At 47.9% G+C, this 58315-nt stretch overlaps 2 protein-coding genes across 4 annotated transcripts; one reads left to right on the top strand and one right to left on the bottom strand.

The window, feature by feature from the left end:
• Positions 1-5780: 5780 nt before the first annotated feature.
• Positions 5781-15742, bottom strand: PXMP4 (peroxisomal membrane protein 4). The gene is made up of 4 exons (XM_037915625.2): positions 15443-15742; positions 12355-12417; positions 11414-11612; positions 5781-10562 (listed from the first exon to the last, which is right to left on the bottom strand). The coding sequence occupies exons 1-4, from the start codon at positions 15553-15555 to the stop codon at positions 10299-10301; spliced, it is 639 nt and encodes a 212-aa protein (XP_037771553.1). The 5' UTR covers positions 15556-15742; the 3' UTR covers positions 5781-10298.
• A 6748-nt stretch (positions 15743-22490) lies between these two features.
• On the top strand, positions 22491-52273 carry ZNF341 (zinc finger protein 341). Of its 3 annotated transcripts, XR_005227885.2 has the most exons (16): positions 22506-22583; positions 31537-31647; positions 32642-32829; positions 36231-36383; positions 37175-37414; positions 38558-38753; positions 39044-39128; positions 40012-40202; positions 41115-41308; positions 43314-43522; positions 44587-44683; positions 46683-46815; positions 48230-48341; positions 49406-49601; positions 49674-49744; positions 51226-51267. XR_005227885.2 is itself a non-coding variant. In XM_037915873.2 (15 exons), the coding sequence occupies exons 1-15, from the start codon at positions 22553-22555 to the stop codon at positions 51735-51737; spliced, it is 2523 nt and encodes an 840-aa protein (XP_037771801.1). In that variant the 5' UTR covers positions 22491-22552; the 3' UTR covers positions 51738-52273. The 3 variants fall into 3 exon arrangements, 2 of the variants coding, with proteins under 2 accessions (XP_037771801.1, XP_043383037.1); XM_037915873.2 differs by lacking the exon at positions 49406-49601 and having other exon boundaries at positions 22491-22583; positions 51226-52273; XM_043527102.1 differs by lacking the exon at positions 51226-51267 and having other exon boundaries at positions 49406-49739.
• Positions 52274-58315: the final 6042 nt, after the last annotated feature.

The following is a 58315-nucleotide window of genomic DNA, read 5'->3' as shown; positions in this document are numbered from 1 at the left end:
CCAGGACCCAGTCGCTCTGCTCCTACCATTAGTTAATTCTTTATCCGAAGTGGAATAGCTTCAACAGGAGAGACTGAGGAAGCCCGAGCCCAGAGTCTCCCACAGCCCACTTGTCCAAGCACTCTCCTGAGAGGTGGGAAACGCCTGTTCAAATCCTTTCTCCCCATCAGACAGAGGGGGGATCGGACCAGCCTCCCCGTCCCAGCTCAGCACTCTAACCACTAGGCTGAAAGCTATAAGGGAAACCCCATGACCACCTCCTCCTCTGTCCACATTTTGAGCTGGGCTTGATTCAGTTGGTGGGTATGGATCAGGCCCTGCAGACAAGATAGGCAGGGGAATGCCTGTCTTCCCCTGGCTTGTGGATCACACTGAGGCTTAGATGGGAGATGGACCTCTGGTTCCCTACAGTAAGGCAATGTGTATGCTCAGAGGCCAAAACATAAGCGCCAAGGGCACTTATAGAGCACAAATGTAGGCGCCGGGTGAGTTTAACTGCCTGCAGGGTTAGACAGCAGCTGAGTGCGGATTTTGTGGATTGTTGTGGCACCTCAATCTAGGGTTTAGGTGCCTCAGGACCTTTGCTGATATTGACCAGAGACACTAAGTGACTTGATTTGCCAAAGGTCCTAGAGTCTAAGTGGGATAGGAAAATGCCCAGTACTGTTACCAACATTTCAGACATCTCCAATAAGAGCAGATTTCTAAACTACGCCTCTCTGATCCTGCCCTGGCTACCTGCCAGGAAATGCATCATCTTACAGGACCTCCCGTTAACACTCAAAACTCCTAATGGGCTGGGTCCCACAGCTGTTTCCAGGAGCTTTGAACCTTGCATACCATCAGCCAGCCCAGGGCTGTTAGGTTTGTAGATTTTAAGGCCAGAAGGGACCATTATGATCATCTCTGTGACTTCCTGGATAACACAGGCCAGAGGAGTTCACCCAGTTATGCCTGCATCAAGTTCAGTTACTAGGCATCAAAATGGAGCATAACTGTATTTTTTTTAAGACATTCAAACGTGAATTAACTATTTCAAGAACTGGAGAATCCATCATATTCCTAGGTAAGTTGTTCCACTGGTTAATTATCCTCATTGTTCAAATGTGCACCTTGAAGAAAGACAGAATCCTGGTTTAGCAGGCTATTCTCAGTGCTCCCAGCTGAGCCCCCTTTAAACTGGGCTTTATAATGCTATTTACCAAAGCTCTTGCCACAACATCACTAATACAGGGGAAAAAAAAAAAAACCAAGAAGGTTCACTTATGTTCCAGGCTGGGGTTTCTTTGTGCGGAGTGTCTCAAAGGCATTGGAGTACAGAAGTCCTACAAACACAATTATTATTTAGGTTGCTGCTCTACATTCTGGTTTCAGTGGCTTGTTAACATGATCTCTGGCTAACTGGATTATCATATGGATTGTGCAGAGCTGTCACAGTCCTAGTTTGCTGGAACTACTACATCAGTTTGGGAGGCTGCTTTCCCAGCTGCTTCCCCTGGCAGAACTTGTATTTACCACCTTTTATAGGAGATTGTCAGAGGCTGACCAATATTACACTCTGGGTCATTTAGGGCACATCTACACTGCAAAGACCCCAGTGAGTCTCAGTGCCTAGGTCAACTGACTCGGGCATGTGCTACAGGGTTAAAAATAGCAGTGGAGATGTTCCAGCTCAGGCTGGAGCCCTGTCTCTGAGAGCCACCCCTATCACCAGTTTTCAGGGCTCAGGCTCCAGCCCGCTATGTGGCTAGTTTTAGCCTTGTGAGCCAGAATCAGTTGACCCAGGCTCTGAGACTCACGGCCACAGGGTTTTTTGTAGTGTACATGTATTCTTGGACAACTTGCGGAGCTCTAAGAGAATGAGCCTGGAGCTATGAGGCAGGCAGGCCCCTGCTCTAACCACACAACTGCCACCAACTTCCTGATTATGTTGGATCATATTAAAGAAGTTCTGTATTAAAATCACAAATGAGTTTGATTCCCCATAGTTTAAATTCCAGGGTATTACTAATTAAGAGGTCTCTTGGTTTTTGGTACTGTTTCTCTCCCTCTCTGTGTGAAACTTGCAAGCTGCTAATTGTGTTAGTACATTCTAAGACAGAGTCTGTTCTCAGAGCAATTCTTTGTAACAACAACTACTCACACAGAGAGAGACTCAAAGCAATACTCTGTAACAACAGAAACAGCACCCAGAGACTCCCTCCCTTTTGTTGTATTCATCTCGCTTTGTTAACAATTGTGATTAAAATAGAGATAGAAGATGTATGTGGATGGACGCTTGGTGTGGATAATAACTGAATGATCAGGGAGGTGCCAGCCTAAGAATCCACTGTCCATCAGCTGAAGAAGGCGTCAAGTGGAAATAACCAGAGGACCGCCGGAGGGCAGACTGGAATCCACCCAACAGCCTCAAGAATGGGAGAACCAAAGAACAAGATAACATCTGGCAGCACAGAGCCGTCAGGACTGTGCCATCTGCTGATTGATTCAGCAACAGCATGATGAAGCAATTCCCATAGACTAGCATAGGAAGAAATTCCTATACAAATGGACTCTAGAAAGTGAGAACTTTGGGGTCTGATTCTGCAAACCAACTTCCAGGAGCATCAGATGAGCATCTGACAAGGCCCCGCTCCCTCCTCATGTCCAGGCCACCTGGCCAGTGGCTTGGCATGAGCAACTCTAAGGCTGGTAACTATGATAACAACCTTGCAGAACCTCTGTGTGTGTGTGTATGAATGAATGTGTGAATAAATATGAAATTGAATGGAATGTTACAGCTATAACTAACTGCTTACTAGGATTCTTTCTGTATTCACAATAACTGTGGCATTTTGCCTTTTCCCCTTTAATAAGATCCTGCTGGTTTTTATTTTATTGATATAACAGGTAGTCTTTGACTAGCCGTGTCTCTTCTTTGCCCCAACTGCAGCCTTTGTTTTAGGGAAGCAGATGAGATTTTTCTGGAGGCTAGAGTGGTTATGAGGATCAATTCAGGTTTGTATGGCACTTTGTCCGAAGAAAGCACTAGGCCAGGGGGTGGGCAAATTCCGGCCTGTCTAACATTTCTGTCTGGCCTCCTCTGCCCCCTTGCGATCTCCGAGTCCAGGCTGCTAAAAGTCCCATGGTGCAGTGGGGCGCTCAGGCAGGCTGCCTGCCTGCCTGCCATGGCCCCATGCTGCTCCCAGAAGTGGCCAGCTACTGCTGGCACATCTCTGTGTGCCCCTAGCATGGGGGGGAAAGCAGCTCCGCGTGCTGCCCCCGCCCCCAGGACCATCCTCACAGAAACCTTCCAATGGGTGCTGCGGGGAGAGTGCATGCGTGCATGCATGGGCAGCGCACGGAGACCCGCTGCCCCCTTTTCCCCAAGGGGCGCACAGAGATGTGCCAGCAGCAGCTGTCCGCAGGCGTTTCTGGGGGCAGCATGGGGCCACAGCATGCAGGCAGCCTGCCTGAGCCCTGCTGCGCCGCCAGCTGGGAGCTGCCTGTGGTAAGCGCCTTCTGGTCGGAACCTGCACCTCGCACCCCCTGCCCCAGGTCAAAACCCCCTCCTGCACCCAAACTTCCTCCCAGACCCTGCACCCCCATCCCCTGCCCCAGCCCGGAGCCACCTCCTACACCAAACTCCCTCCCAGACCCCACACCCCTTCCATTAATGTAGTAGAAATGTGCAGCCCATGACAATTTACCAAAATTCATGGAGTGGCCCCCCTGCGAAAATTATTGCCGACCCCCGCACTAGCCCCATGCTAGCTCTCATCACTTCTAGATCCTGTTTTCCAGTGGGACTTTTACAGAGTCCCACTCCCTGCACTTCTTTGTGGATCAGCATAGAAAGGCCTATTTTTCTCCAGACAAATGAGGGCCAGACTCTCACTCAAGTTCTGTAGGTGGTAAAACTGATGGCTATACTGTGCCCTGTCCCACTGTATATTGCAGCATCTTTCATCTCTAGTGCTGGTGGATTCTGCCCAGCCCAGCCTCACTTTCAGAATATGGTCTTCCCTGCATTTCTAGAGAACTCATTCATTACGGGCTTGTCTACTGTTGGCACAGGTAATCCACCTCCCCAAGAGGCCGTAGCTAGAAATCTCCTGGCGACCGAGCGCTGTCTACACCGGGGATTAGGGCGGTTTAACTGTGTCGCTCAGGGGGGTGGATTTTTCACCCCCCCGGGCAACGTAGTTATACTGACCTAATTTCCTAGTGTAGACCAGGCCTTAGGGCTGGCCTATACTGGGAACTTACATCAGCATAGCTCAGGGATCGATGAAAAATCCATAGCCGGGAGATGTAGCTATGCCATCCTAACTCTCCCTACAGACAGTGCTAGGCTGATGGAAGAATTCTTCTGTCAGCCTAGCTACTGCCTCTTGGGGAGGTGGATTACCTGTGCCAATGGGAGAACCCCTCCCATTGGCGTGGGTTGTGTCTACACTGAAGTGCAGCAGCTGTGCCCCTGTAGCATTTCAAATGTAGACAAGCCCTAAAACAATATCCACTATCTCTATCCTATCAGCTGGACAGCCTGCCATAGCAAAACAGAGTATCACCTAATCAAAGCTTCAGGATCAGGTTGGTAACAGCCTTTGGTGTTTTAACCTGAGAAGGGAAAGAAGGCCCCAGAATGCTATGTGCAATTTCACAGGGAGATCACATTGAAATAGGACCGGAAACAGCCCAAATTGTAAAAATCCTTTATCTTGAACCCACTTTATGAAGTGGCACTGTTACAGTAGCAAACAAGTCTGGGTCTTATCCTTAGAGGTGCTATGCACCCACACCTCTTTGCCTTCCTTCCTTCCTTCTGAGATCAGGGCTTTAGTTTACTAGTAAGCATCATTTTTTTAAGTCAATTAGCGTCCTGCTAACTAACAGCTGCAGTTGCTGAGATAGTTGGCATCTAAACAGCACTTCTCCACTGTAGATCTCAAGTTGAAATAGGCACCAAGATCGCTATCTTACCTCTGGAGAAAATGAGTCACATGCTCAAGATCACACCGCAGGTCAGTGGCAGGAACAGAATCCAAGTCTCCAGTCTGGTGCCTTACCTACTGGACCATGCTACCTCCATACATCTGCCATTGCCAAGGGGAAATATTTGTGCAGGGGCCGGGTATAGCACTCCAGGAAGGGACCAAGACTGAGAGACCCACTCCTCCCTCTATGTGCTTCTGTGGCAATTTTAGGTGAATGGATCACTCCACGGGCAGGGCTGATTTAGGCCACAGCTGATCTCTGGCAATTGCTCCTGGCTGTAGCCTACTGAAGACCAGGCCTGGCCATCTTCAAGATGCAGTACAAGACTGATTGAAAGCAGGTCTTTCAAAGCTCCTCTTTGTTACTATTTCCAAAGCTAAGATCTACTGGACACAGTTACACTTCCCAGTCTGTACTGATCATGTGTAGCCCAGGAGAGCCCACCTCCTTCCCTAATGTTAGGCAGAGATGAATCACAGCAGCAGTTGGGCATGTTGCTGCCAGCGTTCACAGCTGCTAAAACGTGAGAAGGTTCATAGGTTCTTTGCTACCAAAGATACAGGTAAATTTTAATCCCAGCTCATCTCTGCAGCCAATGGCCTTCCCCAGCCAGCCAACAATACCATTGTTATGAGTCAGGGAGGCTAACCTCTCTGACCATGTCATCTAATTGGCACTGACTACAGGACTGGATAATGTGCAACACAAATGGCTCCAGGATTACACTTTTTTCGCACAGTATCTCTTTACATGGCATTAAGGATACTCAGTAATTAAACTTCAATCACTGAACACAAGAATTTAAAACAGATGGACAATCATTTATTTATTAAAGAGTGCAAAACATTATACTATCCAAAGATGCATTATACAGAAACCGTGCTCAAAAGAGGCAAACGGGATATCTGCATAGGACTGACACATTGTCCATAGGATGGAGAAGATGTTTTATGGCTGTTGAGGCAGATACGTCCACTAGCTGCCATCTCTTTCTTTACCGCAATGTTGTTGTTTTACAAGCAAGCAAGACTTCCCCCTTACCACTCTAACCAGTATAATTACAATAAATCGCCTGAGATTATGTGTTTAATGCATTCTATATTACCAAAAAATTAGCTAGGGTTTCAGTATGAGACAGTTTCCCATGCAGTAATTGTAAATAAAAATACACACAGCTAGACTGAAAAGCATAGAAACAATTCTCTAGTTATAGCATCTCTTGCACTTAGAGACCCCCCTTTGCCCATGTTACAAGTCAGCCATACAAATGTAGAAAATTGACAGCAAAAGCCCCTCAAGCTACAGAACACTCATTTTAATTATAAAACCCACATAATTGTGCGTACTGAAAATTCACAGCAAGTTCTGCTTTCTCCTGCCGGCTGTATTTCAAAGTCAATATTAGAAATAGCACAGACTCCACTGACATCAAGGTCAGCTTGACCCCGGAAAAGTTTTTCAGATGGCAAATAATATCAATCAGTAAACTGTTTCCTAAGAGATCACATTTGCATTGAGTCAGTACAAATGGGTTTGGAGAACAGACATTTCTTCCAATGGGAGGGAATTTCCACTAAGGGAGCTGACAGTATGTGGGCTTAAGTCCACAAACAATGGGCCAAATCCTCAGGACTGAAGGGGCTTCTTTGCCTGCATTGCCAGCATAAGCCTCCCACGAGGATGGCTTACTTGGCCCAGAAGGATCACTTGAGCGTAGGGATGATTCTGAGGCAGTGTAGTGTTGATGGAGGGCTGTGGCTGGAGAAAAGGGAATATGGCTGATGATTCTGGGCTCTGTTTTTGGTCTCTTGTGAACACTGCAACAAGGCTCAAGTTTGTTAGAGCCATCTGAGGTCTGCTCTAACACAGAGGGCTAGGGGATAGAAAGTCATACAGCACTACGATCAGGCCTCCTTTCCACACCAACCTCTGACCTGTGCGCTTTGGCCATTTCAGTAGATCCGGCCCTCTATGTATATATTTAGTATTTGGATAGATATGCTGGTTAGTAGATCAACATGCTATGCACACAGCATGTTACAACAATTGCAATGTTTATAAGCACTTCTCAGAATTCTCTCCTGCCTCTAAAGTGGCAAGCTCTAAAGTGACAACTGACAAGCACAGATCTTCCCCTTCAGAAATGCCCTTCTGCCCTAGGTACTGTACTATCCAAGGACCAGATAAGTTGTCAGGGTATCAGTATATCCTGAATCCATTTAGATTGCTCCCCTACTTGCATATACAACCCCTGAAGACATTCCTCTGCAATATTAAGGCCATGTCTACACTATGGGGCTATATTGGCACAACCCCAGGACTGTAATTATTCCGGTATAACCTCGTAGTGTAGACACAGCCTAAACTAATGTGGAAGGGTTTTTTCCCCCCATCGATGCAGGAACACTACCTCTCTCTGCAAGAGTAACTAGGTCGATGGAAGCATTCTTCACAGAAAGCTTGGTCTGTGAAAACATGGTTAAATCATGTAATGTTAGGATATTTGGCTTTCCTGAGCATTTAAATGGTTCAGATGTTTAGTTTCCTTCACGGTTTGAATCAAGTTGGGGAAGAAGATTTGAGCCAACTTTGAAAAGTGGGCATCATATTTAAAATGTCCTCTGGCTTCTGTCTCTTTGTTCTGCCCACTGATATCCCAGAGGTACACCGACCTGCTACTGCACAGCTTTGTTTATAAGGGAGTCCTGGCAAGCCAAGGTCTCATCCCACACAGTGCTGAACCTTCCCTGACGTCGGGGCGAGTGAGGTGGTGTTAAGTTCCTCTCAGAATTTTTCCCCCTGCTTAGAAGCAACAATCCAACTTTGGGTTGTGATAAATGTGAATTGTGTTCATGTCTGTTTTGATTTACAGAGATCAGGACTGGAAAAACAGTGTCTCCCTTTCTCATTCTTGGGGGCTGGCTGTTTTGCAGATGGTTTCACAACTATCTCCTTATTTCTGTTTGGTTTTAATGCTAATAAAAGGAAGAACAGAAACAGAAGACTGAATTCCCCAGACAATACAGTGGGGGAGGGGGGGAGAGATGAATGTAACGTATGTATTCAGAAGTCTGCAACAGACAGAAATTACTTCTAGTTCACTTCCCTATTACACACTGGTATTGTTTTGTCACTTCAGGGGCATAAGGGCTTCATCGCCATCTATCTGGCTTTAGTACGAGTGATGTGTGCTGGTACCAATGAAGAATTGTTCCAATTACTTCCCTGGAAAAGGGAGTAACTTGCAGCCTAATGTCCTACCCACACAGAGCAGGAAAACAACCATCTTTAAAAAGCACAGCTAATGGCCACTGATATGTAGACCTTGCTACTGTGGTGAAATTCCAGTTTGGCTTCTGATGGCAGCAGCTGGCTCTGTGAATCAGAGCTGCAGATGGTTTGAGTCTCAGACTGATTTACCATGAAAGTGAAGCTAGCAATCGATTCCTAGAGAGAAGGGATTTTTGCAGGTACTGCTGAGATGATGCTAGAACTCTAACTGACAGGAGTTTGGTTATACAGTCATGAAAGAGATGGATATGATAATGCCAGAGCATAAAAATGACCAGATGAACAGCAATAAGCAGTTCCCTGAACAGCTGAACACGCAATTACAAGTGTTTGGCAGGTAACTATAGAGCTTCAGATCTGATATAATTATCACCAACAGAAATTTTAGTTCACGTTTTTTAGGGGAAATAAGCATGGCTTTTACACTGAGAAGTTAGTGTCTTACACAATCAAGAAGTTATCGACTTCTAATGACACAGCTCACGTAGGTGGTGGTCTTTGTGTCTTGTTCTACAAGTGTATGTAATTAATGAGGCAACCCAATGGTAATTTATAAACCTGAGAATTTTTTTCTGAAGATTTTGGTCAATTATACCATAGCTGTCAGGTCATAGATTTGGAAGAGATTTTCTGAAATCTTGTCAAAAATCTCATCACACAATGAGTCAGCAAAAGACGCAATCTTTTTTTCTACACTGAGAACTTTGAACATTATCAAAGACACTTTAATTCCAATTAAAGTGCAGCATTCAAAACATAAGCAATGCAAAGATATCAGCCAACTATGTAGATGAAGACAGTGATTTTAAAGAAGCAAGAATTTGCCTGTAATTTGAGAAATTTAAAAAAAACATGAAACTTTGTGATTTTTAATTGAGTGATAGATTTTATATAGAAAAATAACAGAACTAGTCACTAATTCTTGCAAACCAAGAATCATATGAAATACTGATCACTGGTCCAACTCAAGTATTCAGTATATTATCTAGTAGTTTGAACAATTAAAGGAGTGGTCTTGATTAGGTCCAATGTAAAATATTAACCTTTTGGCTAAGATCCAAAGATAGCTTCAATTTACACAGATATATACTCCTTCCAGGGGACAGAAGGGAAAAGTAACACCATGGGCTCAACCTCTTTTTAATCCCTCGCTTGTAAAATCTTCTTACAATGGATTTGGTTAGTTCTCTCTACTGTATGGAATTCACAGTCCAGGCACAGAAATAAAAAGGCGCTGTAATTAAATAGGGGGAATAATTAGTGAAACATCCTGCACTAGATAATCCAAAGGAATGACAAAGAGCATAAATGGTGATTCAAAGCACGAGGTACCATGTCTGTCCCAAAGAAGCCAAATGCTTTTAAATGCAAACATCTTATTATCTACATGGGGGCAAACTGCACAGAAAACTCACTGAAGAAACACAGCTTGTTTAGTCTGGATTGCCAATGCTTCACAGAAATCAGGACCTTCTTCTGACATGGCACAGCAGATGATAGATAAATATATCAGCTCAGAAAAGACCCAACATATAGAGAGGTATGGCTGGAAATCACTGCATTCCTTCCACTGCTAACACAGTGGTCGTGAGAGGCATTTCTAGCACGTGAGCATTCCATTAGTCCCCTACTGCATATTTTGTTTCAGTATCATATAAACTATAGTCACAGTTTACTTTCGAGCCGTCAAGGTTTAAAATCAGTGCATTCTTTAAAAAGTAATTAACTATTACAATGTGGGGAACATAATGTCTCTTGTAGAAAAGAATTTTTGAAATCAAATTAATCCAGGAACATTTTGCTCTTGTTGTGGCACTGGGACAGGTTTCTGTGGAGTCCCGGTGTGGCCAATAGAGAGCCAAGAAAAGATCATTAGGTTATTCCCAACATTTTGGCCAAGACACAAGAGGGAAGTTTGTTGGACAGATCCTAATAATAAAAAGTGTGTCAATCAAGGGCAGCAGAAAATCCTTTCCCCGTTGTTGCTGGAATGTGCCATTATTCAAAGATCGCTGGGGATTAGCAAATTACTTTTGAGCATTGCTTTTGTTATAAATAAGGAAGTCAGAAATGTCGTGCCATACGTTACTGTCGTCATACAGGTAAGTCATGGAAGATTGCAGAGAGGGTTGGAGAGTGTGCCGATGATATTCAAAGAGCCACAGAACAATCCCCCAAGTCACAGCAGCAAAGATCGGGAAAGGGTCCTGCTTGGGTTCTGGGATATAACCCTTCTCCACTGCCAGTCGAGACAAGCCAAACAGAATACGAGACAGCAGGTACATGTTTATCTACATAAAGAGAAAACCCAAGGAATATTAGCCTAGTAACATAGCTAGCAAATCTGACCAAATCAAGCAACTTGGAAATTAAAGACATAGAAAAAGTTAATATCTGACCATAGTTTACTATATAATTGCCTTCAACATTGTAGTGTGTGTTTGTATCCTCCTAACATGATTACTGTCCTGCTTTGTTCATTGGCACTCTAGTTCTGCTGAGCAATGGGTTTCATCTGGTACCACATGGAAGATCAGTTGTATTAGCAGTAGATGCTGCGTTGCTAATACACTTCACAAGATGGAGTGAAATCAACTTTCCAAGAGCTCAGTCAATTGGCTCTGCATCTTCATTTTAAAATCCAATTTAGATAAACTGCATGGGCACACTTATATCAGTTTCATACCATTTATATTGGTATAACCTGAAACTGTACGTTTTACTACGTCAGTTAAACAAATATAAGCCAGGTTTAAATCAAATTAAGTGTGTCCAAAGAGAGTTCTGTGGCCGTTCAACTATATCAGTTTCAAATCACAACTTCAGTTAAACCAGTGCAAGTCTATGCGTGGAACAGGCCGGTGTGGCTTTCCCAAGGCTATCCCGCGAGTCAGTGGCAGAACTGGAAATACAAGGCAGGTCACAAGGCTCCCAATGCTGCGTGCACTACCCACTGATGCAAACTATTTTCCTCTAGGCTTTGACAGTAAATAAGCTAAATATGAAAGGTGGCCATATCACATTAGAGCATCACTTACAGCATCAGTCCTTTTTTGTTTAAATCCTAGTCAAACCAGCTGGTACACATCATATTTTTTGGGCAAGGTCAGAAAGATAAAACTTCACAAATACATTTGTTTACCTGGCTGTTGATATGATTGTTTTCACCAAACACTAACCAGCCTCCAACACAGGCTGCTACGAAGGAGTGCAACTGAAAGTTCTTTCCCTGTAGTCGGGATTGCAGCGCGATCAGCCCCTTGTAAGTGAACACAAAATACGCCAGGTTTCGGGAATGAGTGTATGTGGCCTGAGCAATCGCTTTCAGTTTCTCTCTTAAACTGAGCAAAGGAAAAAACAAACGTTAGTAAAGCAATAACGTGGCCATCACACTGTTCACTCTGCTGGTACCGTGTCTTCTTAGACTAAGGTTTTTGGGTCAAGAAGATTCTACCTCTGTGCGTACAGCACCTGGCACAATGGGGCCTATTCTTGGTTAGGCCGTAGACACTACTGTAATACTTTTCTTTTCTGAATGGGCTCAACAAAAACAAAGCTGTGAGGACGGCTCATTTCACTGCTAGGTCACTGATCAGAATCCAGTCGAGGTCTGTGTGTACACTGATGATTTATCATCGTTCCAGAAACTGACAGCCAGCCACTGGAGCAGCTGCATCAGCAAAACCGCCCAGGGGCTTTCCTTGTCTACACAATTTGCACTGGTGCAGTTTAACCCTGCTTGAAACAAGGTAAGTCCCACTGGGACTAACGGCAGTTCTCCTTGTCTGCCCTAGTTGTACTGGTGGCTGGCCCTCTGGGGAAAATCCCGAATACTGTATAACCAAGGCCTAGCTCAGAGGTGAGATATCAGCTTCCTGAATCTCTGAAACAACAGTCTGCATTCTGCTTGTCATTTGCATTTTTAAAAAGTCACATTGTGAGATTTTCCCATTTAGTTATGAAAACAAGTATTTGATCTGAACAGGTCTGGTGTTTTCAAAGAGTTCACTTTTAAAAATGGATGACTGTAGCATGCTCTCATCCTTACAGAGAATGCCAGAAAGGAAGAGCTAATGTCTGTACCTTCCACCCTTGAAGAGAAAGGTCATCACCAGAGCATGGGGGGCACGGATCTTTGCTCCATAGCTGCAAGAGAAAAATTATTACATGCATACACACAATGTTTTCAGAGGGCTTTTTATTACTGTAAGCCAACTATTGATCTTTTAATCCTTATATTATAGTGGAAATAAACCACAAGTCATTGGTTGATCAGCTTAAGTCAATTTCAGTACAGAGCCTGATAATTCAATCAATGGGTTGGTAGCTTTATTTTTTATTTATACGGTATTTACAGCCATAGGCTAAGAGACTGTAACTTAAAAATAATGAAGGCAATTAAACCTAACACATTCCAAAGGGGAATAAAACCAAACAACCTCAGCTGAAGTAAATAAATAAAGAAATGCTAGCTCTGAACACTTGAAAGGGCATTAGCGCCTTTACAAAAAAAAAAAAAATAAGCCATGAATGCATCAATAGAGCCCTGCACAGATACAAAATTTGTATCTGATCTGCAAAAACGATCCACGGATATCTGCAGGGCTTGAGATGTAAACTTTGGATCCACATCCATCAGCGATCTGCAAAAATGGTCCACGAATATCTGCAGATATAAAGCGGATATCCGTGGATTTTCAGGGCTCTGTTCATCATTCATAGTGCTAGCTATCTTTATTAAGTGCTCAGAGCTATACAGCTAAGTACTCAGTTTATCCAAATGATGCAATTCAAAAAGTGGATCAATGGGCCTTCTACACGTCCATGTTTTAACCAAAATGTAACTTCATTTCACAATCCTACACAGCTCCCTGCTTGTTGATTTTGGAATACTAAACCTCAAACCCGCAGAGAGAAAACATTCATCAGGTCACAGAACTCATCTCATATTTTTCTTCTCCTACTATTATTCTCGAGCTCCAACTTTAAATCTTGGCAGATGATGGAGTTGGGCTTTATGGTCTAAGATTTGAACGATTTTAATTATTGTAGCAAAAACGTGAGTCATGAAATAAACTTCTTTCAGTCCTCTCTCCAGTTTCTTACAGTTCCTAGGATTGCACTATTTTCCCCCTTAATTTGAATTTATTTCCCCCAGATTAAAAAATCCTCCAAAGTGTCTGCATATGAGGTGTGGACAAAGATTTTAAACTCTGCAGCCTAAAATTAACTACCTGAACATGTAGCCTGATTTTCAGAGACGCTGATCACCCAGGGCGCCTTCTGAAACCAGTGCTCAACACCTCAGAAACTCAGGTGCTTTAATATGGTTTTAATTGCCTAATTTTAGGCATTCATGTTTGAAAACACTGTTTTTTATTAAGATAGACTTAAAACAGGGAAAGTATCAGTAACTTAAAGGGAGAAAATTAAAAACAGTATGTTAGAATATATACTTTTAAATCTCCCCCACACCCACCTCCTCTTCACTGCTTTAATAACTAGCTTGCCATACTCTGACAAGTTTGGACTGAATCTCTGGCTACCTGACCATGACTCCCCCACCCGCTCAGTTACTACAGACAAGTGGGAGCTGGCAACTAGGGCTTGCCTACATGGCCTGGCAAAACACACCAGGGTGGTGTGATTTGTAAAGTGCACCAACAGGTCATTAAAGCAACCGAAGTACTTTTTAGAGTGCACCAGCAGGGTCACACAGGGCCCTCAGAGCACAACACATTAGTGCACTTCACAAATCACAGCCTTTGGGAGCATTTTGCCAGCACCATGCCAACAAGACCAAAGTATATGTTTTCTTCCCTAAATAAAGATAAAAGGCCTAATTCTGCTTCCACTGAAGTCAACAGAAGCAGGTACGACCCTGCTTTTAGAAATTAAGCCCTTCTTTGGAGTATTTTTTAAACATCTGTACAATGTATGGTCTTTATTCACAGCTCAAGTGAATGCAACCAGAACTCCTCTGAAAGGTATCAGCTAAGAAACAAACACAGATTATAAATGCTTTTCCAAGGGGCAAAAAGAATTGCCCTACTGTATTGTATTGCCCTACTGTTAATCTGTATTTGCAAAAAGAAAAAGGAGTACTTGTGGCACCTTAGAGAGCTTATGCTCAAATAAATGTGTTAGTCTCTAAGGTGCCACAAGTTCTCCTTTTCTTTTAACATATCAGAATACAGTTCTTAAAATTATCCAAAAAATGTGTGAGTGGGTCTATCATAACCTGGGAGCAGCAATTTTGATAGGACTGTGCTTAAAGTGCACCCCACAAGGACAGCTTGACTTTATTTTATTTTTTGCTAGGTCTGTGACCCTTTGTAATCCACCTTTCTTGAAGCACTGCTGGAATAAGCTGTAAAGAGCTCCTCAAATTAAGTTACAGAAGCTGCTCCCTGAAATGCATGCTTCCTCCGAGGGAGGTCGCCTGTACCGCAGCGGACTCTGGTGGGGCAAGGGACAATCCTAGGGCACCCTGGGTATGGGCCTGGGGAGAAAACCCCCTCCCACCTCACAAGCACAGCGTGTGTATGTGTGTGCGCACGCGGCCTGAGAAGACAGTCGAGGAGGGCCTGGAGGAGAGCCTCCTCCCCACCAGGCACAGCCAGGCACGGGTTAGCAAAGCCTGGAGAGGAGAGCCCCCCACAGGCACAGCCCGGGGGGGGAGGGCCTGGAGAAAAGAAGGACCCCCCACAGCACAGCGGGGGGGGGGGGGGAAGAGGAGCAGGGCCTGGAGGGGAGAGCCCCCCCCACACACACACACAGGCGCAGCCCGGGGGAGGGGAGCAGGGCCTGGAGGGGAGAGCCCCCCCCACACACACACACAGGCGCAGCCCGGGGGAGGGGAGCAGGGCCTGGAGAGGAGAGCCCCCCCACACCCACACACACACACAGGCGCAGCCCGGGGGAGGGGAGCAGGGCCTGGAGGGGAGAGCCCCCCCACACACAGGCGCAGCCCGGGGGAGGGGAGCAGGGCCTAGAGAGGAGAGCCCCCCCACACCCACACACACACACAGGCGCAGCCCGGGGGAGGGGAGCAGGGCCTGGAGGGGAGAGCCCCCCCCCCCCCCCCCACACACACACAGGCGCAGCCCGGGGGAGCGGAGCTGGGCCCCGCACCATGGGACGGCAGTAGTACAAGGGTGACCCCGCTTACACCGCTCCGTTCCGGAAGCCCTTGAGCACGGCCAGCGCCGCGCGGTATCTGCGCCGCTGCAGCAGGGAGTTGACGGTGTAAAGCAGGGTCTTGAGCATCGCCTGGGCCCCCATGGCTGCGACGCTCCGACCGGCGGGGGGGGGAGGGGACCCGCTTCGGCAGCGCGCAGAGCCAATGGGAACGCCGCTAAACAGGGTCCGGGCGGGCAGCAGGCACCACAAAGATGAGGTTCCGCATCTGCGCAGAGCGAACTCAGCCCATCACACTCGTATGGGCTCCCTCAACTGCCCATCAAACCTCTGACAAATGGAAGACGCTGCCCTGCCCCTTTAAGGAGGAGATATCGAAAGTGATCTTGCTATTGGGGAAAGGTCCCAATACTGCAGCCAATCACAAACTTCCCCCTCCTCCAGGTCTGTTGCAATTGGCCAGAGCAGAAGCGACTCTCTTCCAATGAGGATTGGTCCTGTGGCTGGCCGGCCGCTGGGTGGCTCTTTTGCTGCCTTGTGGGTCTGGAGGTGGGGGCTTGGAGCGCCATGCCTGGACCCTAGGGCGTGTTACAGCCACTGGGGGTCCCCGGCCCATCCCACCAGCACCGCAGGCGGGGCCACAGGCATGGCTGGGGAGGTTCGGGCTGCGGCGCCCTGGCTCGTGCCCTGCGTCTGACTGGGCCAAGTACCGGTCGCCCAGGGGACGGCACAGAAACCCTGGGCTGGGCACGAAGGGAAGTCTCTTCCTAACCTCTGCCACTTAGTGATGGGTTTAGTTTAGCAGCCTCTAAAAGAAAAGTATTCTCTCCACTATAACCACTGATGGTCTCATTACCTCTGGTCTTTTTTTGAATTCTGTGAAACACATTAGCTCAGTGTTGCCCAGTGACAGTGAGTTCCACAGGTTAATTGTGCATTGTGTGACACTCCCCTGGCCGACAGCCTGAGAGCGAAGGGCTACGAGGTGCAGATGGATGCCCTGATTGTCAGAGACCTTGGCGCCTGGGACCCCTGCAATGAGCATGTGCTGCAGACCTGCAGGATTGGTCGACGCTATGCCCTGCTCATGTGGCGCCTCATGGTCTCTGACACCATATGATGGCCCAGGGACATCTACATCACACACATCACCGGCCACCGACAGTACCAGGAGATGTGAGCCAGAGCGACATCATGCATCGACTATGAGAAAGGGACTGACAGACTTTGTTCGTTGGACCATATGAACTGGAACCATAAACTCACTAAACATTAAATCTCACCAAATGAGGGTCAATCCATTCTCATCATCATATCCCCTTATTATACTCCACACCTGAACATAGCCATTATATGAACAACATACCCTCATATCTCAATGTCTGTACTTTGACCCTTTAAGCTTTTACCCCCAATCAGGGATATTGCAGATTATGTATTCCTTATGCCATCCAATCTTAAACTGAATTTCGCACCCCTTCATAATCTGTACTTTATTCCCTGATAACCAGACACTTCTATGCTTAAACTCTGCACTGTTTACTTTTTTTTTTAAACATCATCTTAATACAAATTTTTAAACCTGAAAAGGTCGTCTTTTTGCCAGTTTTAAATGTATTCTTTCTCTCTAGGCTTGGCAGAATCTGATTTTTATTTTAATTTTGACAGATAATATCAATGTTTATTTTTAAGCATATTTAAAGCATATTTTTAGATTAATTTTTTGTGTTGTGTAGTTGTGTAGAATTATTGGTTTTAAGCTTTTTTATTTTTATCTATTTACATTTTCACAGTTGTAGGAAATCATGGAAGGGGCAGACAATAATTAATGACAGTAAATGCCGAGATTCAAAAAGTTAAAAGTTTTATAAACTCTTAAAACAAATGGTCAACATCATATGGCAAAATGTAGAAAGTAAATATCTTTAAATGTGCTCTGATAACGCTGACATTAAAACATGTTTTATACACATGAAGGTCGGACTCTACTAAGTTCTCAAGCAGGATTTTTCTTATTTTGCCTAACTGTAAATTTCTATCATCGATAAGAATATTTTTTCATAAGTTTATGTGTGTACAGTGAAATCAGTGTTTACCAACATTTACCAATAAAACTCTAATCCTAAAAGCGCAGTGTTATTGAATAACCCCTTATTCTTGTTTAGAGAAAAGTTTAATAGAAGCACTTCATTTACCTTCTTTATGCCCTTCGTTAGTGTGTATACCTTTTGTCATATGCCCTCTTATTCATCTCTTCTCTAAACAGTTCAGTCTTTTCAGTCTCTCTTCACATGGAAGTCTTTCTGTACATCTAATAATTTTTGTTGCTCATCTCTTTACCCCTTCAGGTAAATCTACTGACAAAGCCCTGTTTAGAATTAGCCAATTTCCTCATTACGACCCTTACCAGTTCTACCAATTTTAATGGCATAAGTCTGGGATCCATCTATTCTACCAAGAAGCCCCTACGATTGGTCAGTTACTATGTTGTTGTTATGTGTATTACCATAGCACCCACTCATGGACCAGGACCCCATTGTGCCAGGTGCTGTACAAACACAGAAGAAGAATAAAACAATAATACCTAACTAAATATATGGTGATAGTCAATTTCATCACTCTGGCTGTCTAGGTTTGGCTGGATTCTACCTCTAGCCAATTTCATGGTGGGATCAACTAATTTCATTATCATCCTGAACTGTGGAATCAGCCAGTTTCACTGTTGCAGCACTCAACAGGCTTAGTGGATTTCACCAGTGTGTTCCCTCTATTGTATGAGAAATTTTACATCATCATCTCATTGATTTGTTATGTTGTGCTGTTACAACGTAATCAGTGGTGAGCTGGAGCCGGTTGTTAAATTTAGAAGCCCTTTTAGAACCAGTTGTTCTGCGAGGGACAACCAGATCTAAAAGGGCTTCTAAATTTAACCGGCCAAAAGTGGCGCCTTAGGCGCCAACTCCATGGGTGCTCTATGGTGCGGCAGCTCCCCGCCCCAGCCCCAGCTCACCTCCGCTCCGCCTCCTCCCCTGAATGCGCCCTTCTCTGCTTCTCTGCCCCACCCCCGGCTTCCTGCAAATCAGCTGTTCGCGCGGGAAGCTGGGGCAGGCTGAGAACCAGGCCGCAGCTTCGCACTCAGGCCCAGGGAGGTGGAGGTGAACTGGGTCACGGAGGGGGGCGCGAGGAGGGCCGCCCGTGCCGCAGCAGGTAACCCAGGGGGTGCAAAGGGGAACCGCTCCCCGCCCCAGCTCACCTCCACCACCCTCAGCCTGAGCAGGAAACCGTCGCCTGCTTCTCAGCCCTCCCAGGCTTCCCGCTGAACAGCTGATTCGTGGGAAGCCGGGGGGGGGGGGGGGAGGGCGTGGAGAAGCAGAGCGGGGAAGTGCATTCAGGGGCAGAGGCGGAGTGGAGGTGAGGTGAGCTGGGGCCAGGCACACGGCGGGGAGCTGCCGGTGGGTGCTCTGCACCCACCAAATTTTCCCCGTGGGTGCTCCAGCCCCAGAGCACCCATGGAATCGGCGCCTAAGGCGCCACTTTTGATGTGATCAGTGGGGGGAGCAGCTGATCCCCCTGCTCCCTCCCAGTTATGCTCCCCCGCCCCTATGAGCCAGAGGGACCTGCCGGATGCTTCCTGGGAGCTGCCACAGGTAAGCACCACCAGGACTCCCCACCTTGTCCCCCGGCAGGTGCCTCTGGCTCATAGGGGTAGGGTGGGCACCCACTACGATGGCCCACGAGACCCTCCTGCCCGGTTCTGGGGGCAGTCAGGGGACAGGGGAGAGGGGTGGATGGGGCAGGGCTCCTGAGGGGGGGCATCAAGGAACGTGGGGGGGTTGGATGGGGCAGGAGTCCCGGGGGGTGGGGGTGGACAACGACCCCCTCATGGGGTGAGGAGGGAACCCGTTGTTAAGATTTTGGCAGCTCATCACTGAACATAATCATCCCAGAACAACTATGTTTGGGAATGCAAACACCAAAAAGGTGGCAAATCCAACAGCAGAGGTCATGACAGCACAAGCTTCCCTTCTCATTACAATGTGTCTCCCCTGGGTTAAGGAAAATAATCCAGCACCTCTTCCCGCATCAGGTACAGTAATGCTGCCAGCATTCCCCCACTGGTTTCAAGTTCCTTTTTTCTGAGAGAACTCAAAGGTGATACTGGCCAACTGCTGTTCTGCCCTGAGGGCTCTCTCATGCAAGGCTCTGAAGCTTTCTGTCCTCTTATTACATGTGTGTATGAGGCAGTTAGGAGGGTTTGGAAGGAGTTATGGCCTGCAGTGTCTTCAGAAGGACTTTTCTGATGCTGCTGAGGGATGGAGATAAAGTTGATTGCAGCAGTTCACAGAGGAATACCAGCACCTGTCACGATGGGAGATCAGACTAAGGGCAGGGTTATAACTGATTATAACTTGTTTTGGTCTTATCAACACAGGCAAGATCAAAATGTGTTATAACATGGTCAGGGGAATACGTGTTTAGCAGTGATTAAAAGTGGTAATATCTACCATGTAAATGGGCCCTAAACCAGGAACACCCAAAGTGCAGCCAGAGGGCCAAATATAATCATTTCAAGATTCTTAAAGGGATCATATTTAGCTCTCAGTTTGAACATTTGTCATCCTCTCTCTGTAACTGCCGGTTTTTACTGCTTGAATTGAACCAACAAGAAATTTCTGTTCAACAGGGAAAATGCATGGATCAGCAAGTATTCTAGTCCTGGGTATCTATTTTTACTAACAGTAAATGTAGCTGATACTGTTCTTGAGTTCCTTAGAAGCCATCACTACATCACTTGTTGGTGCTTTGTTGGACATCCCTCCACTAAGGGCCAAATGCTGGTCCTATTGAGGCTGCTGGGACTTTTACCAGTGACTTCAACAGGACCAGCATTTGACTCTAAATGGTCAAGCTGTATCCTGAAGGGTCCTTCCTGGTGGCCAGCACACTGAAATATTTTGAGAAAGAAACAGTGGGGGACAGGTGGTGGGAGGGAAGCTGGGTTTTTCACAAAGTGGTCTGCAAAATGAAGCAGTCTGAGATCTCCTATATCATTCACAGACAAAAAACTATGTTAAAATAGAATCAAGGTTGAGAATGTATCTATTAGTTAAGGGTAAATAATGTTGCAGAGATGCTGTAATTATCCCAAAACCAAGCATTATAAATCTTAGCATTATTCACAATTAAGGTTAAACTTAAAAGAAACCCAAATGTGCTAAGATAAGAAATGCACAGTTAAGACACCCAAACAACCTTAGCTCTGCAGTGATATGATGCAGTAACCACAATTATGATTAATGCTCTTTGGTGGTTGTAGTTCCCTTTGCGCTATCACTAGAGGGCACAGTAGTTATTATTTCAAGCACTGACACCCAAGCTAGTTTGCAGCCATAGAAGCTGAGTCTTAATCTACCAATGAGAACTTTTGATACACATGTCCAGTGTAACTCGACTGAGTCATTACAACCAATAGACTTGTTGAATGTCAACTGCCTGTAGAGGAGGGGAGGTTGAACTATATAGGCTATCACAGTGACTCCAATTAAAAATTACCTGAGTTATTGTCTTGAGCTTGTCTGTAGCCAATACAATTATAGTAATTAGATACAATTGCTAATCACTTAGGGTGGGATCTCTAGAATGGGGCTGCAGTGTGCATGCTCAGAGGCTGAAACATCTGTATCTAGGGATTTTTACTGCAAAAGCAGAGGCGCTGAGCAAATTTAAGTACCTACAGGGTTAGAGAGTAATGAGTGGGAGTTCTGTGGATTGCAGTGGTGCCTAAAAGCAGGACTCGGGCATTTAAATACATTTGTGGATCCCACCCTTAGCCTATTTATATCCTAATTTCTTCAAATATAGCCTATGCACAAGATCTGTTACGTTTAACCATATGGAACCTTTAAAGTCTGTTATTCCATTTTTAAGATCGTTCAAGACAAAGGGCCGTTTTTTAAAAGGTATTTAGGTGCCTAAAGATGCAGATAGGCACCTAGTGGGATTTTCAAAGGTACCTGGGGGTCTAACTCCCATTGATTTTGGGAGTTCGATCTCTGGGTGCTTTTGAAAAAATCCCACTAAATGCCTATCTGCATTTTTAGGCACCTAAATACCTTTAAAATTCTGACCCAAAGAAAATACTGAGATGTTAGATTTCTTAAAGAACCAAGTTTCTAATGAATTATAACTCAAACGAATTCACAGACTCATATGTACATTCTCAGCAAATTCATTCTTAAAGAGTGCCGTGAGCCTGGGGAGGAGAGATTCTTTGTTTTTACACACACAACAAAGAATGTGAATCCCTTACTTTACTCAGCTTTAACTATGGAGTTGTAACCCAGGCCTCCATAGTTAGAATGGGACACCGGCTATTGGCAAGATGAATAAACCAATTTCAACGCGTCAGGTTAGGATTCAGGCCTGTGTTGCTGGCATCGTATACTTTGTCAAGAAATCTTAAACCAACTTTGGGGGATGAGGAAATGGCCACAAGGTTATTTGCACCCCTGTGAGTGTATCTGGCTCCAGTTCCTACCAAGGTACCATTCTCAGCATGAACCATCGGGTTTTCACTCTGCCAAGCAACTGTCTTTTACAGGGCTACGATTCTGGAGCCTTTCAGCGCTCTGATGGGGATGTTCCCTCCTGTAACCACCGTTGCAACGCGGCCCCCGGGGCTCGCCCCGCTCCGTGCTCGGCGGTCTGACTCAACGGTGCTGCACGGCCCAGGCCGGTCACGTCTCGGGCAGTTCTGTGGCCGTCCTCAGGTGAAATGCCAACGCCTCGCCCTTGCACCTGGCCGGCTCAGCGGCCCTGTCGGCAGTGACGTCCCTCCACGGGGTGTTTACTCGCATACGGATACTCTAGTACCCCCACAAGGGCTTTATTCCCGACAGGCATCCCCCTCCCCGTAGGGCCTTTGCTCCACATCTGGGCACCCCATTCCCATAGGCGCTTCACCCCCCCCCCCAGGGGCACCCCTGTTCCCCCGCAGCGGTTTTACCCCCCATTTCATGCTCCACCGCGCACCCCCTGCAGACCCCGGCGCGGGGCTCCCCCTGGCGGCCGGCCCGGCGCCTCCAATCCCTTCCCACAATGCCCGTTCAGGCGGCTCGGGCCCGGCCGCCGCGGCTGCAAGATGGCGCAGGCGATATTCGAGGCGCTGGAAGGTAGCGGGCTGCAAGGCCGGGTCGGGCGGGGCGCGGGGCCCATACGGCACCTCCCGGGGGCGCCGCAGCGTCAGGCAGGGCCGCGGCTCTTCCGCGCCGGGCGCCTCCCCTCCCTCCGCTGCACAGGGGCTCGGCGGCCGCGGGGCCGCCCCAGGCAGCCCGGCCGCCCGGGGGAGGGTTCCTGGAACAGCCGCGCACAGAGGCAGGAGGCTGCGCCACCCTCCCGCTGCAGCCGCCCGGAGCAGTGTCACCCTCATCCCCGGGGGAGCCGCCCGGAGCAGTGCCCCCCCCATCTCCCCGGGGGAGCCGTCCGGAGCAGTGCCCCCCCCATCTCCCCGGGGGAGCCGTCCGGAGCAGTGCCCCCCCCATCTCCCCCGGGGGAGCCGTCCGGAGCAGTGCCCCCCCATCTCCCCGGGGGAGCCGTCCGGAGCAGTGCCCCCCCCCATCTCCCCCGGGAGAGCCGTCCGGAGCAGTGCCCCCCCCATCTCCCCCGGGGGAGCCGTCCGGAGCAGTGCCCCCCCCCATCTCCCCCGGGGGAGCCGTCCGGAGCAGTGCCCCCCCCATCTCCCCCGGGGGAGCCGTCCGGAGCAGTGCCCCCCCCCCATCTCCCCCGGGGAGCCGTCCGGAGCAGTGCCCCCCCCCCATCTCCCCCGGGGGAGCCGTCCGGAGCAGTGCCCCCCCCATCTCCCCCGGGGGAGCCGTCCGGAGCAGTGCCCCCCCCATCTCCCCCGGGGGAGCCGTCCGGAGCAGTGCCCCCCCCATCTCCCCGGGGGAGCCGTCCGGAGCAGTGCCCCCCCCCCATCTCCCCCGGGAGAGCCGTCCGGAGCAGTGCCCCCCCCCATCTCCCCCGGGAGAGCCGTCCGGAGCAGTGCCCCCCCCCCTCTCCCCCGGGAGAGCCGTCCGGAGCAGTGCCCCCCCCCATCGCCCCCGGGGGAGCCGTCCGGAGCAGTGCCCCCCCCCATCTCCCCCGGGGGAGCCGTCCGGAGCAGTGCCCCCCCCCATCTCCCCCGGGGGAGCCGTCCGGAGCAGTGCCCCCCCCATCTCCCCCTGGGGAGCCGTCCGGAGCAGTGACCCCCCCATCTCCCCGGGGGAGCCGTCCGGAGCAGTGCCCCCCCATCTCCCCTGGGGAGCCGTCCGAAGCAGTGCCCCGCGCATCTCCCCGGGGGAGCCGTCCGGAGCAGTGCCCCCCCCCATCTCCCCCGGGGAGCCGTCCGGAGCAGTGCCCCCCCCCATCTCCCCGGGGGAGCCGTCCGGAGCAGTGCCCCCCCCATCTCCCCGGGGGAGCCGTCCGGAGCAGTGCCCCCCCCATCTCCCCCGGGGAGCCGTCCGGAGCAGTGCCCCCCCCATCTCCCCCGGGGAGCCGTCCGGAGCAGTGCCCCCCCCCATCTCCCCCGGGGGGCCGTCCGGAGCAGTGCCCCCCCCCATCTCCCCGGGGGAGCCGTCCGGAGCAGTGCCCCCCCCCCATCTCCCCGGGGGAGCCGTCCGGAGCAGTGCCCCCCCCCATCCCCCCGGGGGAGCCGTCCGGAGCAGTGCCCTCCCCATCCCCCCGGGGGAGCCGTCCAGAGCAGTGCCCTCCCCATCTCCCCGGGGGAGCCGTCCGGAGCAGTGCCCTCCCCATCTCCCCGGGGGAGCCTCCCGGAGCAGTGCCCCCCCCCACATCTGTGGGGACCCACTTGCCATAGACCCGGCCAGCCGGGAGCAGTGCCCCCCCCCCCCATCTCCCCGGGGGAGCCGTCCGGAGCAGTGCCCCCCCATCTCCTCCGGGGAGCCGTCCGGAGCAGTGCCCAACCCATCTCCCCTGGGGAGCCGTCCGGAGCAGTGCCCCTGCCCCACTCCTGGGGAACTCCTCCATAGATCTGGCCTGCGTGGAGCAGTGCCCCCCCATCCTAGGGGAACCCCCCCAAGACCTGGGCCACCTGGGAGACCGCCCCCAATCTCCTGCAAACTCCCCTAGAGATCTGGCCTTGTACAGTGCCCACCCCCTGGGGAACCCCCTCCAGAGACCCAGACTGTGTGGTGCAGTGCCCCCAGACCCTCTCAGGAGACCCAGCCTGCCTGGAGCAGTGCTCCCCAGGGAGCCCCCCACCCTGGGAAACCCCTTAGAGAGACCTGGCCCACCTGGGGCAATGCCCCTCTGGGAACCCGCACAGAGACCCGGCCCACCAAGAGCAGTGCCTCCCTGGGAACTCCCGCCCCCCCATGTCCCTTCCTGGGAGACTCCAGGGCTAGGAATACCCTTTCCTCTCCTGGGATAACCCAGCCCCAAGGGCCAGGGAGACCCCTTTCCCTTCTGGGAGACCCAGCTCCCAGGGAGATCCTGCTCCTGTATGTCCTAAGGAGATCCCCCCCCACACCCCGAAGTCCCCCTTCCTGAGCCTGCAGGATCCAGGGGACTCCTCCTGCCACTCTTACTGATTGACCCAGCCCCTTCCTCTGGGGAGTTGCTGTCTCCAATGAGACCTCACCCCATTCTCTCTCCCTAAGAGAACCCCCAGTGCTCAGAGAGCGGGCCTTACCCCCTGGAGATGCACTTCCCCTTTCCCTGTAGGGCTGGGAGCCAGTTCCCTTTCAGCCCCTCAGTAATAAATGTGGATCTTTCAATAAGCACTCTGTGACATTGGTTCGTTATGTGCTGTAAGTGGCAGTGTGGATCAGGTTGGTAACGGATGGATGCGGTAGCTAATAGATTCAAGGCCAGAAGGACCATTCTGATAATCTATTCCAGTAGTTCTCAGCCAAGGGTACTCATAGCCCTGGGGGTACACAGCGGTCTTCCGGGGGTACATCAACTTGTTTAGATATTTGCCTAGTTTTACAACAGGCTACATAAAAAGCACATGAGCAGTGAGTACAAACTAAAATTTCATACGACTTGTTTGTACTGTTCCATGACCTATACACTGAAATGTAAGTACAGCCCAATATTTGTATTCCAATTGATTTATTTTATAATTATCTGGTAAAAATGAGAAAGTAAGCATTTTTTCTGTAATAGCGTGCTGTGACACTTCTGCATTATGTCTGATTTTGTAAGCAAGTAGTTTTTAAAGTGAGGTAAAACTTGGGGTATGCAAGACAAATCAGACTCCTAAAAGGGGTACAGTAGTCTAGAACAGTGGCTTTCAACCTTGGGGCAAAGATGTACCTTCACATCTGTTAGGAAAGCACTTAGCTCAGTCCTGGCATTACACACAAAATGAATAGTCCATGAGACTCAGAACGTGAAACTGGCAAGGCAAAAGAGAAATAGACCAGTCCTGTTTCAATGTCCAAGCCAAGAGAAATCCAAGAGGTAAACAAAAATTATAAATCAGTGGTCTCCCACTGGGCTCAGGATCCAATTCATTTACTGCATTTATCTGGCCCTAATGACAGATTCAGATTCTGCAGAAAGCAAACTTCCATTAAAGAAAAAATGGGGCTTTTAGCGCTTATGATTGTGAAGAAAATCTTCCAAACCTGACTATCATTTATGCAAAATGGATGCAGTGTTGTCTTCCTCAGTCAGCAGATAGCCTGAAACAACTCTGATATGTGAACTGCCCCAACCATCTCAAATGGGTATTAATTCTTAAGATTATTGATTAAATTTTCAGATTTTCAGATAATTTAGGCAATTGTGTACCTAATTTGTGAAATTACAGCAATTATATTTGCGTAACTAGTAACTCCATGGGCAAAAGATCAGATTAATGAGGAGCAAAATGGTGGGGGTCCTAAAATTGTCTTGCATCACTTTTCCCACTGAATGATGCTAATTGCAACTTTAACATTATTGTAGTCAATATTCTACTCTTGATCTCTGCTCAAGCCTCCTTCTGTTTTCTCTGGGATCAAGGGTACTATGTGGCTCTAACCCAGAAGTTCCGGCCACAGACTATCATTAAAAATTAGGTCTGTCAAGCAATTAAAAAATTTAATCATGCACCCTGTTAAACAATAATAGAATACCATTTATTTAAATATATTTGGATGTTTTCTACATTTTCAAATACATAAATTTCAGTTACAACACACAATACAAAGTGTTCAGTTTATATTTTTGTTACAAATATTTGCACTGTAAAAAACAAATAATATTTTTCAATTCGCCTGGTACAAGTACGGTAGTGCAATCTCTTGATCATGAAAGTTGAACTTACAAATGTAGAATTATGTACAAAAAAACCTGCACTCAAAAATAAAACAATGTAAAACTTTAGAATCTACAAGTCCACTCAGTCCTACTTCTTGTTCAGTCAATGGCTCAGACAAACAAATTTGTTCACATTTGCAGGATAATAATGTTGCTCTCTTCTGATTTACGTCACCTGAAAGTGAGAACAGGCATTCGCATGGCACTGTTGTAGCCAGTGTTGCAAGATATTTACGTGCCAGATGCGCTAAAGATTCATATGTCCCTTCATGCTTCAATGCATCTGTGCTGATGACAGGTTCTAGTTGATAACGATCCAAAGCAGTGCAGACTGATGCATGTTCATTTTCATCATCTGAGTCAGATGCCACCAGCAGAAGGTTGATTCTCTTTTTGGTGGTTCGGGTTCTATAGTTTCCACATCAGAGTGTTGCTCTTTTAAGCTTTCTGAAAGCATGCTCCACACCTCATCCCTCTCAGATTTTGGAAGGCACTTCATATTCTTAAACCTTGGATCGAGTGCTGTAGCTATCTTCAGAAATCTCACATTGGTACCTTTTTTGCATTTTGTCAAATCTGCAATGAAAATGTTCTTAAAATGAACAACATGTGCTGGGTCATCTCCGAGACTGCTATAACATAAAATATATGGCAGAATGCTGGTAAAACACAGAGCAGGAGACATACAATTCTCCCCCAAAGAATTGTCACACATTTAATTAACGCATTATTTATTTTACAAGCGTCGTCAGCATGGAAGCATGTCCTCTGGAATGGTGGCTGGAGCACAAAGGGGCATACAAATGTTTAGTATATCTGGCATGTAAATAACTAGCAATGCTAGCTACAGAAGTGCCATGCGAACACCTGTTCTTGCTTTCAGGTGACATAAATCAGGAGCAGGCAGCATTATCTCCTGTAAATGTAAACAAACTTGTTTGTCTTAGCGATTGGCTGAACAAGAAGTAGGACTGAGTGGACTTGTAGGCTCTAAAGTTTTACACTGTTTTGTTTTTGAGTGCAGTTATGTAACAAAAAAAAATCTACATTTGTAAGTTGCACTTTCACAATAAAGAGATCGCACTACTGTACTTGCATGAGGTGAATTGAAAAATATTTTTTGTTGATCATTTTTACAGTGCAAATAGTTGTAATAAAATAATATAAAGTGTGCAATGTACACTTTTATTCTGCCTTGTAATTGAAATTAATATAATTGAAAATGTAGAAAAATATCCACAAATATTTAATAAATGTCAATTGTTTGACAGTGCGATTAAAACTGTGATTTATTTTTTAAATCACTATTAATTTTTTTGAGCTAATCATGTGAGTTAACTGCGATTAATCGACAACCGTATTAAAAATGTAGTTTGGCCCCCCTAACAGCCTGATCTTGGCATTCCTGGCATGAATATTAAGACAGGAATTAGGTTTTTAAAATTTTTGAGTTTCAGTAATTTAAGGTGTTTTAATTATTAACATAAACTCTTAAAATAGAATTCTAGGTGTCCAATTCTCTTCTCACTATTCCTGCTGCTTGCTTATTTCCACTTGGACATTGCAATAGACTTGTAAGTTTCACACTCTGGTTCTGATGCACTAGCAGGAGTTTGCAGTGTTGCCCTTGCAAATGCTGCAGGGGAATAACTGTAAATATATGCGTGTATTTTAAAATATTGGTTTCTCTTGAAATAAAACAAAACTTGCATTCTCCTGCAATATTCAGTTCCCTACAGTATGGAAAAGAACGCACGGTGGGTTTGTAAAGGAGCATGAATTGCATAACAGCTGCTCTCCCCTCCCTTCCCTGGAGTTGCAGAGCCAAGCTGTTCTCATAGTCTTCCCTCCTATGTGAATCTGATAAGAGGAGGAGGGTATGCAGCATCTGCCACTGATGAGAAGAGGTGCAGCTGACACGATGACTTATAGATAAAGCTAAGATTTTGTCACAGATATTTTTAGTAAAAGTCACAGCCAGGTCACGGGCAAAAAAAGGAAAATTCAGGGAAGCCGTGACTTGTCTGTGACTTTTACTAAAAATGTCTGGGACAATATTGGGATCTGCGGAGTTCCACACTGCCTGAAGCAGGGCAGCTGCAGAGAGGCTAGGAGCCGTCTGCAGCAACTGGGGGCTGCGGGGTACTTGCAGCTCCAAGGGCCCATGGCGCCTGGGAGCTTGGGGGTACCCTGCACCTCTTGGCCCCCTGGGTGGCGGGGAACCCTGCAGCTTCCCACTGCTGATGTCACGGATTCCGTGACTTCCGCTACCTCTGTGACTAAATCATAGGCTTACTTATAGATATGCTCCTCGATTGAGGAGTGAGGGAGGGGAAGGCGCTGCACCCACCCTTCTCACCTTTATTCATAGGGGTACTTCTGAAGCAAGTTGCCCGGCCTCCAGCTGTGTTGTCTGCCCAGCAGGTGTAGGAGATTCTTCACCCTACATTCCGCCTACCCACATACAGCAACAGTACTGGGATTCTGGGGGTTGCCATGCTGCTCCCTACAAGCTGGCTTTTTAGAAGGGGAAATGAGGAAGAGAGACCGTATCTCATTACACATACAGAATGGTGGCAGAACTTCTGGGACTCCTATCTGCTTCCTGATGGGAATGTGATGAATAAAACAGACCATGTCTCAAAATCAATTTCTGGGACAAGGGCTACAAAATGGATGATCTCATCTCCTATTTAACAGTTAAAATAATTGTTTAGAAAGAACGCCCCCAAGCTTCCTTAGGGGTTGTTATTAGATATATTGTTATTTGTTGCAGTGCTATGAAGTGTGATGGGTACTTTACAGACACAAGTAAAGAAACAGCCCCTCCTCTGCAGAGCTTATGATATAAGGTCCCAGTCCTGCACGTGTCACTGAATGTAGTGCTTGGGACTGGGAGCAATCCCATTGATGTCAATGGAGCTACCCCCAAGAGTGAGTCCTATGCTTGGCAGTAAATGTGTGTAAGATGGAGCCATAGGTTCAAATGAGACACAACAAGGAAGGTTAGTAAAAGGAAAGGAAGGGGAGAAATCGAATGGGTCACAGGCAGACTGATCATGTTACTCAGTTAAGGCATCTTGATGGTTCTGTTACTTGAGTATATTAACTAGCTCCATGTGGGTGATACAGGAGTAGTGAGTTCTTAGCTAATCTTTAAAGTGCTGTGTATGTGTGCAGTTGGTGGGAGTCCCTCTCTCTCCCTTGTGGAGGCCCCTTGGCACCCGGGATGTCACCGCGGCAGACCTGGAGAAGTTATATCGTGCAGATCTAAATACTCCCCTTGCAGCTTCTGTTGCACATGATATTCTTCGCTTCCTGCCCTAAACCCTGGCGTGGAGAGGGTCTGTAGGAGGAAAGCAGCGCAGCTTCTCTGTGATGATTCCTTATGTCTTTGCAATCAGTTGCAGGATTTTCAAGCCTCTCCTCATGCTATTTACTAATTGGCTTCTCATCAGGATCTGCCCGTTAGCTGTACTGCTTGAAAATGATTTTTTCTTGTAAGATTATTTGCTCTTTTTTATTGTGGTGCAGCAGTAGCATCATCATAGTTAAGACTGCGTTAGGGTTCAGTATTAACAGGAGCTTTAAACCTTTAGTTTGTAAAAATCTCATGGAAATGGCAAAAAGCCAAAACACAGAATATAAACTGAGTACCGTTCGAATTTTTCATGGTTTGATGAAAAATGAATTGAATCACACCCTTTTGGGCAGTGACTTCACCCCTTTTACAAGAAATCTAAACCGCTCTGGGAGCTGTCCTTTGGCTGCTTTTTGTTCCTAGAGTATCAGTTATACATCATTAGTGGTTGTCTACAGAGTTTTTAAATAACATTGTAGCTGCAATGGAAAAAAATATTTGTGGTAAGGTGAACCTGCCAATTTTTAATTGAATGGCAAATCTGCCTCAGTGTGAATGCCGTCACTGGCTTCTGGGGAACGCTAAAATGAGAAAGACACTAACTGAGGGATTCTTTATAAATGTTGCTGTAGCTTAAGGGAAAGTTCCTTGAGCTGGCAAAGCAGAGACCACAAGTTCAAATCTTCCCTCTTCTAAGTGCTGTTTCAATTCCCTACCCTTATTATTGACTCGAGCCATGAACCTTGACCCAGAAGACAGGGAAGAACTGCTGCACATTCCTTCCCTTTTTAAAAATTTGTTAGCAGAGAGTTTATGCAAGCTCACTGCAGGGCCAGAGCTCAGGTCTCTTAACACAACAAACCCCAAGTCTCAGCCACTGCACCACATGGCTTGTGAGTAACTGTACCAGCCTGAGTTACCCTCTTTGTGACATAGTGACCTTAAACTAGTTTGAGCTTAAAATCTATGAAATTCCAAATGTTCCTGCACCTCCAAGTGGCACGTGCCACTGATCAGACCCCCATCTGCAGCTAAAACTCTTCGCCCTCCCTGGGAATAGCTTCCCCAAAAACCAGCTCTCTCCTTCAGCTGTCAGATCTTCTTTTGCCTCTTCTTACCCACTCCTCCCATGACCATATAAAGAAAGATGAACTGGCTTTCTGCTCTTAGGATCTGGTTTCTCTCTTAGGATAACTAGCACATAGAATAGGTGGCGGGGTAGGGGGGAGCAGGAGCTCAGTGAAGGAAGAAGAGCTAAGCGGGAGACATGGGGCCCCTGAGAGGGAGCCACTTTTCAGTGTTACTCGTTTAAGTTGTGTTTACTATAGGATACGTTCAGATGGTGCAGAGTGAGATTTCAGACTCAGTGAACCAGTTCTTGTCCCGGAGGGCCTGCTTGGATGTCCCAAGGTAGGGCTGTGCTTTCCTTCTAACGCTTGCTTCTGTTTCTCTTTTAGGAATGGATAATCAGACAGTGCTGGCTGTTCAGTCCCTGCTAGATGGTCAAGGAGCAGTGACAGATCCATCCGGTCAAAATGTCAACACCTCCACCACCATCCAGTCCATGGGTGAGCCCCTCTCTTCCTTGCATGTGCAAGCGGAAAGAGACTCTTGTGGGCTGCCTTCCTTCTGTGCCCTCTCTCCCAGTGGCCGTCAGAAATGGTATGGCAGAACAGTTGTCCGCAGACGGTTGGTGGAGAGAGGGCACCAAGCTATGTGCTAATTCCTAAGGGCTCATGGTCAGTTTAGCGAAACAAGGCAGAACGTAAGGGGAGAGAGGGACCCGACAGAACATGCTGTGTGCTGCCTGTCACAGACTTGGTGCGGGTGACCAGAGGAAGAGAGGGTGGGTCGTGTTTGGTCTCAGCAGCAGGTCCAGGTCATGTACCTCAGTAAACGCATGAAGGGAGGGGCACTTTCTGTATGTCACAAACCCCTTGCTGCAATGAACACTCAGGTTGCTCAGTTATTTGGGGACAAATCATTGTGTAGCTAATTTAGGTGAGCAAGTAGGGTAATTGTTGGCTTAAATGCCTATGAAAGTCTGGCTTTTCACTTCAGCCCTTTATCAGCAACACTGGGCTCCAGAGCTGCTCTCCCCAAAACCGGAAGGCGTAGGCCAGACAGCATTTTATCAGGGCTCACTTGGAAGATGCAGAATTATTCTGTGACCTTTCCCCAAACACACACAAGTGAACGCTGTATAATCAGTCTCTCCCGCCTCCATGCACTGCGGCTGATTGTTCTGTCTAAAGACAGCCCAGGCTGATCCATGTGAGCCTTTTTGACATACTCGGAAGGAGCTAGAGGAATGCAAAGTTCAGTTATTTGTTTCTCATCCTCAGTAGGACATTCTGCAGCTAGAGCTCAGCTGACAAAATAGCTGAAGCTGCACAAGGCAAAATAGAATTCAGCTCACCCCTCCCCTAGCTATGACAGCAGGAAGGCACCAAATTGTATCGTCCCTTTTCCGACCCTAACCGTAGTTGAAGGTAGCTCCATAGTCTGAGGAGGAGAAGGATCCTGAAGCCAGATCAATGATCCGTTCCCTTCTGATTGCAGATGACGAGGACGTGTTCCTGTGTGGGAAGTGTAAGAAGCAATTCAACTCACTGCCGGCGTTCATGACCCACAAGAGGGAGCAATGCCAAGGAAACACCCCTTCACTGGCCACTGTCTCGTTGGCTACCAACAGCGTGTACACTCCGTCCATCACATCCGTGCAGCAGGCTCAGAGTGCCAATCGGCAGGTAGCTACACGGCATGCTTGGGGGTCTCTGCGCCACTGACTTTGGAGGGCAAGAGAACCCAGGGGTGAACGTTTACTGGATCCAGTTACACCTGGCTAGTGATCTCACCCTAGGGAGGCCGGGTTCGACCCACTTTGTTCTTATCTCTTGGAATCTATTCGAAAAGTCCATATAATCCCTTTACTGTGGGCGTTCCTTCGGAACAGATGTCTCCCCGCTCTTGAACAGTGGGTCAGTAAAGAGTTCAATCTTCTCTTATAGAATCACAGAAAGGTAGGGCTGGAAGGGTCCTGGAGAGGTCACCAAGTGCAGCCCGCTGCACTAAGGCTGGACCAAGTAAACCTAGAACATCCCTGACAGGTGTTTGTCCCACCTGCTCTTAAAAACCTCCAACGATGGGGATTTCACAACCTCCCTCAGAAGCCTGTTCCAGAGCTTAACTGCCCTTCTAGTTAGACCATTGTTTCTATTATCTAGCTTAAAGCTCCCTTGCTGCAGATTAAGCCTATTACTTCTTGTCCTACCTTCAGCGCACATGGAGAACAATTGAGCACAGTCCTATTTATATGTGCCCTTAACATATTTGAGGACTGTTATCAAGTCATAGAATATCAGGGTTGGAAGGGACCTCAGGAGATCATCTAGTCCAACCCTCCAAGTCCCCCCCCTCTGTCTTCTTTTCTCAAGACTAAAAATGCCCAATTTTTTTAACCTTTCCTCGTAGGTCAGGTTTTCTAAACCTTTTATGGGTCTCGTTGCTCTCCTCTGGACTCTCTCCAATTTGTCCACATCTTGCTAAAGCGTGGCACCCAGAATTTGACACAGTACTCCAGATGAGGTCTCACCAGAGCCAAGTAGAGCCAGACAGTTACCTCCCGAGCCTTACATACCCCAGAATATTAGCCTTTTTAGCAACTTTATCACATTGTTGACTCATATTGAATGTGTGATCCACCATAACCTCCAGACCCTTTTCAGCATTATGACCACCAAGTCAGTTACTCCCCATTTTGTAACTGTGTATTTGATTTTTCCTTCCTAAGTGTAGTACTTTGCATGTGTCTTTATTTAATTTCATCTTTCTGATTTTCAGACCAATTCTCTGATTTATCCAGCTCCTTTTGAATTCTCATCCTGTTCTCCAAAGTACTTGCAGCCCCTCCCAGCTGGGTGTCATCCACAAATTTTATAAGCATACTCTCCACTCCAGTGTCCAAGTCATTAATGAAAATACTGAATAGTACTGGACCCAAGACTGATCCCAGTGGGGACCCCACCAGATATGCCCTCCCAGTTTGACAGCAAACCATTGATAACTGCTCTTTCAGCCAGTTTTGCACCTACCTTATAGTAAATTCATCTAGATCACATTTTCCTAGTTTGCTTATGCGAATGTCACGTGGAGCTTGTCAAAAGCCTTACTAAAATTAAGATATATCACGTCTACTGCTTCCCTCCTATCCACTAGGCCAGTAACCCTGTCAAAGAAGGGAATTACATTGGTTGGTATGATTTGTTCTTGACGACTCCATGCTGGCTATTTCTTATAACCCTATTATCCTCTAGGTGCCTACAAACTGATTGTTTAATCATTTGTTCCAGTATCTTTCCTGGTATTGAAGTTAGGTTGACTGGTCTATAACTTCCAGGGTCCTCTTTGTTCCCCTTTTTAAAGATAGCTACTATGTTTGTCCTTTTCCAGACCTCTGAGACCTCACCCATCCTCCCAGAGTTCTCAAAGAATATTGTTAATGGTTCTGAGATTGCTTCAGCGAGTTTCTTAAGTACCCTATAATGAATTTAATCAGGCCTTGCTGACTTGAATAAATCTAACTTATCTAAATATTCTTTAAACTGTTCTTTCCCTATTTTGGCTTGTATTCCTTCTCCCTTGTTTTTATTATTAATTTTGTATCTTGTCACCATTAACCTTTTTAATGAAGACTGAAGCAAAATGACATTAAAAACCTCAGCCTTCTTGACCTCATTAGTTTTAGCTCTCCTTCCTCATAAGTAAAGGACTTACATTTTCCTTCATCTTTCTCTTGCTCCTAATATATTTAAAGAACCTCTTTTTATTCCTTTCATGTCCCTTGTGCCTTAGCCTTTCTGATTTTTTTCCCCTGCCATTCCTTTGTTCTCTTCATTAGCCATTCATCCATGTTTCCACTTTTTCTAGGATTCCTTTTTCTAGAATTCCTTTTGTTGTAGGACTCTAGTTCTAGCTCGAGGTGCTAGTATTGTGCGTCTGTCTGGCCTGCTGCTTCCTACATGACTGGCTGCCGCTTTCCATATGTGGGGGTGGGCCTCACTCCCACCCTGTAGCTGCATCTAGCTCCCGTACATAGAGAGAGGGTGCTGGATGTGGCATCCTCATCCCTGGATCTGCCTCCTAGTTCCTTCAGCGCCCAGTCTCCATGCACGACTCCGTATATCCCAGTGTGCCATGGGTGGGGAGAATTAAAAAAAACAAAAATTGCTGGAATTAAAAAAAACAAACATCTTCCCCCTACCCCAAACCTACCTTTCGCCGGAATTGAATCCATGCGGCTGTTCTTCTGCCACAGTGCTCCTGTATCCCCTCATACACACGGCATACTTTCTGCTCCTCAAATCAACCAAAAAGATGGAATTCTCCAGTAATAAAAAAAATGTGTTTTTTCCACCCTTAAAGTGAATCTAGCCCTGGGGAAAGGTGCTGTCGACTCTGGAGGCATCAGTTCTCACCGTAACCACAGAACAGGGATGGTGTGAGCAAAATCTTCCCCTCATGCTGTCGCCCCCAATGTACCTCAATTGTGACCTGGTGGGACCACATCTAGGGGTGAGAAGGAAGTACAGTCTTCCTGGCCATCTAGTCCCTGGCCTTTCTGATTTCATCACATCACCTGGTTAGTCAGAGCATTCCGCTGAAGGTCTTAATGCAATTTGTTCCTCAGTTCACCTTTAATAACCATCATGGTTTGAACTGTAAACCCATAGCCAGCTCCCTATCCCATCTCCAATCCCCTGAGCCATTAGGTCTCCCAGGATTGATTCGTTCGTAGATTCTGAGGCCTGAAGGTACCACTGTGATCATCTAGTCTGATCTCCTGTATAGCACAGGCCAGAGAACTGCCCCAAAATAGTTCCTTTTGAACTAGAGTGTTGGAAGGTCTAGCTCTCGTTTTTCTGAACAGTGCCAGTGTGGTTCCCGATGGCAGGGTAGACCCATAGGCGAAGAGACAAACAGTAGCAACCAGTAGATCTCTAATGTGGCCAGTCGACTGAGGAGAGCTGGAGGTAGCAGAGACTCATCAGTTTAGTAAAGAGCACATCCTCGTTCCTTTCCTGGGCATTTCAGAGATTATTTCTCTTGTTCTGATGTTGAGCCCCACCACTTTTTTTTCCCATTCTTTCAGCAAATTTCCACATACATCACGGTTCCTCCATCTCCGCTGATCCAGACGCTCGTGCAGGGGAATATCTTAGTCAGTGATGAGGTACTGATGTCAGCCATGTCCGCTTTTACATCCCTGGACCAACCAATGCCCACGGTGCAGCCCTCCGTGCAGGTAAGGGGAGTGCGTTTTCCAAACAGACTGAGTCCCTGGCTGAATAGCAGATGGAGCCAAGAGTTCTGGCTAGCAGCGCCACCTGCACAGTTCAGAGAGCTGCTTTGATGTTGGTGCCTGGGCACCTTCTCAAAAACAACAGCAGAGGTCAGGTTGGAAAACAACAAGTGATGGGCCTATGCCAAGATCTGCTCACTCACACTGCCTCTCGCAGCAGATTGTGCTGCTCTTCATAATACAGTCATCCCTGCTTCTTTCTTGTGTGCTATGATCCCCCATGAAATAATGTGCACGTTACTGTGTAATCATCAGGGACCATCCATGTAACGACCAGGGAGATCAATGGGACGCCTCCCTCGGAGCTGTTGTTTAACGCTGTCTGCAGACTTGGGCAGGTGTCCCTGCACTGGTTACCCTCTTCGCATTCTGAGGGGTTTCCTTGTACCCAGAAGGACTACAAAGAAAATGAAGCCAGTGCTTGGATTCTAGAGCACAAGATGACCATCAACAGGGAAAAGTGGCAGAACACTGAGCTGCTGCATACCCTCTCAGTCTGACCCCTGCACGGTATATAGGTGGTTGTTGGATTGCTCATTCCTTCCTTAGAAACTAGATACTGTATTCAGTAAGGTGCCCACATCTGTGTCAAAAAGGGCATTTTGCCCAGAGTTCGCTTTGTCTGCTGATCTGACAGTGAATTATGAATGATGTCATGAGTGAGGCTTCTGCAACTCCGGACCCGTGCTGCATTTTCAATGTCTTCTCTGTCTGTCTCTTGTTCCGGTTTTCAGAGCAGCTTGAGTATGCACACTGGAGCTGGGTACCTTTCCCAGCCCCCTCCTCCACCACCACCCCCACCTCCTCCTCCACCTCAGCCCCCACCTCCTCCCGCTCAGACCCTGGGAGCACCGGGACAGCCCAGCACTGGCGGCAGCCGGGTGGTGGAAGTGTACAGCGCACCTGCTCCTCTGGCAGGAAACGGCACAGTGGAGATACAGACGCTGGGGATGCAGCCCTATCCGCCCATAGAGGTAAAGCCATGTCCCTGGCCTCATATTGAGAGCGTGGCCATGGGTCATCCCTCAGATGCCGCTCTACCTTCTGACCCATACATGACACTTAAGGCTCCTGCAAGCTCATTTCACAAGCTGGGGAGAAGATGCTGCTCATGAGTCAGCTGGATTAGAAAGGCAATTTGTCATAAAATTAGTGAGGGAAAGATGTGTTAGGTTGTCTGGTAATCAATGAGTATTTCCTCTGCAGGAAGGTCATGATCAGAAAGATGTCAACAAGCTGAAGGGAATCGGGAGAACACGAGAACGATTAAGGGACCGGAGGGATTGACTTATGAGGAGAGATTAAAAGAACTGAACACATGTAGATGTGTTTAAGGGGGGGATTTCCTATAATTGCCTGTGAGTATTGGAAAGGGTATCTGCTGGGAAGGCAGAGACTTTGCAAAGGGATTGAGCTAGGAGTAGTGGGCCGAAACTCAGCACAGGAAAGATTAGTCTGAATATCAGAAAAAATACCCTGACAGTGAGATTCCTCAGGCAGTTAAATAGTCTCCCAGGGGAAGTGGTGGCAGCCATGTTACTTGAGACCTTGAAACAGGACTGGGGAGTATGTGGTAGGAGACGACATGCCAAACTTCTCCAGATGCCTTTTCAGAAAGGGCCTCAAACTGTGTTACTCCAGATTGATGACTCGGTCTGCTTTGCTAACTAAAACCTTCGCCTTCCCAATAATATTGTCAGTTTGTTTAACTGGAATCTGCCCAGCAGAACTTCCTTCAGAAATCTTCATGGGGTTGGTAACAGGAGCTTGAGCTTTCCACCTTCAGGGTCACAGGTTTGAATCCAGACCAGACTGAGGGTGATCAGCGCTGGAGAGCAGAGAGACAGTTCCAAGGGCTAATCAGGAATAGCTAGCTCTTTGTTTTGAGAGATTATACTTTGGTGTCCAAGTCTTGCTAATAACTCCTGAATACTTGGCAAGGTTCAGTCTGAGAGCTGCCCTTTGTGCATTGGTTTAGCCTCCCTTTGGTTAGAGAAACAGATTACCGGTTTGATCCAGTTAGGCAGGACCCTGGACTAGACAGACTAATGATCTAGTATGGCAACTTCTCCACGGATTTAGCAAATGTATTTTCACTCGTGATTGCATTATTCCAGGTGCCAAGCCAGTGTGTGGAAAGTCCTGTGTATCCCTCCCCTCCTGTGTACAGCCCAGGGAAGCAGGGCTTCAAATCCAAAAGCACTAATATTCCTGCTCCTTTGACCAATGCATCCGGAGGAAACGTGGCCAGTTTTGATTCCACCTCAACCGCCAAAAATAGGCGTTCCAAAAATGACAGTGGGCTGCAAGAAGGTATGTCTCCTTATGGCCAGCTCCTGCTCTAACCCCTAGACCATCATGTCTCCATTGCATTGCGCTTTTAGACTGGAAGCTCTTGAGACACTGTTAGCAAATGTACAACACAGTGTACTCTTGCTATGCTATACAAAAAATCCTATACAAAAAGTAGAATTGGCACCTATTATTGCCCCATGGGACGAACTCTTGTGTTGTGGCCAGTCATATCCAATCAAATGTTCTTTGGTCCTGAATGCAATTGAATTGGGGTAGCGAATTCCCATTATGCACTCTTTCTATTTCAGGGAAACCTAAGTCCCCCAAACTGAAGTGCACTTATTGTGACAAGGCCTTCACCAAGAACTTTGACTTGCAGCAGCACATCAGAAGGTAACAGTGAGATGCTAACCCAGATGCGGCAGGGATGGCCGAGTGGGGCGGGCTGTTGGTCGCACAGGAGGCGTGAGCTGTAATTGCATCTTTTACTTTTTGAGTATGAGCTGGTTTTGGAGTCCTCTTTGCTCACTAGCTGATGAGAACGTCCACGGTTCCTGTTCCCTGGATGCCCAACCACCTTCACCTCCAGAGCTGCCCCTTGGGAGTGAAAATCCAGAGTGATGCCTGAAGAGGAAGGATAAAAGCTCTAGTCTCAGCCCCTGAGCAAAGATTTAAAAGCTTGATGGGCAGCTAGCAGGAGTCATTTAAACTCCAAGCCCATCCTGGGGCCCCTCACATGTTGAACACCAAGCATCAGAAGTGGCTTCTGGGCCTGGAACAGGAAGAGAGAGCAGAAAGATCTCCCTCCCTGTAATTTGGGGTGGGGGGAAGAGAGAGAGAAGAGGACAGGGTTCCCCTCTTCCTAGTCTGGAAGCAGAGTGGGAGGAAAAGAAGGGATCCCCTGATGCTGGAGCAGAAGAAAGGGGTTTTATTTTAAGCCAAGCAATGATGGTCAAGTGCCTTATTGGGGCAGTGCAGAAAAACATGATGATAAGTGTTCCGACTTCATTGCAGAGGTCCTCCCCACCCCCAGACTACTCCTGGGCTTTAACTCTGTGTTCTGTATGTAAGGCCTGTTTTTCCTGCTCCACCCACAAAATCCATTGACGCCAGTTGATCAGGTTCCCAGCCCTTTGCTGGGGATGCCCAGGGGCTAATCTGCCAAGCAGCGAGGTTCTCAGTTCACTCCTGGGACAGCTGCCCCCTGTGATCCATGCTTACAGGCCACCACCTCCTGTCATGCATCTTCACTGATGTGCTGCGGTCTGCCCTGCAGCCACACAGGTGAGAAGCCGTTCCAGTGCATCGTGTGCGGCCGAGCCTTTGCGCAGAAGTCCAACGTGAAGAAGCACATGCAGACCCATAAGGTGTGGCCGCCGGGGCTCGGGTGCACCATCTCCCGCAACTCCATCACAGTGCAGGTCATGGCACTGAACCCCAACCAGCAGGAGGACGAGGAGAACCCAGGTGTGCTACCCTTGGAAATTGCCTACTAGGAAGCAGAGCGACACTCCCAGGATCTCTGAACACTCCTCATTCCCAAAGCTCCTCCAACCCATGTATCCCTCATGTTAGCTTCCTCTGGAGTTAATGCCAGTGCTGACACTATCTGGAGACCGAGCATTTAGCAGCATCTATTAGACTATTGCACAGATCAGACATGTGGGCTAATGCAACCCTGTGTGCTCTGGCTTGCCGTTCTGCACTGCTCAGGGTGGTGAAGTCTCGTCTAACAGGCCAGTCCAGAATTCTCTTGGTGTGGAGGAGCTCCCAGCTGGCATCCAGTGGTGTAACCAATGTTTACACCAACCTCCCCCGAACACTGGCATGGAGGGTGGGGCAGAACATGACTCAGCTCTGCTAGTTCTCAACGGGTTTGTGGTCCTATAGGGCCATAACCAGCTGGCATAAGTTACAGAAGTATAGGGGCTGCTCTAATGTACACTGAAGCTAGGCAGCTAGTGAATCAGGGATGCGTAACTGGCTAGCTGATGCCTCTCGTCTCCTGCACTGAGCAAATCTTGATGGAGGAATGAATATGGCCTTAGATCGTCAGGGGCCCGTTGAGTTCTCTTTTCAATGAGACAGCTGGAACACAGCTGGGAGCATGACAGGTAAGAATAGTGAGTCACAGAAGGGTAGCCAGAATAATCAGGGCCCTTGATAATCTGTTGTAAAGGGAAGGCTAGGGGAATTGAATTGTCTAGCCGGAAGAATTGGCACTTAGGAAGGGAGCTGGAGGCTGGCCCAGAGACCAAAGCTAAGTGTCACATGGCAATGGAGGGCTGGGGCCTTAGTCAGTTTTCAAAGCTGTTCAAAAACTGACCTCAGGAATGCTTCAATTTGTCTTTCTCTCTGTGCCTCTGCCCGTTTCTCCAGGCTTAAGCCAGGCTTCCAGGAACTCTCCCCAGCAGCCTCAGGCCATGGCCCCCGCAGAAGAGAGTGAGGTTGGCAAACTGGAAGCCAAGCAGGTTGTCCTGATTGATAGCTCTTACCAGTGCCAGTTCTGCCCCAGCAAGTTTAACACCTATTTCCAGCTCAAATCGCACATGACGCAGCACAAGAACGAGCAGGTGGGTGACATATTGTGGACACTCGTGTTTGTGGGGCCCGCATCGGTAATCAGACTGAGATGTTAGTTTGGCTCCAAGTGGCCTTGGTCTAATTATCAGTGAGGATCAGGTAGAAGTGGAATGAACATGGCAGGTTCTCCCCAGCACAAGGAGAGGCCTGTCTTTGTAGAGTGCTTGTGGCTCTGTTATAATCAAGTGCATTCACATCATAAAACCGGCTGCTGCAGTGCTGCATTGTGCTTCTTGGCTCTTCTTGTGTGGGTCTGGATTGGAAAAGAGCAGCTTCAAGCAGAGCCCCAGCCCTGCTGTGTTGCTTGGAAGAAATCAGCCAAGGGGTAGGCTAGTTGGCAGCCGTGGAGAGCTGGAAAAACCAAATCCAGAACACTTTAAAATGGTCAGCAACCATCGAGCTGTGGAGTAGTTGCCTATGGAATCATGTGATCTCATTTCTGTTACTCTTATCCTCCATCTTCTGGCCTGTCCCACTCATTTGCTGTGTGTCTTTGGCAAAGACTGCAGCTTTTGGTGTTTACAACGCCCAGCAGGCAGGGGCCACGATCCTGACGGGGGCCTCTGAATGCCACAACAATAGAACTGATCATAAAAAGAGGTGAACTTAGCCCAGCTCAATGGAGGGAGGGCATTTGGATTTACCTGCTGGGGCTGCTGCCTTGCTCGTGGGTCCCCGTTAGCCTCAGCGGTTGTAATGTTGAGGCTGCATGTTCCCAGAGTCTTGGCTGCCCGTTGGGAGAAGATGCTATCAGGGAAGAGCTCCCCAGCATTTGGCTACCAGCTGGCTTTCAGTGTGTGTGTTACTGAGCAGCTCTAGTGTGGTTGGGCTAACTGGCCTTGGAGATGGCTGAGTTTCCTGCTGCATGGGCACAGGGAGGCTGGAGCACCAACACCATGAGTTACCCCTGGGGAAGAGTGAAATTAACTTTCACTCTTGTACTCCTTGCTGGTAGGTGCTGTCCATTTCTTTAAATCTCAGATTTGACCCATCGTAACACTGGTACAGTGTGACTGTGACCATTGTGTCGCAGAGCTGTTTTATTTAAAATCTTCCGCCACCATCTCCAAGAACTTCTGAACAGACGGCAGTTAACACATTTAACAATGGCGTGTGCTCCTGCTGCTGGCACCGGGCGGGGGCTAGTGAATGGGTGCTGCTTTTGGAGTGCTGCTCCCAGAACTGATAGTGCATAAACGGCCCCTGTGGCACGATGAGACACTCTGGGGACTGAAATTGCTGCTTTTGTTCATAAACACAGCCAGGCTAATTTAGCGCTATCCAAACTAGGGGAAAGTCCATGGGTCCAGCAAGAGAGGAGAAAATTAGTAGCAATAATAATTTGACAGTGTATAGTGTGGAGCAGATTTTCAAGGGCACGGAGGGAGGTAGGGCACCTAACGGCCAATGAAAGTCTGTGAGAATTAGGCACCTGACTGCTGTTTCAGAGTAACAGCCGTGTTAGTCTGTATTCGCAAAAAGAAAAGGAGTACTTGTGGCACCTTAGAGACTAACCAATTTATTGGAGCATAATAAATTGGTTAGTCTCTAAGGTGCCACAAGTACTCCTTGACTGCTGTTTGAGGCTTTGGAATCTCCCCCTGTATCTTTAATTCATGGATCTCACAGTGATTTAAACTCCCAATGAGTAGGTAAATATCACCATCCCCCTGTTACACATGGAGAAAGTTGAGGTTAAAGGTGGGATTTTCAAAAGAACTTTGGTGGTTTAGGAGCATGGTTCCTGGTGGCTTTCAGTGAAACTCGGGCTCCTAAATCACTTAGATGCTTTGGAAAATTGCCCACTCAATGACTTGCTGAAGGAGGCAGTATCAGAGCCTGCAAGAGCATACAGGAGTCCTGAGTCCGAGTCTTACGCCCTCACGCTTGAGTAAACCACATCTGTTGGCAGGGGAATCGCACTGTTTTTATCGCCAATGTGCATCACTCTAGTAGCTCTCCCTTCCTCCCATAAACCCCTGCCTCTTCCTCCAGGTGTACAAGTGCGTGGTGAAAAGCTGCGCTCAGACATTCCAGAAGCTGGAGTCCTTTCTAGAGCACATCAAGAACCACCAGGAGGAGCTGAGCTATCGCTGCCACCTGTGCAGCAAGGACTTCCCCTCCCTGTATGAACTGAGCGTCCACCAGTACTCCCACAACCTGCTGCCCCAGCACAGCCCCAAGAAGGACGTGGCCGTGTACAAGTACGGTAGCAATCCGAACGGTGGTTACCAGGCGCAGTAGGAGAGAGTGACAGCCTCGCGCTTCAGGCTGAGTGCGTGTGCTCTCAGACCAAGCGCTGAAAGGACACGAGGGGAAGCATGTGGGACCTTGTTTTCAGCTGCTGGGATTATATTGGGTTCACGTGGTGCATAGCTGAGTGCCCCGCTGCCTGGCGACTGTGGCCAAACACTTTGTGCGCAGAATGTGAGTCTGAGGGCTTAGGTGCCACGGGTGCAAATGTGGCTGTTGGTGTTCACTGTATTTACATATGGAGAGTGAGCAGGCTACCTGGGTGAATTAATCACAATCAATATCTACAGTAAAAGGTGTCACTTATGTACCAGTGCGGTGGGCGTGGGAGCTGTGTCCAGGCAAACGTAGCCGTTCCACAACAGTCTCACTCTCTTTTTAAAGCATAGCGAGCTTTGTTGACCTGGAAAGCGGATAGATTGGTTGATGGAGGGAGCAAGTGAGACTCTCGTGCCTTGCTCTGTGTTCTGTGAACAGCACTTACAGTGCTATGGACATGCTGATGGGAAGATTGCAAGTAGATTGAGGAGCACAGTGACTTCTTGGAATGCATCTGGGAGCCTTGTCTGGATTATATACCATTATATTATGTGACTGCTGCTCCTTAGAAAGCTTGTAATTTCTAGTTGTCCTTGCACCTGTAGAGAGGCCGGGGTTCATCTTGCAATGAGTTAAGAGATGAGTGATTTTCTCTGAGGGCTTGGCTCTGTTTAGGTTTGATTTTTCCCCTTACCCCTCCATTCTGTATTTCTTGTAATGGGGTAGAGGAAGGATTCTTAAATTAGCAGAAGCCTTGAAGTGGAAATCTGGGTTTGCAAACTCATGGGGTTAGGATGGGGGAGGGGGTTACTGCTGCTCTCCAAACACTTTGTGTTCTGTTACTGTTTTTAACCAAACACTGGGAAAACTGAATAGAGAATGTACAGGGTGGATAACTCTCTGCAAAGATAGCGTATGGTATGGCTGCCGCGGCTGGTCCTTGCTCACATGCTCTCTTCTGTCTCTCCTCATTCAGGTGTGTCAAGTGTGTCAATAAATACTCCACCCCAGAAGCGCTGGAGCACCATCTGCAGACGGCAACGCACAACTTCCCCTGCCCTCATTGCCAGAAGGTGGGTGGGGCTTTTTGCACGAGATGACCCTGGAGAGATGTTTGGGTTTCTGAAGGGGATGGGGAATTCGTCTCCCTTTCCTCTCCCTTTCTACCTCAGTACAGACTGGCAGGTCCTCTAGGACTTCTCAAGAGAGGGAGGAGTGTTCTGACCCCCTTGTCTCTCTAGAGCAGAGTCCATTCCTCCCCACAGTGCCAGCTTTTCTGCTGCACCCCATTCACTGATCAATACACTTTTCTCCAATTTCCTGCCATCCCCTCAACCCTGCATCATATTGAGCCCCAATCCTGCAAAGGGTTCAGTGCCCTGAGCCTCAAATACTCTATTGACAGCGAAGGACACTCAGCACCTGACAGGATCTGACCCTTTTACAGTACAGGAATGCTGGATGTTATGCTGGCCTGCCTCACCTCCCAGAGTGAGGGATGGCTACAGGAGCGAGGCCGGCTTTAGTGTGGTTTCCGTGGTTTCTTGGCTTCTCCTTCAGCCCCCACTGTGACCATTAGCCTGTTCCCTCCTTGAACCACTAGGCACATCCTGCCTACAGGAAGAAGAATGTAGAGCCCCAGCCTTGCTAACCCATCGCTTGTCTCCCATCCAAATAAACCTCTATGTGCCCCTCCCACTGTTGTCCTCTCCTCTTTTGGATGAATGCTGTGTGTCCTTGGAAAGGACAAGTTTGTCCTGATAGCGTGTCTGGAGCTGGACGCCCAGGGAGCCTTTGGCTGTGGACGTTCTGATCACATCACCCCCGGGGGTTGAGGGGCAGAATTGCGGGCGTTGAATTCTAATACACTTTGTTTGAAAATCTAGACTAAAATGTGGACCCTTGCTCCTCTGTTTATAGCTAAGGAGGTGAAAATCCTGCAGTGGGGGCAGGAACAATCTCAGAGGAATGACCACTTTGTACTGAGGTAGCTCGGGAAGGGGAAACGCACACCCGCCATGGTTAGTAACCCGTCTTTCTTTATGTGTCGTCCTTTGTCCCCGAAAGAGACAGGTGCTCTCTGTGCAAGGCTTTGGCCATGTTAGGGTTAGCTTGCTGCTTTTCACATCTGCATGTAGGGCAGTCCATTCCCCCTCTCCCATTGATCCTTGGGGGACTTCCCAACACACAGGGGCAGCAGCCTGTGACTCCTGCTGTTGGAAAGCCCTTTAGCTGGGCAGCTTTTTTTTTGCTTCTGAGTTTGAGAGTTACTAAGATTGCTTCTGTGCGGAGGGAGTGTAGCGTAGTGGTGAGCATGCAGCACTGGGAGCTAGGAGTGCTGGGTTCTCTGCCTAGCCCTCGTGCGGACTGGTGGCATTGTCGTCAGAAAATCATTGGACTGGTGTGTTTTAGTTTTCCCGTGTGTGAAATGAACTGTTAATAATGTCGGCATGGCAAATGTCACCCATTAATGGACAAATGCTTTGGAACCCTGTGATGGAAGATGATCGGGGGATGCACAATACTGTTAGTACGAAGTGCAACGGGTCCCTGCCACAGTTGGTCTCAGTACTACCCCCAGGAAGTGGGCAGAGTGGGTGCTTCTCAAATATTCCCTTCTTGTTATAAAAGCTATTTCCAGGGGTTGCAGCCTGCACAGCTTTAGCATCTGAAGCTGTTTTAAAGCTGTATTTGTGTTTTCCTCATGGAGTTCTGCAGGCCTCCCCTTAGGTTTTATCTAGGTAAAAATCCCTCACCCCTTGCACGTGCTCCCTCAGAGAGTGCTCCAGCCCCGTATGGGGAGCAGGCTTTGAGTCTGTGGGAGCTGCTGGGCCGGCCCCGCAGCCCAGGAGGGATTAATGCTATGCCCAGTCTGGTCAGGCCTTTTCTTCAGGGCATTGTTGATTGGTTGCACTGACAATCTTCAGCAAACCCCAATATCTGACCCCTGACAAACTACCAGCCCCAACACATTCTTAATGGGGCTCTGTTGAAGAACAGGGCTGTCTGGGTCTCTGGGTCTGACAGGAGCAGACCATCCTGTTACAGTCCCCTCCTTTTCTGTGCTCACAGGTGTTCCCCTGTGAGAGGTACCTGCGACGGCACCTCCCCACGCATGGAGGAGGGGGCAAATTCAAGTGCCAGATCTGTAAGAAGTTCTTCCGCCGGGAGCACTACCTCAAGCTGCACGCCCACATCCACTCAGGTACGTGCTTCCTCGTGTATCCTCTCCGCTGCGTCGGGCCTCCTTTCTGTCTCTGGGGAACCCCCCAAGGGGCAGAGCTGTCTGGATGGTATTTAGTGAGGATCAGTATTCAGTGCTCTTTTGATTCCGTTCCAGGCTAGCCAGAGTAAGTAGTGTATTACACAACCTTTGGTGCCGACTGCTTTTCAGAGTAATACCGTGCTGCTGAGACAAGGTTAGCTGTCGAACCAGCTTGGCGATCTCACATCAGCAACAGCTGGGTGATGGGAGTGCAGCACACAGCCAGCCTCCTCCCTTCTCAGGCGTGCTGGGGCTAGCAGCGCTGGCCTGGAGGAGGAGCACTCAATGGGCAGTGTAGCCATCCACCCATTGGCCAGAGGGAGCATTACTGACAGGGGGCCTTTCAGGGAGGAACTACAGCAGGGGTTCTCAAACTGGGGGTTGTGACCCCCTCAGAGGTTATTACGTGGGGGGTCGTGAGCTGTCAGCCTCCACCCCAAACTCCACTTCACTGCCATCATTTATAATAATGTTAAATATAAAAAAGTGTTTTTAATTTACAAGGGGTGGGGGTGGAGGGGTCACAATCAGAGGCTTGCTGTGTGATGGGGTCACGAGTACAAAAGTTTGAGAACCACTGAACTACAGAGATAGGTGTTGGAGTGGGAAGGAGTCACTTCTTTCTGTACTCATGATTCGGGCTTTCCTGTCCTGCTTTGGAATCGGAGCACACCCAAAGGCGCTCGGGCCTGATGGCGTGTGGGGGGTTCTCTCTCTGAGGCACAGTGCTTCACGAGGGCGGGCTGGAGGTGATTCGCCTCTGGAATCTTACCTCTGTTTTTATTGGGCTGGAAGATGATGCTTTCCTGTGACTCTTCTGCCTGCCCTGTCACAGCATGGGGAGCAAGTGACGCTGGCAGGTTGGAGAAGCTATGCTGTCTTCAGAAAGTGGCAAAGGGACCTGCTGTTTGGGGAGGGAAGTGGAGATTTGTCATAGTCTCCTGTGCCCCCTACCCTGAGTGTTGTCGCTTCATCACCTTTGGGCTTTCCACACAGCTATCTCCCTGGAACCTGCTGTTAACACGCTAGGGACTGGCCATTCCCCTCGTCTGGGGCTGAGCACACTTGTCAGCCCAAGGGGTGAGGAAATACGCTTGACTCCATAACCAGCAGGGAATCCTTCTGCTTCAGCTCTGGGCCAGATGTAACTAGAGGAGAGGCCTTCGCACAGCGTGGCTATCAAGTCTCTGTGCTGAAGTGGGTGACCCAGCTTGCAGGGAATATCACAGAGCAGGAAAGCGGAGACTGACGCCGCTGCCCAAGTGGAGGGACTAAAGGGTTATTAGAACAATGATAAGCCTTGAGGCCCAGTGCAGCCTGTATGTCCCTGACAGTGTGTCTCTGTCCTGCGCAGGTGAAAAGCCCTTTAAGTGCTCTGTGTGCGACGCAGCCTTCAACCGGAAAGATAAACTGAAGCGACACATGCTGATCCATGAGCCTTTCAAGAAGTACAAATGTCCCTTCTCGTATGTACCAATGACCCCTGGCAGCCAGGAGCAGAGCTGGTTTTGTTGTTCCTGAGATCCCACTGGGCTTTGGGAAGGAAGGTCTCCCTCGGTCTGCACAGTGAAAGGGCTGTTATAGGCTCTCAGAGTGTGTGGATAGCCCATATTGAGTGGCACCAAACAACCCACTGCTTCTTGGGGAGGCTCCATGCCCTAGCGATTTTGAGCAGGGAGCTGGGAACCAGCAAGTTCTAACCCCAGCTCCTACCACTTGCTTGTCGCAATCCCTTCATCTCTGCCTCATTTTCTCCCTGTGTAAGATGGGGCTGATCCTACTGCCTCCTGGCGAGGTTGTGAGGTTTTATCATATCACACTGGTAGAGCACTTAAAAGTGCTATGTATTATCGAGGGGTTGCCTGAATGTGTATAAATACCATGCGCTCCGCCCTCAAAGGCAGTGTTGCCTAATGCATGAGGCACTTGGGAAGGTTTCTTAGTTCCACTTCAAAATGTCTTTAAAGCTTTGACTGAGATATGCCCGTCCCACTCAGGGTTACATCGTGTTGGCAGGACAGGGTGGGGAAGATGCCCCTTGCTCTCTGCATGGATAGAGATCTTGGGGCACAGTCTGGTGCCTTTCACTGGCACTGTGTCCACTGAATGCATCTTCTGTTTAAAAAATGTGGAGCCTCTCAGTAACTGTCCATGGTCCCCAGGGGTGCGGGGCGTCTGGCTCGGAACGTGGGAAATGGTTGCCCTCACTGCTTGGACTGGAGGGGTCCCCTACCCTGAAGGGTAATTGAGAAGACATCAGTTACTATGACAAGAGACTGTACACAGAGATACATCCTATCTCCCAGTTAATGTGGAGTGAGATGGCTTCAGAGCCTTGGTAATGCTGGGGCCAGAACTCCAGCCATAGGCCCTTGCACATCCCAGCACCAATGGGTACGTTTCAGATACAAGAGAGAGGCCCCTGGCATAACATGGTCTTTCTTCAGTGGCCTCAATTCACTTGGCTTCTCCCCACTCCTCTCCCATCCCAGTCAGTTTGCAACACTTTTGCCCCTGCTTCTGCCTGCAGCTGCTTTGAAGCACTGTTAATACCGCTCTGTGAGGGGACCCTTGACAGGCACCGCGTGACTTTCCAGTGGAAACCATGTGCATCCACATTGCAGCACTCATCTTGAAATTGTGGGGCCCCTGTCGTAACACCCTGTGGATCCACCCTGAGCTCTCCGCGGCACATGGGTAGTGAGGGATCGTGTCTGATAGCTAATGTATGTACCTCTTTCTGTCCTCACCACCCCCAACCCGATTCAAGCTGGTTACTGGGATTTTTATTCTTACAGAAGCCACACGGGCTGTAATAAAGAGTTCAACAGGCCAGACAAGCTGAAAGCTCATATACTCTCCCATTCCGGTAAGTGGGACTGTAGCTCTCCCCCTGCTGCCCATAGCTGTGAATGAAAATGCCGCTTGAATTCAACCTAAGTGCTTAGAGAGCCTCTTAGGCAGGAGGCCAGTGTGCATATCTCCTGGCTTTATTTTTCAGCCAGAGCAGTAGTAGGGGTAAGATGCCTACGAACTGTCAAGCGAGTGGATTACTAGTACCCTTTATAGCAGTGAATAGTAGGACTCTTACCCTTCTCGGCACTGTTGCTGGATAACACTAGTCTACATTGATTCCACCCACTAAATACATTGTCCTAGAATCCGTAGAAGCAAGAGATGCCAAATCCCTTATGAAATCAGTCCGCTCCATTCCCCGACAATGCAGGATTCTTCCCTGAAGGATACTCTCCTGCTTTGTGCAGCTATGATTTGAGTGATGAGACATCCACCACCACTTCCCGCGGGAGATTTTCCGCAGTCTAATATAAGGAGTTTCCCATGCAGTAAAACTAATAGTGTCCCTCACTGGTTCTGCAAGCAGCCCCTGGCTTTGGGATTTCTACCTCTGCTCCTGCAGGCCTACTGGAAGAGCCCACGTTCTGTTTGCAGCTGTGTCTAAGATCCATGCACATTTGAGGCTATACAAATAATAAACAATCTGGCCAGCTTGGGATATAGGAATTCTGAAGCAGAGTCAGGATATTAGGTGTGCTTATTTGCATATTAATACCCAGAATGCTCTTTCTGCCCCATACCCAATAATGTCCCCATGTCAAAAGTAATCTCTTGGGATTCAGATGAGCGTTTGTCTGAGTTCCACATCCACAGCCACACCCCTAGAAACAAGCTCCCAGGGAGCCCCGCAGTTCTTGCCTGACAAGTAGCACAACTGTAGATCTCTCCCTCTCCTGTCTCTGTCACGTCCAGAGCCCTGGACAGAGCAGCTGGATGGAGTATGCACTGAAGATGCAACTGATGGGGGGCATCAGTTTGTTCCTCCAATGAAATTAAGGAGTTTCAAAAAATCAGTTCATTTTCTTTACGGTTCCTAAACCAGGCAAATCTTAAGTTTAAGAGCATGTGTTTCACTTTTGACTGTGCTCTTGTGAAATTGCTTTCATGGTATATTGCTCAACTCCCTTTAGGGGCAGGAGCAATGCTGTCCTTATGATAAACCCTGAAATTAGGGTTCCAAATCACTTCAGGCTCCAACCTGCCATACACATTCTCTGCTTATGTGCATTTTTTTAAAAATAGAAAATGAAAAAATCTGATCTCTGTGGGGGAGGGGGTGATTGTTTTAAGCAGTAAAAGCACCAAATAAAAGTATTTTGGGGAGCTTTGGGTGGGGATTTTTGTCTTGTTTTTGCCAAGCAATAGTTAAAAAATTACTCGGCTTTGAAGAGCAGACACAATTATTGAGCCCCGTTGCAGTGCGATTAATGGGTCCATCCACCCTGTAAGGAGGGTTCTGTAACTAAGCTCTTTCTTCTATTGTGCTTGGCTTAGGAATGAAGATCCACAAGTGCCAGTACTGTAACAAGTCCTTCAGTCGACGGGCCCACATGGTGGAACATCAGCGCTCACACACTGGAAACTACAAGTACCGCTGCCCCACTTGCAGCAAGGGCTTCACGCGCCAGAAGTATATGAAGGACCACAAGTGCCGGCTGAACTCACCCAAGGACAAAGAGCTTCAGATCAGGAAGGCCCAGAAGAAGCGGGGAGCTCGGCGGAAGGTGGGCCTTCCTCTTCCCGGCCAGCTGGCCCTGGCAGAGCTGAAGGACAGTGCAGAGGGGGAGAACCCCCGGGAGAGTAGTCCCAACAAAGAACAATTTCGGGAATCAGACGCAGTCCTGTCCATTGTGGTTGGTGGGTCGGCAGCTGCAGATTCGGACCTTGTAGTCCCCGGCCAGCCCAGCAGCATTGCTTCCAGTCTTGCCCTGGCAGAGTTGCAGACTGGCACAGATGTGCCGTGCGCCATGCTGGCTGTCCCCGTTTACATTCAGACTACGGACTGATAAAACTGTGACCTGTGTGTGCTTGGTGAGCGGTAGGGGATCCGCATTTTCTTCACCCACTGCTGGGGTGGCCAGACTCATGGTGAGATGGGCTGAAGTGTCTGGATCACAGTGATACAGAGACCAAAACTCTTAGGGATGGAGATGGGTAGGGGAGATAATGACTTTCATCTCCACCTACCAAGGTGCATGACTCCATAGAAGCCAGTGATGGCCAGCAGGTCTGGAGGGGAATGGTTACATTTTCTTGTCCCCGTTCAGCACTTGTCAATGCGGGGTGGGGTGACGAGGAGCCCTGAATCAGGGTGGGAAGAATGGTAGAGACCATGAGCAGAAAGCTTTGCAAATCACCATCTGCCCCATTTATGTTTTCATTGTAAAATCCATATATATGGGGATATATATCCATATATATATGCCTATATATGGGGAGGGGCATGTCCAAGTGCAAATACATGATCCTTCCTCTGGAAGCAAGTGCATCCTCATATCCTTTGGGAACATTGTTCATAAATACCGTAATAGACACTGCCAGTGTCTCTCTCATCTGTGTGTGTTAGCAGAAAGGCTGTATTATCTGTACTGGGTGTGTATAAACACGATGGCCCTGATGCTGCAGCTGCTCTGCATGAAGTCAGGGGATGGCCAGCAGCTGCGGCATTGTGCCCACAATTGTGTGCCTGAGTGTATGTACGTGTGTGTTCTTTTCTTCTGTTTGAAGTGCCACGATGGTCACTGTATTTTAGCTCTTCTATGTCACTCTTTAGCCAAGGATCTCAAAATGTCTTAGACACAAATGAGTTAATCTTCACAACAGCTAAACATTCCTCCCATTGTCCAGCAGGGAACCACAGCACGGCAGGTAAGTGAACTATCCCAGCTGACACAGGAAGTGCAGAGCTAGGGCTTGAAGCCAGATTGCCTGACTCCAAGTCTGCTGGTCTACGTGCTACCCAGTGCTTCTCCACACTTTCCCTCAGAGGTGCTGGAACTAGGGATGCTGCTGCACCCCGTGACTTGAAGTGGTTTCCATCATATACAGAGTTTACAGTTTGGTTCAATGGTTCTCAGCACCTCCACTGTACAAATTGTTCCAGCATCGCAGCTAGCTATTAGAATTGCAAGATTTGCCGCTGTTATCAGACCGGCCAACTCCACAATCAGCTCCAAGTCATGGGCAGCTCGTTGGAAGCTCAGTGTGGCAGCCAGTGAAACACTGGAGCAGGTGTGTTGTCTCAGTGCCTTATGTTACTGTGATTCAGCCTTCAGTCCAGCACTTGGTCATTGACTGCATGAACAGTGGTTCCTTCCCCACTCCCCTTCTTCCCCACCCCCCTGCATGTGACTGGAATAATCCTGACTTGGCAAATATATTTCTCCCCCAAACCCCTACCCTCTCCAAAAAGTCAAGTGGTTGCTGGAGGAAAACATCTATCCAAAATGAGGGGAAAGTAGGGGCCATGGAACACGTGGTGAATGAATGAGCCCAGAAATCTTCCTCTTCCTGCTAGGACCTTGTAAGGGAAGGGGAGATGTGGTTGTGGGCTGCTGTGTTTTGCAGTAGTTTCACTGCTTTGAGCAGATGTGACAATGTGTTGATGGGGATAGCACGGCTATGGCAGAAGGTGTAAACTTCTGAGTAACGTGAGGCCAGTCCTGTAGTTAGTGCTCTGTATAGCCATGGGAGAGACCACGTTCAGTTGCCCGTGCTGACTCCTGCTCCTTGCACCAGTGGAGCCCTTCACTCCATGGGGCAAGAGAGCTTCTCCCAACCCTCTGTCAGCTGCTCTGATTATGGATTTGGATTGATGAGCACCAGAGAGACTCCCCTGTCGATCCTTCTCTGACCCAGAGAAGCTCAATGCAGGCAGGTGGAAAATTAATTTAAAATGAACTTAATGTAGTGCTGGTGAAGGGCCACATGGAGAGCACAGGAGACCAAAGTTCCGCGTCCACAGAGCAGGTAGGACATGGGCAGCAAGAGCTGCAACTCCTTCCCTCCCCGACCTGCTGGGATCCCCTCTGCAGATGAGTTTCCATTGCCCAGCCAGTCTTCAGCCTCCTTGTTGTTCTGACAACAGCAGAGCATGCCTGAAAGAGATACTTCACTTGCCACAGACAAGGCCCTGATCATTAGGAAGGGGAGCTTGAACAAGAGCTCCCTCTCACCTCTTACCCCGTCCTCTTTGGGATTAGCTCCTACACTAGATTCTCCATTGCTTAGTCTAATGCCATTTTAGATTACTCCGGTGCTGGCACTTCCTTCTTGGATATCTTTTCTGTGCTGGGCCCTGGATTCAGAGTAAAAGTCAATTGGACAACAATCAGCATTTCCAGCAGTAAGGCTTGGCCTTGTCAGCGCTGCAGAATGCCCAAGAGCCTGTAGGAAGGCTGTGGTGTTGCAGGCTCTCATTTTGGAGATGTCCAGTGTTCAGAAAAGCTCCTGGCAATGGCGTTTCCTTCCCCAGCCTCCTTGTCTTATACGTGAGAAGAGCTTGTAGAAAATCTGCTGAAATGGTGCATAAGTTTCTGACAACCAGAGCAGTAATAATAATGTTACTGTGCAAGGGTCTTCTGGACCTCACTGACCACAAGCATCGTGTCCTGTGTGCAGCAGCTCGCTCACAGCGAGTCGTTCAGGGATGTCCTTCCTGTCTCCTTGTGATGTATTATGCTAAACTAGAGGCAGTAATGCACAGACATTATAGATAGAACATAGCTGTCTTGTGCATCCCAGGGCAGCCTGTGTAAGATTGTTCCCTCACAGCACATGCTGAGTGATGGGATGATGCAGCCTCTACCCCTTCCCTTGGGAGACTATTGCACAGTCTAATGCATCTCCTGTCAGGGTGTTTCCTGCTTCCCATCCTACAGGTTCCCTTTGCTCAGTTTCATCCTCCTGAAGTACTTCCAGTGCCCACACCACCTTTTCGGTATTTCCTGCTGCTTTTGTCCCGCTGCCTTCAAGCATTTTGTATGAAAACTTTTCATCTGTTTCAGAGGCAAGATTTTATTTGCCTAAAAGTTTGTTTGAAATACCCAGCTTTCCAGACAGAAGAACCAGCACCAGGAAATGGTTTGCTAAATATACCTCTCCTGCTTTCCCTCTCTATCTGCCCACATTGTAAGGCGTAATTATGTGGCCGCTAGCACCTATGGCAGCATTACAATCATCCCTGGTTTGAGACTGGTATGTGGGTGTCTCATTCTTCCTGTGTGTATTATGGCAGCCCAGGGATGGCCTTCCATTCTATGCTCTGTTTTCAACCAGTTGTGATCGTAGGGTAGCCAATCAAATGTTCAGCAAGATGCTAAAAGCAATTTTGCCCAATCTGCCTGTATTGAAAGTAATCCAGGTCTTAGAGAGACAATACAAATAGAACTTCAAGTAACATAATTTTGAAAAGTCAGAGGCTGAGGGATTCTTCATTGTTTTTCACCCGTCTGTGTCTTGGAAAGCTGCCTTATTTTATTACCCTTACATCCAAAAACTAGCACTGACTTCCAAGTACCAGCTCTCCACCCAGCTTGGCTGGCATGCTTGCTCTTCGAGAGGGAAAATCTAAATGCTGAAATAGAGAACGGGGTTTATAGAGGTCTTGGAACAAGAGAGAAAATGAGCTGTATTTATAGTGGAGCTTCTGTCTCGGAAGCTCTGAGCATGTGAGGATCTTGCATGGCTGGTGGAAGCTGCGAAATCCAATTACGTCTGAGGAGAGACAATGTGTGACTGTGTGTCAGAGCAGCAGGCTGTGCCATCTCTCAGGCTGCACAGAAGCAATCTGGAGCTGTGACAGCTGGTTCCACAAGCTGCTGTAATGTCCTGTTGAGAATCCCTCAAGAAATAGGTAGATATAGGTGAATCCTATTTCCTTCTGCTGGACAGAGATAGAAAGATGATTGATTTGTAATTTTTTTAAAGACGTTCTCATGTGCCTGCAGCTCTGCTGCCTGAAATTTAAACTCAAATGTTGAAAGAGATCTGCCAGGAAGAGACCAGGGTTTACTTTAGAAAAAAGTCCTCTAAAACATGTGATCTTTAATTGTCTTTATTTTTAATAATATTCTGCATATATACAGAGGAGCAGTGAAGAGGGCACAGTGTAGTGTATTACTATAGGATTTTAAAGCCCTAGTCATGGCCAGGATCCCATTGTGCTAGGTGCTGTACAAACAGAACAAAAAGCTGGTCCATGTTATACCAATAAAATAAAAACCAGTAGGATCTTATTAAAGGGGAAAAGGCAAAATGCCACATTTATTGTGAATACAGAAAGAATTATAGTAAGCAGTTAGTTATAGCTATAACATTCCATTCAATTTCATATTTATTCACACATTCATTCACACACACACACACAAGTTCTGCAAAGTTATCATAGTTACCAGCCTTAGAGTTGCTCATGCCAAGCCACTGGCCAGGTGGCCTGGACATGAGGAGGGAGCGGGGCCTTGTCAGATGCTCATCTGATGCTCCTGGAAGTTGGTTTGCAGAATCAGACCCCAAAGTTCTCACTTTCTAGAGTCCATTTTTATAGGAATTTCTTCCTATGCCAATCTATGGGAATTGCTTCATCATGCTGTTGCTGAATCAATCAGCAGATGTCACACTCCTGACGGCTCCGTGCTGCCAGATGTTATCTTGTTCTTTAGTTCTCCCATCCTTGAGGCTGTTGGGTGGATTCCAGTCTGCCCTCCGGGGGTCCTCTGGTTATTTCCACTTGATGCCTTCTTCAGCCGATGGACACTGGATTCTTAGGCTGGCACCTCCCTGATCATTCAGTTATTATCCACACCAAGCGTCCATCCACATACATCCTCTATCTCTATTTTAATCACAATTGTTAACAAAGCGAGATGAATACAACAAAAGGGCGGGGAGTCTCTGGGTGCTGTTTCTGTTGTTACAGAGTATTGCTTTGAGTCTCTCTCTGTGAGTAAAAAGAAAAGGAGTACTTGTGGCACCTTAGAGACTAACCAATTTATTTGAGCATAAGCTTTCGTGAGCTACAGCTCACTTCATCGGATGCTCTGTGAGTAGTTGTTGTTACAAAGAACTGCTTTGAGAACAGACTCTGTCTTAGAATGTACTAACACAATTAGCAGCTTGCAAGTTTCACACAGAGAGGGAGAGAAACAGTACCAAAAACCAAGAGACCTCTTAATTAGTAATACCCTGGAATTTAAACTATGGAGAATCAAACTCATTTGTGATTTTAATACAGAACTTCTTTAATATGATCCAACATCCCTGTCTCCAGGAGCTTACAATCTAAGTATAAGATAACAGATGGCTACACACGGAATGAGGGGGGAATACAAGAAAACAAAGAGACAGTATTGGTCAACATGCTACGCAGGGGTCTCCGTTCCTGTTCCCTCTTATTTGGTGTGACCTTGCTCAAGTTACTTAAACTGAGCTTTCACACTTCACTGGAGCTAGCAGGGATGAATATGAACCATTCTGTCAACTTCCCATCTGCAAAATGGGTCTAATACTTACCTCACAAGCATAACATGAGGATCTGATTAATGTCTTTATTGTGTGTAAGAACCAGGCAATTGTTAGTATTATTATTTACATTGTGCCTTTTGTCCCACACTAAACAAAGTGCAATGTTAATTCTACACAAGAATTGTGTCCTCTGTCACTGAAATGCAGCTGCCTGTAGTGTGGAACATGACCACTTTTTAGCATTATAGTATCATTTAGGTAAGGCACTAAAAAGTATATACAATGAATGTGTCAGGGGAGTTGAAGGACCCAGCAAAATTGAAATTAGATCACAAAACTGGTGCTAGTGCCCCTCCAAGAAACAGGCACCGTAATGATTATACATCCTCAGGGCATCAGTGTTATGTCACACCTGAAGGATGGTCCCCTCCTACACCACCAACACACCCTAGCACCATCCTTGGACATTAATTCAACAGTGACTCACAAAGAAGATCTTCCAGGACCACTGTCTGTAGCACCTGCATTTTTCTGTGAAGTTTCTCATGGTATTATTGACTTGGCCCCAATCCGTCCGGACAGCCAACCTGACAGTTGTAGGTGGTCTAACTCTTGTATGTTTCCTATTACTATGGCAATATTAGAATGAAAGCTGGGATCTTTTATGTCCTGCTTCCTCCCCACCTGAAAGATGAATTAATAACTAGGGGGTGAACTCCCAGAGGTGGTGTGGTTTACCTCTCTCTCTCCTACCATTCAGTCTTTTCTGTTCTGTAGGGATAGGCTCCAAGCCTCTTTAGGGATAACTCTGTGCCATAATGGTGTTGCAAGATCAAGTCTATCCTTTCCTAATTCTCCTAGATTGGCTACTATGAAACAGTCCAGCATGGGTTGTCTAAGCATAATGCTCTGCTTGTTTTTCTCCAGCCACCAGTTATGAGGGCCTAGGCAAAGTGTGGTGATGAGTGACGAGATGCTATGACAAGTGGAGCTGTAGCAATCTTTGTCATAGATGAGATCAGAGTGGAGAAACAGAAGTAGGAGGGAGTGAATTAAACAACCAAGAAGTGGCTCTTATTCAAAGTGTGACTAAACCCACAAAGTTTAGTGCTATTCTGATTTA

Source organism: Chelonia mydas, chromosome 13, assembly GCF_015237465.2.
Source record: "Chelonia mydas isolate rCheMyd1 chromosome 13, rCheMyd1.pri.v2, whole genome shotgun sequence".
Classification (NCBI taxonomy): Eukaryota; Metazoa; Chordata; order Testudines; family Cheloniidae; genus Chelonia; species Chelonia mydas.
Note: the sequence above shows the minus strand (reverse complement) of the source record. Positions and strands in the feature narration are given on the sequence as shown.

Excerpts from the sequence above, each read along its gene's own strand:
- PXMP4 (XM_037915625.2), bottom strand. The coding sequence starts at position 15,555 with ATGGGGGCCCAGGCGATGCTCAAGACCCTGCTTTACACCGTCAACTCC. Across the intron at positions 12,418-15,442 it reads GGCTTCCGGAACGGAGCGGT|CTATGGAGCAAAGATCCGTG; the intron begins GTAAGCGGGGTC and ends TTTCTCTTGCAG. Across the intron at positions 10,563-11,413 it reads ACAATCATATCAACAGCCAG|ATAAACATGTACCTGCTGTC; the intron begins GTAAACAAATGT and ends CTCTTTATGTAG.
- ZNF341 (XM_037915873.2), top strand. The coding sequence starts at position 22,553 with ATGGCGCAGGCGATATTCGAGGCGCTGGAAG. Across the intron at positions 32,830-36,230 it reads CTCAGAGTGCCAATCGGCAG|CAAATTTCCACATACATCAC; the intron begins GTAGCTACACGG and ends CCATTCTTTCAG. Across the intron at positions 44,684-46,682 it reads CCTGCCCTCATTGCCAGAAG|GTGTTCCCCTGTGAGAGGTA; the intron begins GTGGGTGGGGCT and ends CTGTGCTCACAG.